Raw genomic sequence first — 61,204 nt, 5'->3', positions numbered from 1 at the left:
CTTGGTTCTGGTCTCAGTTCTGGCCTCGGTCCTGGTCTCTGGTCTGGCCTCGGTCCTGGTCTCTGGCCCGGCCTCAGTCCTGGTCTCAGTTCTGGTCTCTGGCTCGGCCTCGGTCCTGATCTCAGTCAAAGTCTTGGTCTCTGTCCTGGTCTCTGGTCCAACCTCGGTTCTGGCCTCAATTCTGGTCTCAGTTCTGGCCTCGGTCCTGGCCTCAGTGAAAGTCTCGGTCTCGGTCCTGGCCTCTAGCCCAGTCTCAGTTCTGGTCTCTAGCCCAGCCTCGGTCCTGGTCTCTGGCCCGGCCTCGGTCCTGGTCTCGGTCCAGGTCTCTGGTGGATTTGTTCCTGAGGACTTGTCAGCGGCGGTGGTGAACTGGTCTGGACTGGGCGAGACCACGTGGGTCCGGTTGAAGACGGACCGCTGGGTGACGGCGGTGGAGACGTCGGGACTGGTGCTGGTGCTGGTCTGAGGTCTGGTGACGTGGACCTGGTCCTGGTCCTGGTCCTGGTCCTGGTCCTGGTCCTGGTCTAGGACCGGCGTGGTGGAGGCGGAGGGGCGGAGCCTAGAGGTGGTGACCTGCCGGCTGACTCGGTGTGAGGAGCGTTCTGATTGGTCGCTGGTCACGGAGCGTTCTGATTGGTCGCTGGTCACGGAGCGTTCTGATTGGTCGCTGGTCACGGAGCGTTCTGATTGGTCGCTGGTCACGGGACTGAAACTGCTGGTGGACGAGGACACGGTGGAGTCTGGAGGACATGAAGACACAGTTATATAAATGTAGGGTAGACCGAGGACATGTTTGAACAGCTATTGCAGAAAAACTAGACACTGAAAATAAGTGATTTTTCATATGCTGTTTAATTAGTTTGTATACTAAGTTATTATTGATGAATATCATTTACTATTTGTTTATTTTTTCCACAATCAGGTCATAAACATGAGGTGCATTTTTACCACAGTCTTGTCTCAACCCTATAACCCCATACCTGAACAGTTGAGACGGTACCATGGTACAGTTGAGACACCTATTAAAACCCATTGATGATGACTGAACATCAATTGTAAATGCAATAAACTTTTTAAAAAATGACAATTTGACAAGATATTTCAATATATTGTAGGGGCAGTAGACATTTGTTAAACTCCAATGATTGGTCTTTTTCGCTCTTTTTTTTCTCGCCCGTCCCATTGACTTCAATGCAAAATTGAAAGAAAGAGGATGCTAATATGCATTTGCTGAGTAAAAATGGCGGCTCAGCCTTGCAGCGCGGGCAAGATATTAAGGCTGTTTCAACTGTACACGTGTCTCAACTATAGCCCACTTCACCCTACACATATAGACGTGTTGCTATGACATCCTGGAGCCGAGCGCTCAGGAAGAACTCTGCTGACGCACTTCCTGTCTGACCGGGAGCAGACAGGAAGTGGGAGTCAGGAGCGTCTCTGCTGTCCTCGTCAGCTTAGCATGGTAACATGTTAGCATCACATGTCAACAATAACAGCAGAGATTAGAAAAGTTAAACTGATTCTACACATCAACAATAAAACAAAAGTTTAAACACAAAGTTTGAGTTCAGTGTGAATCATCAGTTTTACTTCAACACCTTCTACAGTGACGTTTCTTGCTCATATTGGCCCTCATTTATCAAACTTGCGCAGGATCTGGTGTAGATTCTGGTGTAAATATCAGTGTACGGCAAGTGTCACGTGTGATTTACTAAAAGTGTGTACGCTGCTGATTTCGGCGTAGAACCGGCGTGGTGGTGATAAATCCGGCGGCTGAAAACGAGCGTCATTTAAATGTCACGCCCCGATATATTCCTGCTTTAGAGGCGTCGCCCTGCCCCTTTTACGACATGGAGACACGGAAGACGGCCAAGAAGAGGGACTTTACCGGCATTACCGCGTTGAACAGGGAGAGGGCGGCAACATTAAATATCTGGACATTGATAGATTGATAGATTTTGTGATTGATAAGCATCATCCCGGTGGATGGAGGCTGCAGACGCACGTGTCACCGACCACGTCAGGAAAGCCAGCGATCTCATGAAATGCTCCTGCAGTTTACTAAACACAAGTGACTGAGGAGAAATCATATAGGCATATTACTGCTGCGAACGCGACTTTATGACCATCAGCACCGCTGGCATGGTTCGGCTGATGGAGGGATGTGAAACACCGGCCCGATGTCCCGCTGACAGGTCCCGGTGACGGGGAAAAGAAAAGAAAAAACACTCCGCCGCGGAGATCAGCTGCACCTGGACAGGTAGCGGAGCCGCGGAGCCGCGGAGTCCCCCCCTCCCCCCCGCCGGCTCCGGCAGAGAGAGAGACTTTGAGGAGCCGTCCGGTCATGCTCTGGTGCAGGAGATGTTGGAAGTTTGTGTGTGTGATCTACAATAACAGGTCTGTCTGTCATTGACTGTTTCTGTTTACACAGCTGATTAACGAGCATCTGTCACGTCGTGGTTTTTAATTCATCTCAGTTGCTCAAAATAAAAGTCGAATTAAATTTTCAACACGGACTTGGTTGTAGCGTTTCTTTTTTTTTTCTTTTTTTGGCTACTTTTTATCTTTTTTATCAATATAAACAACAACAACATGTGGTCCACATCGCAGCGTTATTAGACTATGGTTTAATAATCATTCTGACACAGCAGCACTCCTTCCTGCATGTTCTACGCTGGTTCCAAATGTGCGTACACCTGGTCAGAGCTGGCGTGAGATTTGTGCGTACCGTACGCTCACGCTCAGATTAATAAATGCCGATCCTTGCGGTGAATTTGGTGTACACCCATTTTTTTGGTGTACGCAAGTTTAATAAATGAGGGCCATTGAGATACGACAAACTGAGACAAACAAACTTTTGTCAACCTATTGTCTATAATTAGGGCCATGGGCCATCGCACCGAGCATATTGTGTGGATTTTTTCCTAGTTATTATTATTCCGCGTCCTCTTCAGGACGATTTTAGATTCGCTATATGAAAACGTGCGTCTTGATCGGGATCGGTGTGCTATTACTTTTCTCAACAGTTTATGAATTTTTCGTGACGCACTGCGCAAACTTTTGCATTGAAGTGAATGGGACGGGAAAAAAAAAAAGAGCGAAAAAGACCAATCATTGGAGTTTAACAAACGTCTACTGCTCAGGCATACTTTCACCTAGAGACTTCATTTAAACTTTAAACAGTAGACACAAGTCTTGTGTATTGGCGTATTACTCCACGTTTTGATAGGTATTATAGTTTTTGATCAATCCCTGATCAATGACCATGATCATTTTTGGAGAAATTATGAGATTATAATGGTTGTGTATTGCACGGAATGTTTGTGTCAGAGTGGGTGACATCATCAGTTAGAGTGGGAGAGATGCCAGAAAAACTCCAGGTTTTTTCTCTTTCCACACTCGGCCCGGGCACAATTTACACTCTACACACATGATTTTTTCCAAATTTGTAGACAAACTTGTTCTGTTTCTCATCATGTGCTCAAAATATCAGAGAGACTTACAGAATTTGAATTATCAGCCTCTGTGTGCGGCCACGTCTGTCTCTGCTCCTCATTGACTCCAACACAAATATTTTCTGAGAGAAGCAGAACGGACCGATGTTTTAAAACTGCCAGCGTCGCCAAAATATTTACTGTAGAAACACCAAATCGTACCAAATTTTTCAGGAAGTCCTTAGAGCAACGTTGATCTGTGTTTTGTTCTGATAGGAGCAGGACTTGGCTAGCCTATATTAGCATATAAATTATTGTAACTGTGTGAGGCAAAAATGTGTAGCAAGGTTTAAAAAAGTATACAAAAATACCAACAACAGCACTAACAACAGGATTGTTCACCATAACTGCTTAAATCAGGATTTTATTGCAACTACTAACAGTTTATAAAGTGTCCCAATATAGCTGAATTTGTTGTCCCATATTAACCAAACACGCTTTGGTTAATATGGGACAGTGCTAAAAATGCTAGTTGACAAAAAAACAATGTGTATTTGACAAATATTTTTATCAAAACTATAAGACTTCATTAAACACTTCATAAAGATGCAATTTTGCAGATTGTTAAAAAGTTTGTTTTTTGTCTAGAACCCTTATTATGCAAAAATGAAATCCCACATGCCACTGCCCTTTTGGCTTGAATTTCCCTCCTGAGTCTCCTTCAAACTTTCATCAACAACTTTCTGGTTACCAACAACTGATCAAACTGATTGTTTTCTGTCAAGAGGTGCTATGGCAACAATTCAAAATCGTTTCTCCTCTGACGGGAAGAACACTGCTGACGCACTTCCTGTCTGACCGGGAGCAGACAGGAAGTGGGAGTCAGGAGCGTCTCTGCTGTCCTCGTCAGCTTAGCATGTTAGCATGTTAGCATCACAACAATCACAGCAGAGATTAGAAAAGTTAAACCGATTCTACACAGCAACAATAAAACAAAAGTTTAAACACAAAGTTTGAGTTCAGTATGAATCATCAGTTTTACTTCAACACCTTTTACAGTGAAATATGACAAACAGAGAGACAAACCAACAAACTTTTGCCAACCTATTGTCTACTAGTTGTTATTGTTTCCGTTGTGTTTCTATGGATGTCTTGAACTTTCTGTCCCCTGTGTCCTTGTTTTGGGTATTATGACCTTTGTGTCCTTGTTTTGTGTATTTTAATGGCCTGAGGTCTTTTTAACATCATGCTGGAGGTCTACAGTTGTAAATGAGCCTTGGCACATGGCACTGGCACATTTACAGAAATGTCCATTAATGTGCACTGTCCTCTAAATGAATAACAGATAAAGTCCTAGTAATAAACTGTACTTGGTGATGAGCTACACCGGCGCTTCTCAAACTGTTTCACATCAAGGATCCTAAATTGACACAAATTAGACCTTGATTGGACAAAACGTTGAAGCAAACACCAGAAATACACAAATATTTGTTCTGAGACTGAAGAACATTACCTTTATGTACGTCAATGTATGTTCAAATTAGGGCCAATGGCCAGACATTTTTGCAAATATTTTAGAGAATTGTTTTCTAAGTTTCAAAGTTCAGCTCCAGCACCTCTGCGAGGTATTTTGCCGACAGATGAGCGGTGACCTTTTTCACTAGTAAAAAGTGATTTCTCACCCCACTTTGAGAACCATTGATCTACACCACCCTGACCCCGCAGCCCCCCGACCACCACCAAACATTCTCACACATTCACAGCAGGCAGGTGGGTTACGTTTCTTTGCCTAAGTGTAACGGAGGTCCTCCTGCGGGTGAGCCACAGTCACAAGGGACCAGTAAGGAGAAGTGACAGGTTGTGGCGGTTAGCGGTACTGGAAGTAAACTCACTCAACCATAAAAGACGTGCTAACCCGCCTGCCAAGCGGTTGTCAACCTCTTGGCGAAGCGGTTAGCATCGTCGCCTGTGGGTTCGATCCATGCCTAGGGCAAGTCCAAACCAACAACATCGGTCACATTGGTGCCGTGACCGATGTTGTTTGTTCTGTGACCGCAGGCGACGATGCTAACCGCTTCACCAAGAGGTTAAGAACCGCTTGGCAGGCGGGTTAGCACGTCTTTTATGGGTGAGTGAGTTTACTTCCAGTACCGCTAACCGCCACAACCTGTCACTTCTCCTTACTGGGTAGCTACCTCGTGACTGAGGCTCACCCGCAGGAGGACCGCCGTTACACAAGGACACAACGGCAGCAACTGGGACGGAGCGGGATTCGAACCGCCGACCACTCTACCTCCCGAACATAAGACTCATCGCATTTAAAAAGTAGCTTGTTTTTAGACACTTTTTACTTCTTTCAAGCAGATTTTCACTTGAAATAAGTAGAAAAATCTGATAGTGGAGCAAGTTTTTCTTTCTTGTTACAAACACAAACAACTTGCTTTCACTGGCAGATTTTTCTACTTATTTCAAGTTAAAATTAGTTTGAAACAAGTGAAAATGATCTAAAAACAAGTACATTTTTAGGTGATGAGTCTTATTTTAAGTGGAAAGAGATTAGTTTTGACTAGAAATGAGACAAATATTCTTGTAAAGATGTAGAGTTTTTGCAGTGTTCCTCCTGAACTGACCTGTGTTGGGGCATAGAGACGCTGTCAGCTGATTCCCTCGGGAGTCGACCTGGTACTTCCTCCACCTCGACGCCCGCAGCGTTCCCTCCACCGCCACCACGCGGCTCCCCTGCTTCTTCAGGTACATGCCCGTCTCGGCCAATCCCAGCGCTCCCTCGCCACCGTCGTCGTCGTAGCAACTCCACGGCGGTGCTTTGCTGCAGTCTCTGAGCTTGGCGAGGCGGGCGTGCAGCGGCGTTCGAGTGCTGTGATTGGCCCAGAGACACCTGGAGGACCGAGTGTGGACGAGTCTGTCCTCGTCCGTCCACGCCCACTGATGGTCGCCGTTGGTGACATCACACGTCGCCAAGACGACCACGTCGCTCCGCGCTGTCAGACACAGCCGCCGATTGGTCAACGCCACGAGGAAACCAGCTGAGGAGACACGAGAGCCCAGAGACTCAACCACCACTGACACCATGTTACTGCACAAACACCTTTACTATGTGGTACACTTATAGTCTACTTGCCAGCCCATAGGGCCCCATTGTGAACCCGGAAATGTTGAGTAGCCCAAAGTTTTATGTTAGAAATAGATAGTATGGGTCCCCAGTATTCAGAAACTGCCGGATGCTAACTTATATATATTGGGCAATTAGCATAACAGACATAATTAGCATAAATTAGCATAATTGCCTATATGGGCAATATTTCAACAAAATTGACTTGGCTGATCTGGGCAATATTGGAGTGGTTTTAGGGGTTATTGATGATGCTGAATCCATTTCTGACATTTTCAAATTCAAAATGGCTGTCTAAACCGGAAGTGACCAGATGTTAACCGCCAGTGGGCCAATTTTGATGGATTTCAAAATCTGGTCATCGGTTTAGACAGTCATTTTGAATTTTGAAAATATCAGAAATGGATTCAGCATCATCAATAACCCCTAAAACCACTCCAATATTGCCCAGATCAGCCAAGTCAATTTTGTTGAAATATTGCCCATATTGTCAATTATGCTAATTGCCCAATATATATAAGTTAGCATCCGGTCGTTTCTGAATACTGGGGACCCATACTATCTATTTCTAACATAAAACTACTCAACATTTCCGGGTACTCATTGTTGGCAAGTAGACTATTACTGCAGTTGAAGTGCAATAACTGCAGTTAAAATACACTTAGGGTGAATTCGCCTAATGTGGGACATTTTTTGCAATTTAGACTTCTGGTCTCTATTGCGATATGAAGCAAACACTTTCAATCTACATCCTGTACCATTCTGAAATCCTTAGGTTGTGATCTAATGGAATCCAAAGAGAAAATTCTGATATCACACTCCTAAAAGAAATACCATACATATTTCAACTCTGATTGCAAAGTCATCTTAATTTACATGATAAATGCTAGATTGCAAACCAGTGTTCCATAATATCACTTACTGTCCTAGTTCTGCTTCATCTTCTATAGTGTTAATGGTTTTCTACCAATTGTGTGGTGGACGTGACCTTTTACCCTGCACTAAAGAGTGGACTTAGGGTCATTCCAAGCCCTGGTCAACAACCTCAATTGTGGGACACCACCATCCTCAGTGATCTCCCTATAGTTGTTCACGTGCTTGATTATTTTCCTTTCTTTTCCCATGTTTTCTTTCCCTGATTTTGTCTCGTTGCCTTACTCTTTTTTGCCACTGTGATCTGAAATATATATCATATAATTAATCAGTAATGTGCTATCCTTTGATTACTTCTAAACTCAAACATTTTTCATGAACATTATCAAAAAAGACAAGATTTAGAAACAAGAAAGAAAAAAAGTTAACAGTATTATGACCACTTCCAGTTAATAAATATAATTTTCTATTGTTGTAAAATATTCAAAACAATGCATTATAACAACAAAACCATGTAAACAACCATTGTTATTGTTCAACCTACTAGTTTTACCTGGAAAAGCACTGTCCTACATTAGGAAAAACCACCTGTCCCGCTTTAGGAAGACATGTTTCCTAAAGTGGTTGATCAAAATGCTAAATATTGAGAATGGTTACACCATATTAAGATATATTTTAATGCATCAACATATTATAAACACATTTTGACAAAAAATTGCAATAATATATATATATTTTTTTATAAATTATGCCCTAAACATTATTTTTGTCCAAACCCTAAGTAACTAGCATTTTAGTGGTCTTCACACAGGGTGCCTCCGGTTTGAAGGCTCTCCCTCCTAAACCTCTGATTGGACATTTGAGATGTCATGTGATTTTGATCATGTAATATCACAGCTTGTGTGAGACCACATTTACATTAACTTTCTTTTGCTATAGGAACTAAGACCTACACCCATTTAAGCTTAAATGTCCCACATTAGGCGAATTCACCCCACTACTTCTTCTTCCATCACTGTAACATATCAGACTGTTTGGTCGTTGAGTCCAGTTGTTTCCCTGTGAACTCTGGGTAGTTGAGGCTTTTCTGTTTTCACACGTCAACAATCAATTCACTGGAAATAGTTAGTTACTGGTTGACCAGGTCCCAGTCCAGACCAGGTCCCAGTCTAGTTTCAAATATGTTTATTAATAGGAAACTGATCACATAAAGAAATTAACAGTTAACAATTATGTTTCCATGTTTTTTTACATAAGTAAAACGTAATCCCTAACAAACAAGACTAATGACAAAAACTGTGTAACAAGTAACATCAACAAAGCAGATAAAACAAAACAGACAGGACAACAAAAAAACAAACAAAACAAAAAAAAAAGGGCAGTACCATGAGTACCCCCAGCCCACCCACCCCTCCCCCCTCACCCCCACACCCACCCCCTAGGAGAGCATCCAACTAAGGACTCAATCAGATTGTCTTTCGAGATGAGAGACCAAAGGTTGCCAGATTTTATCAAAGTCCCTCAACTCGTGTTTCAGAATAAATCGAATTCTCTCCAAATGTAAAGTGTCTGTCAAAACAGTCAACCATCGTTTAAATGAGGGGACCTCTTTCTTCTTCCAGTTGAGTAGGATCAGTTTTTTTGCTGTTATAAGGACCTGGTCCCAGTCCAGACCTGGTCCCAACCTAGACCTGGTCCCAGTCCAGACCTGGTCCCAGTCCAGACCCGGACCAGGTCCCAGACAGCCGGTTGGTCCTGTACTTACTCAGACCGCCGAGCCTCAGCAGGAGAAGAAGCAGCAGCAGAACGACGTCCATGTTGGCTCAACCCCGTCAGGACAGAATGGAGCGGTGGAGGGAAGTGAGTCCGAGAGGAAACGGCCAACAGCCACATTTCCTCCTCCTTCCCCTCCTGCTCCTGCTCCTCCTGCTCCTCCTCCTCCTCTATTGTTCTGAGTTTCACTGTGACGGAGCAGAGAACTGTCGGAAATACCAGAGTAACATCCTCAGTGCTTCTAATAAACCTGGACCAGGAGGAGGAGGAAGAGGAGGAAACAGCAACTGATGGAGACTTGGCGTGAAGTCCAACTCTCTAAAACGTTCAGTCCCGTGATGAAGAGCTCGTTCTGTCCTGTTTCTCAGGATGTTTTAGAAGTTGAGGCACCAGTTTAAAGGGATAGTTCAACATTTTGGCTAATTGGCCCATTGCCATAATCCCTATAGTCGTAGCAGTAGGTTCGTTACCTTTAATTGTCGGTGCAAGCTGTTTTTAGAACGGGCAGAGCCGTGAGCTGCTCAGAGCTACGCTACGGAAGATACGCTACGTTACCACACAGAGTTGTTTTAGAGGGAAATACAGAGACTGTTGATGAAAAACTGTCCCTGAAGGCAACGTGCATCAGTGGTTTTACATGAATTTCCCTCTAAAACAACTCTGTGTGGTAACGTTGTGTTATTATCTCATAGCGTGGTGAATGTGCAGCTCACAACTTGTCCACCAGAGCGTTGTGGAGTTGTTGGATTGTGTATTTGATGAGTTTGATGAGGGAAACCAAGAAATCCCATAATGAGCCTCCGTAGCGTAGCTCTGAGCAGCTCACGGCTCTGCTCCACCGTTCTAAAAATAGCTTGCACCGACAATTAAAGGTAACGAACCTACTGCTATGACTATAGGGGTTATGGTGATGGGCCAATTTGACTAAATGTTGAACTATCCCTTTAAGGCTTTACCGCCTCAATACTGAGACTCTCTGACCCTTGGGAGCAAGCTCTACCCAGAATGCAGTATGTTCTTTGTTCATAGAGATATAAATTACGAAAACCACTGTATTATCTTAGTTTAGGCAAATTTTATGGATCATTTACCACATTGTTGCATAACATTTATTTTTTATTTTACGATCTTTTGTCAATAGTTGTCAATCATGTTGTTATCATTTGGTCACTAAACTGTAATTTTTCTGGGTGGTGATGTAGTTGTTAAGTTGTTTTATCTAGATACAGCTACGTTAAATGTTTGACTGGGCTCATGTCATCAGAGTTATCTACCAATAGTTCCAGCTTCAATCAGCCGGGGTCTGTGGTGACTTCCATCTGAACATGTCTGTGGTTGTGGTGTTTATACAGATCATTGGTTTGAATATCAATTTATAACTAACTCAACTAACGTATAGGCCACAAATACAACTAATAACTGAAGTAATAACTGACAGATAGAAAACCACAGTTTAAAAACATGGACCTGATGGAGCCGTCGATGACAGCTGCTTTTGTGGCTTATGATCAAACTGGCAGGGTGAACACTGCAAATATAAAACAATAATAAACTAAAGCCGAAACCCCCCCAGTCTGAAGATGATCGGCATTTAAGGTCCGTCCCATTTCTAAGTCACAGAACAGCCCTTTAACTCCTGGTTTCACTGCCAAAACTCTAAATCTTACCAAGAATATTTGTCTTATTTCTAGTCAAAACTAATCTCATTCTACTTAAAATAAGACTCATCACATAAAAAGCAGCTTGTTTTTAGACACTTTTTACTTCTTTCAAGCAGATTTTCACTTGAAATAAGTAGAAAAATCTGATAGTGGAGCAAGTTTTTCTTTCTTATTACAAACACAAAAAACTTGCTTTCACTGGCAGATTTTTCTACTTATTTCAAGTGAAAATTTGTTTGAAACAAGTGAAAATGATCTAAAAACAAGTTCATTTTTAGGTGATGAGTCTTATTTTAAGTGGAAAGAGATTAGTTTTGACAAGAAATGAGACAAATATTCTAGTTTTTACAGTGTTTAGAGAGGAACGAGACTCTGAGGAGCTGCAGTTGTGCGTTTGTTTCCTGACTCAGTGAGAGGCAGACGGGTGGAGACAGGTGATGAAAACACACAGGTCAATGAGAACAGTTACAGTCAGCAGTGTGTGTGTGTGTGTGTGTGTGTGTGTGTGTGTGTGTGTGTGTGTGTGTGTGCACGAACATCTCCACCCTCCACATCCTGACTGTGACCTTCACACAGGACTGAACCACCAGCAACGACCTTCACTCTGTCTGTGTGTGTGTGTGTGTGTGTGTGTGTGTGTGTGTGTGTGTGTGTGTGTGTGTGTGTGTGTGTGTGTGTGTGTGTGTGTTTGTACTTGTCCTTTAACCTCTGTTGAAAAGTGTTGTGTTGCAGGAAGCTCCGCCCTCAACAGGAAGTGGTGCTGCTTCACCGTGACGGCTCACAACACAGAGTCCAACTATTCTTATTCGCATTTTCAAAATTTGCACAAAAAAAAAAAACTTGGATGGAAACACCAGAAATTAGTAAATTAAGTTTTTACTCTTGAAGGGGGGGGGGGATTCGTCAGCGTATCGATAAAAGGAAAATGCGACTTTTTGCAGTGGAAACAGGTTTTGAGAATAAACCCTAACCCTAACACCACAGTATACAGTACGAGTTTCCCAGAATGCAGCTGCATCTACAGCTGTAACACAGGAGAAAATCTGTTTTATTTCCCGCTGTAGCGATGTTGCTATTATGTCACTTTATTAAAGGTACATTGCATAGGAATTCCTCCCATCCAGCGTTGTGGTTGTAGATCTCAAGCAACTCAGTGGTATTTTTCATGCTGCATTCAGGTGAAATTGGGCAGACGGCAGACGGACATAAACAAGCCTCTATGTAAACAAGTAAACAAGTGGTCCGTCAGCACGAGGCAAAACAATACACGTGACAACATGTTGTCATGGCGATGTGGTATTGTTTTACCGTCTTTCTCTGGACTTCTGTGACTAAAATGACATCTGGTTTGTTAGCGACGGCCGTCTGCCCGACTGCAGGTGAATGCAGCATCAGTGTAACGCTCCATTCCTCCTCACTGCGTTACCGCGGCGACTGAGCCGACAGCTCCGGTGTCTCCGCTGAGTTTCCGTGGTTTCCTACCGTCACCATGGAGACACCACATGGCAGCAGCACCGAGCTTTACCCGCTCCATGGAGATATGAACGATATGAACGGCTCATTCAGAGCTGAAAGGAACAGGAACTTTGTTGATTCATGAAAAACAGACTGAAGAACCAAATAATACATTTTCATGAAGAGACAACAGGAGAAGTTACACAATGTCCCTTTAAGTTTTAATATTTTTTCATGTGAGAAACTAAGTAACTGTTTAAATCCCCAGTGTGCGGTCAGTTTATCCTGTTTAGAAGTTTGCTCCGATGTTTTTCAGAGAAGTGAAGCTCTGCAGCGACTGTGACATCACAGAGGCAGCAGCCGGTCTGCAGAGCTGCTCGGCCGGCCAACCTCCGTCCTCATCCCGGGGGAGAAAACCATCGCTAATTAACTTAGGGTCTTCTCCCAATAATCACAAAACAATAATTGTTTTATTTTTAAACTGTGGACCACCAGTGAAGTCCACGACGAATTTCCCTACGGGGACAATAAAAGTATATTGAATTGAATTGAATTGAATATTGAATTGAATTAAATAATTGATGTGTGATTTGAGTTGTATGGTGATACAGTATATCAATATCAACTGATATGAAAAAAATGATTGTGATAGGATTTCTTCTCCTATCGCCCAGCCTTATGTTGTAGGGATGGAAGATAGTGGCAGAAAGACAGAAGGTTAGTTACGTTAAGTTACGTCCTAGCTTGAGCTTCTGTGTGTGGAGGCTTGAAACTATTCAGATTAGCTAAAGCTACTAGCTACTGGTAAAACGACAGGTTTGTGTTGTATTGCAACTGTGTATTGATCAGTATTTACAGTATAACAGATCATGACCAGAAAAATAAATAAAGTTGTTGGTGGATATTTTATTGTTCAGACATTTATCACATTTTCAACTAGATGGTGAATCATAAAACAGCTCAATTATAGAACCTGAGAATGATTCACACAGTTTAATGTCTTCACTCCAATATCTGATAAGTCTGATCAGATGCAGAGAGAGATTGATTATATTAATTTTGTCTTCTTATAAGTTATTTTTTCTTGTGTTTAGACAAAAAAACAGGTAGGGGAGAGCAGGGTCGAAAGTAACATTTTTCAAATAAATGTCATTTAAAAATATAGTATTACAGAAAGAGACATTATTTTGTTGTGATCACCATCTCATATGTGTTCTCTATCAATACCAGGTGTTATTTTGTAAAAATGTGAAACGACGTCGGTGTAATTTGACTTTGAAGAGAAGCTGCACTTTGTTACTTTCGTCCCTCACAAGTAACACGACAATATAAACTGGACTTGTTCTTATTTTTCTTGTTTTTATTTAAAATGTCTGACAATGCTCTTGTTATTATGTGATTACAAACATATTGTGACCTTTATCTTATTTAAAAATATATTAAATTTAATTTTTTAGAACGAACGATCAATGACGCTCATTTGTATTTTTTTTTACGTTTGTAGATCGCTTATTAGCATGCTGACTTTCTCTAAATTACAGTGTGAATTGGTGTTAAATAAAATGTATTAACTTTTTTTTTTACTACACTACACCTTGGGACTCGGCCAGAACAGATCTCTGTCGCATCATTCAGTGTTTTTGTCTGAACACAAGAAAGAATAACTCATCATCTGCTAGTAAGAACAATCGTAAAATTCGTGCTCTTTTCCAATGTAATATCACTTCTGTTTCTCCTGTAACATTTCACTGGAATAGTCGTGTAAATAACTTATGTTGGGAAAAAATCTGGTCTCTTCCTCAAAATGTTTTTGTGGTTAATAAGGTGAAAGAAGTGTCATTTAATTATTCATAGATGTTACCCGGTTAAATCCTTCTTTATCAAATTCCAATTTGTTGACCTAGATCTGAAGTGAAATGTGCCTTTAGTGACTCCCATACTGAGACCGTTATTCATCTGTTTTGGAAATGTGAATATACCCGTAAACTGTGGCAAGGTATTTGTAGATTCATTTTAGATAATATCTGCTGTGACTTTGAGCTCCTCTTGCAAAATGTCCTTTTTGGATTTATAAAGAGTGACGCTCCAGCTGAAAAAGAATATTTTTAAAATTAATCTCATTTTAGTTTTATTTTAAAGTTTTATATCCACAAGTGTAAATTTGCCAAAGTAAAACCCATTTTTTGTGTTTTCATGAAAGAACTGGAGGTGTATTTCAAGTCAGTTTCCTCTGCTAATAACAAGAAAGCTATCAAAACTATAAATCTGTGCTCCCACTTTAATATATTTAATTCAATTTAATTTCCATTGCTCATATCCCCTGGTGTATCTTACTTTTTTCTTCTCCTTTTTATTTTATTTTATTTATTTTTTTTACTATTATTAATTTCTATTTATGTATGTATTTATTTTATTGTCACGTCTATTTGTTATCCAATTGTTATTAATATGATGCTCATATGGTTTTATGCACTGTTTATGTATTTTGTAAAGCAATAATAAAGTTGTTAAAAAAAAGGAAAAAAAAGAAAGAATAACTCATAAGTCAGTAGAAGAGAATAAACCCAAACACATTTATTCCAACAAGCAGAAAGACAAAGAAACAACGTCAGATGTTTTGACGTGAGACTTCCTGGAGGCGGAGTCACCGTCCAGTTTAATAGATTAGATTCAATACATCCATGATTCAGTGTTTGGGTTCGTTAGTTCATCTACTTATTATGGGATGGACATTGTTGTTTTTTTTACTTGGACCTTTGGCACCGACAGGCTTCCGTAGCACCGGGATGTTGTTGTTGTTGTTGTGAGCTCGAAGAAAAACGAAAGTATAAACACAGCCACGGTCACGTCCTCTACACAACACACACACACACACACACACACACACACACACACACACACACACACACACACACACACACACACACTCTGTTATGGCTGCTGTGCTGAGGTGACGCGGTCGTAACGTTGTTTCCAAAGCCTATTTCACTAATTGATTAGTAATAATCAATGTAGTAAGTAACGTATCTATCTATGTTTTAACTCATGTGAAACGTCACGTATTAAAACCGCTGGTAAAACACGGGCAGACAGTTATTATGTTTAAACAACATGAAACTATTCACAACATGAAACTATTCACTATTCACACATGTGACCGCTGTGCTTTCAATAACAAAACATAATGCATTTATTTTCTAAAAGTGTCGGATGTAAAGATTAGTTTTGTCTTTTATGTAATCTCGGTTTGATGTGGGGGAAAAAAAAGAAAAAGAAAACAGTTAGCAGAGGATGGTTTCGATCCATCGACCTCTGGGTTATGGGCCCAGCACGCTTCCGCTGCGCCACTCTGCTGGATAGACGGAGAGGAGCGGGAGGGGCTATTTACAGCTACATGCCCGTGTTGTGTGTTATTATGGTTTATTTGACTTTATGAAGCAGCGTTTTATATTACAACAGCTGAAAAATACCGGAACTTTTTTTTAATTTTGCCTCCAAGACATGATTCAGTTTATTTCCTGACAACTTCAACACCAACGTTGTCTCATGATCTCGCCACCAGGGGGAGCTCCACTGACTGCAGCCCCATGCTGCAGCCTCTGTATGGGAAAGTTATTCATTTATTTATTTTTTTCAATAAATCTTTATTGACAGAAATATAATCAATACAAAGGCAGTTATTATTACTGTAATGTATCTTCAAACAAACAATTGAACAACAGCCAGGGGGTTAGGAGGCTATAGGCTATTAAATAAATACAGAGAATAAAGAGCACAAATCATATGTTTTCATAGCTTTCTTATTATTCAAGTCACAGATACTTAGCATGTACTGTTCCGTTTCCCTTTGGGATGCCACAAAACAGGGTTTAGAGTGACTACATTTAGCTTTGTGTAGCCTATGTGATATTTCCCTAATATTATCAAGTTTATGACATAGCCTACAGTTCTTTCTGTTTCTTACTTTTGACATCGTGGACACCAAAAAGTACATTATTGTTCCAATCTAAAGATAAATCTGAGTCAATCTTCAATGTGATGTAACGCAGTAGCTACTTCTGTCCAGTAGGTGGCAGTAGAGTTACAGTTACAAAACAGGTGCATCACAGTTTCAGGCTCAGACTCACACAGAGAACAATTCACACATAGATCTTTCTTAAATTTTAACAAATAATGTTGTATGCGAAAGTTTCCTTTCCTTTTTTGTGAGAATGATGTCGAAACAGTACAACTTTTTTTTTTTTTGAATGCGAGTATGTTGTACAATTTTGGACTTCATTTCAAAACTGGCTGATATCTAAACACATTATTTTGCCGCCATTAAATTGGATGTCGATCTACAGTTAAAGGAAAAGAACTTGGACTTTTTGGTGAACATTTTAATTTCCCTTGGAAAACATTTCATCAACAGATGTAAATACCTCAAAGTGAAACTCCACTTCAATGGATGGATAAACAAACCAGAATGTATAAAAAAATCTTTGCATTACATGAAAAGCAAAAATGCCCTAAAGTTATTTTCTTTGCTGGACTTATTTACTATTGTGGACTGAGACCCTCAATTTACTATTGTGGACTGAGACCCTCACGTCCTCTTTTCTTTTTCTTTTTGTTCTTGATTGATCAAGATAGCTGATTCAGCACTGTGCATTTATCTATTACCAATGTGTATTTTGGAGATACTTCAATAAAAAGTTTTCTTTCCTTTACTCAGCAGCTTCTTGTGGAATGGCCTTCGTCTAAACCTTAAAACTGTTAGCTCCTACTTTCTTTTTAAGTCTTCAATAAAAAAAAAATGGTTAGCCAACCGATAAATGAAATCAAAAGAGCCGTGAAGCACCAGATTATAATTGTTTGTTTGTTTGTGTGTCTGCTTTATGTCTTGTTGTTTCTGTTTGGGACCTAATCTCTTGTTTTATCTATTTTATTTGTTCTTTCTCTTCAGTGTTGTCGTCTATGTGCCTTAGTGTCTCTCTCCCATGTTTTTAGTCCATGTGTTGTGTGTTTGTCTTCCTTGTTTTAAATCCATGTGTAGCTACTGTCTACCATCAAATAGGACCACAATGGAAACAAGCCTTTACAAGGGCTTTATTGTGTGTTTTATTATTATTTTTTATCCCTTTGAACACTTGTCTAATGTTGTTCAATAAAGTTTTCAATCAATCAAAAAAAATGTTTTCCTCTGAATGTAGAATACATCTGTCCATGCACTTTATTTTACAACTTTACCCAACTGGTTTGAGATCCAGACTTTGTAGATAATAAATAATCTGTCTGAAGGAACATGGTTGTGTGACAGTGACAGTGAAATAAGCTGAGCTATGACATCATAGGCTAAATCTTCTTATGATGGCTCTATTCTGTGGTTTATAGAGCATAATGATGATTTATGGACAATTTAACAAAACAACTGAAACCTATTGGCCACCACTGGAATATATGAAGAGTTCATTTGCAAAAGCAGATACGTAAGTGCCATTTTGAAAAAAATTAGCTGAGGCTTTGTAATTATTCTTTGCATAGTGTTGTTTTCAATAAAACTTTTTTTTTTTTTTAGATATGTCTGTTTTTTTTTACAACTCAGAGTCACTCAACTTTGGTTTGACTGATATCACCTTATCTAAATAAAAAATAAAAAATGAAGATTCTAGAATTTTTTAAAAATGAGTTATCTGCTTTTGCAAATGAACTCTTCATATAGCCTACTACAGTGTCATGCAAAAGTCTGAACAATTCATCAAGTGGAAGATGAAATGAACTCCAAAAGACATAAAGTTACAGATGACACATTCCCTTTACATTTTAAACTATATATAGCCTATATATTATTTCCATCTTTGTTTCCCTTTTTCACTCTGAAACTGTGGAAAATTATAATAATACACTGATATTGATTAGAATATTGATAAAAAGAGTGTTTCATGTTTAACTTTATGTCTTTTGGAGATCATTTCAAACTGGAGGGGCGTCCTGAAGAACCAGCCTGGTCCTGGTCCTGGTGGTGAAACATCTGAAAGGTTTGCGAGTAAGAAGAGTCGACACGTGACGCGCTGCTTTTCACAATTTATTAACAAAATGATAAAATAAATAAATACAAATTGATCAAATGCTCCTAATATCAACTCCTCCCCATGTTCCCTACAGTATTTCCTAAACACTGCATACAAAGAATTCATCACAGAAGAGGCTCAATACAGAGGTAAGAATCCCACCAGACCAGTCACAATGTCAGGCCAACAGAAGACACATCTGGAACAGAAGTCAAAAAAATAAACACATTCCTTTCCAAAATCATTATGAAAAAATACAAACAATTATACAAATATTCAGATTGTGTAATTACCAATTTACACATTATTCAGCACACCAGGTGAACTTTTTCTTTATTCATATCGCTACAATGCATCTCACCAAATGGAAGATAAAAAAAGACTTTTTATTTTGTATTTTTTTTTGCACTCAACACACCCCCAATGGAATCAGCTGTGGATGAGGTAAGAAGCTTCAGGTGAACGGTTGGGTCCAGACAGGATGGATGGTGGTGGTGGTGGTGAGCGGGACTGAACAACGGACTGATGTCATGTTATCGACAAAATACTAGAAGGCCACAATCATGACTTGATCGTTTTTAAAACTAAAAAAGAAAGTGAGAAGAAAGACCCGAGTGGGAGTGAACTACTTAACGGGACGCTTCCAGACCCACTCACCCACCCAGCGGCCGACCGACGTTGGAAAATGCATAAACGAGCTGCAGACTCACGGCTGGATGCACGGCTGACTGGTTTCCCCGGTGATATGCATCGACTACAGAAAAGGCTCCAAACACAAACGCACATCTGCAGTGTTCTTTGGATAAATTCACTTTTTTTTCTAGCTCAACTAAATAGAAACCGAGGACTTTTCTCTAGTAGTCTACTTGCCAACAATGAGTACCCGGAAATGTTGAGTACCCCAAAGTTTTATGTTAGAAATAGATAGTATGGGTCCCCAGCATTCAGAAACTGCCGGATGCTAACTTATATATATTGGGCAATTAGCATAACAGACATGATTAGCATAAATTAGCATAATTGCCTATATGGGCAATATTTCAACAAAATTGACTTGGCTGATCTGGGCAATATTGGAGTGGTTTTAGGGGTTATTGATGATGCTGAATCCATTTCTGACATTTTCAAAATTCTAAATGGCTGTCTAAACCGGTGACCAGATTTTGAAATCCATCAAAATCGGCCCACTGGCGGTTAAAATCTGGTCACTTCCGGTTTAGACAGCCATTTTGAATTTCAGTCAAGTCAATTTTGTTGAAATATTGCCCAAATATGCAATTATGCTAATTTATGCTAATTATGTATGTTATGCTAATTGTCCAATATATATATAAGTTAGCATCCGGCAGTTTCTGAATACCTGGGACCCATACTATATATTTTTTAACATAAAACTTTGGGGTACTCAACATTTCCGGGTTCACAATGGGGCCCTATGGGCTGGCAAGTAGACTATAGAAGAGGACAGTGACACAATTTAGACGTTAAGACTTGATCGCCCCCCCACAGCTCTGCTAGGACCCCAACATTCAGCATGTAATGGTGCTTTAGCCAAGTTCAACTTCCCATCTAAACCCACAAACACGACGTCAGGAAGAAAAGTTTCCGCCCCGTGGTGACGATGATGGCTGCGGCTGCTCGACACCTCCGAATGCTCAAAGGAAAAAAGGTGACTGGAGTTTCACATAAAAACTTAATAATAAAAAACAAAGCAAATGCATATTAAAAACTTTCGACGAATATCGTATAAAAATTTTGCATAAGAAGGCATGCGCTCCACTGGACTGGAGTGGACTGATGGTGCTAATTGGGTCCGAGTCCGCCCCGCCCCGTCGTCAGGGGTGCAGGTTATTAAGTTTGTTCATTCCAGATGCACACGGGGGCTCTGGTTCGCTGGACCTGATGGAGCAAAACTCATCCCTCCTCTAAAAAACCAGAATCAGAACCGCCGCACGCCGGGAACCATGAAGAACTCACAACGAAACACTATAGGACTCCCTCTGATAATAATAATAATAATAGTAATAATAATACTGGTCAAACCAAAAGTGCATCACGAACATGTGGCTGTGGCACCGCGCCTCAACTGACCGAATCGCCTACGACCATCCGACCGAACGACCGACACAACGTCTGGTTTTTGAAATGTAAAAGAAGTTGAATCGGGTTGAAAGGAAAAAGTCAGACATTTAAGGCAACTCCTCTATTAATTAAACAACGACAAACGAAACACTATGTGGTCGATCTCTAAACGCCGTCACATTGAGATGTAGGTTCAACTTGCATTGACTACTGGCAGCCTGAGGTGGTGAAGGGACCGGGGTTGTGCTCCGGAGTTCTGGAGTTGGAGGGGTTGGTGGGGGGTCGTTGGGACAGGACAGGACAGGACAGACCGGAGGGGGGGTAACGGGGGAGGGGGGGGTCATCTGGAGGGTTAGTAAGGTTCTACAAGTCACAGTGCAAGTCAAGAAGAGACAAATATTATCTGCTGTTTGAAGAGAAAGGCACTCGAGGTACCTACTGTACAGAGGGACAGGTCCAGTCTGTCGGGACTCGTGTTCGGGCTCGTTCAAAAGTAAAAGTAAAACTGGGTCGAGTCGAGTGATGACGGATGACGACGACGCTGCTCGATCCGTGAGTGGAGGAAGGACACGCGTTGGACACAAGAGACTTCAACATTCACCCAACAACGACGACACACGACACACAACAACAGGACACACACGATGATGGGTTCATGGTTGTCAGGGAGATGGAGACAGTGTCAGTCGTCTTTGCATCTCTTGTCCACTCTTTTTTTTTTCCTTTTTCTATTCCATGTTCGAACGGCTGAGCTCGAGGACGTTTAGAGAGACGCTGCGTCTCCGTGGAGACAGAGGACACTGCGTCTCCGTGGAGACAGAGGACACTGCGTCTCCGTGGAGACCGAGTCAGAGTCTCTAGGTCTTCGGATGAAGGCAGTTTGTACAGCTGATGTTTGAGATATGCTCGTCGTCACTGACAGAGGAGTCCAACATGATATGAAGAAACACACCTGGAACAGCAGTTTCATCGTCGTCCAACAACAGATTCAAACCCCGCACATTCACTTTTGCTATTATGGGATGTCAGCGTAGACGTAAACACAGACATGGGGACAATAATAAAAAATCCTGGTAGTTATTTTTTTCATATTGAAGCGTCAAAGTCTCTCAGGTCTGTAGCCATGCTAGCAGCTCCGACATCAGCGTGCTAAGGGGCTGATGGGACTTCAGTCCTCGACCAATCAGAATGCAGAATGCGACCTGGCGGTGGCGGTGGATGACCAACGCCACGTTGTATCTCAGTGTGGACCAACCAACCAATGAGCAGCACCGACGCTGATGGAGAAACGGCTGCTAGCATGGCTGAAATAAAAACAGTGGATCAGTAAAAACATCAGGGTCAGAAAGAACTTGAACTTGAACCTTCTCCATGACGACGGCTGAACCGCGAAGCTCCAACGCTTCAGGGCTGAATGTGTTATTGGACCACAACAACATCAACAACATCATCATCATCATCAACAACAACAATTACAACATGTTCCAACACAACCAGAGGTCAATGAAACAGAGTTTAGAGTTTAGAGTTAATGCCCCGAACCCAACAGAACTGAACCGAGCCGAGCTGAGCTGAGCCGACGGAGAACAGACGAGCTCCAGAGAGAAGAGATGCATCGTCTAACTGAGGGGGGGTCGGGTTGGGTCGGGGTGGGGGGGGGGTTAGGTGGAGGAGGAGGGGGAGGGGGTTCTGACACAGCTGAGGCTCCTTCGCCCACTGGACCGGGAGCCTCCACGTCCTACAAAAATATTGGCAATGTGGGGATAAGTCACATCACGACAAAGAGATGCATACTCTGTTTTAATTATTCCATATTAACATACAAAAAGCTCTTCAGCACTTCTTTGTGATGCAGCAAGCTTGTGCTTTTTAATCTCAGGATCTGTGGTCCGGTCCAAATCCTTTCCTCATGGTTACTGTTACTAAGCTCTCCTGTCTGACTGCCGGCCGGGGGAAACCAACGGAGCATCCTTTATGTTATGTTACAAACGCCAATGATTTGATCTGTCAATACAGTAAGTGGACTCGTCCCTGCTGAATTTGGATACAACATCATTTTGGCAGTTCAGGATTCAACAGAAATGTTCACAATGCAGAGAGATCACCACCGCTGTGCTGCTGCTAATGCCAGTCCAGTCCAGCAGGTTCAGAAACAGAAAGCACTTATTCTGAAGACTAGGAAGACCTGAATATCTTTTCCTATAAAAAAAAACAAACACAGCCCAGATATAGTTTGTTTGTTTGTCTGTTTGTTTGTGTGTGTGTGTTGACATTGCAATATTGCAACTTCACATTTAGTGCTCACAGTTGACACACTTTGACTCACGAATGAAAACTCAATCACTACACTTGACCGACACCACTGAACACATCTGCTCCAGCTGCTCGACGCCAACGCCTCGCTCAGCGCCGCCTGAGCTCAGGAACACGGTGGGAGGAGCCAGGAGGGTGGGGGGGCGGGGCTTCTGGGGCAGGGGGGGGCGGGGCCTCTGGGGCAGGGGGGCACTGGGCTCATTAGCTGGTTGGGGGGGAAGGAGGTTTGGTTTGGTCACGGGTCAAAGTCTTGGGTGGTCAGGGGTCCAGAACCAGGGTCAGTGTTTAAGCTTCAGTCTCTGTTCTGCTGCTACGGGGGGGTCGGGGAGGTTCAGGGGGTCGGAGTGGGTCGGGGGGTTCAGGGGGTCGGGGGGGTTCTGGTGGGGCGTCGTGGTCACTGGGAGTATGATGTCATAATGGTTAACGACTTCCTCACAACTGGTCACCAACAGTTCCCAAAGTGTGTGAAGGTGTTAAAGCAGGAACGGGTTCTGTTGGATCAGTTATTGGACCAATGGGGAGGTTCTGTTGGATCAGTTATTGGACCAATGGGGAGGTTCTGTTGGATCAGTTATTGGACCAATAGTTCTGTTGGATCAGTTATTGGACCAATGTGGAGGTTCTGTTGGATCAGTTATTGGACCAATGGGGAGGTTCTGTTGGATCAGTTATTGGACCAATGGGGAGGTTCTGTTGGATCAGTTATTGGACCAATGGGGAGGTTCTGTTGGATCAGTTATTGGACCAATGGGGAGGTTCTGTTGGATCAGTTATTGGATCAATGGGGAGGTTCTGTTGGATCAGTTATTGGACCAATGGGGAGGTTCTGTTGGATCAGTTATTGGACCAATGGGGAGGTTCTGTTGGATCAGTAATGGGACCAATGGGGAGGTTCTGTTGGATCAGTAATGGGACCAATGGGGAGGTTCTGTTGGATCAGTTATTGGACCAATAGTTCTGTTGGATCAGTTATTGGACCAATAGTTCTGTTGGATCAGTTATTGGGTCAATAGTTCTGTTGGATCAGTTATTGGACCAATGTGGAGGTTCTGTTGGATCAGTTATTGGACCTATAGTTCTGTTGGATCAGTTATTGGTCCGTTTGGGTTTTAAACTCACTCGACAGCTGAATCACTAATTCAGAGAGTGAGGGTGAGAAAGTGAAAGTGTTTCGTCACGTTGGACTGAAGAGTTCTGGTCAGTCGGTTTGAGAGGATCGGGTCAGTATTGATCGGTGATCGGTGACCGGGGGGATGTCATGGGTGTTAAGGTTCAATGGGTCGACTGTGGGTTTGTAGCAGTTAAAGGTTGTTGGGTTCACTGGGACGAGGCCCCATCCCGACACCGACCCCGGACCCCCACCCTGCCCCCCCGCCTCCCCCTCTCCCATACCCCCCCTCCCCCCCCGCGCCACCGGAGAACACAGGGGCCACTGTAACAGGCACACACTGGTGTGATGATGAAGTAAATCTCCCTTTGAGCTTTCCAACCACTCACGTCTATCACTAATTGGCATGACGACCCCGGGACGCAGCCTCCCTGTCCCAGCGGCGTGGGCGGGGCCACGTCTCCCCAGAGCCGTGTGACTGGGGCTGTATATCTACCATTGACACAGTCTGACAATACAATGCAAACAAACAACATTTATACAGATTGGCAACTTCAGGGCACCGGACGGTGCAAGCAAAAGTCTTTTTTTTTTAATATATATGTTTGAATCCCGCGACTGAAGAGACAGAGCATTACTTTTTATTGTCCAAACTGCTGCTGACCAGCGCTGGCAAAGAATGCTGGGAGGGTTCTGAGGTTTTGCTGTTGTTGTTGTTGCTGCCGTCACTGTCAGTGATCTCCTCCTGCGTCTTCTCCGCCGCTGTCGGTGTCTCTGGAGGGTTGACGGCAGCCATCTTGTTCTCAGGGCCGGTGCCGGTGGCGGTGTCGGCGGTGGTGTCGGCGTCGGGGCGGTGCTCTGCCGCCGGGCTGCGGTCGGGGCCGCTCGGCTCGGCCGTCCCGTTGGTGGTGGCGACGGCCGGGGGCGTCGAGGCGGCCGGACCGTCGACCGTGGGAGCAGCGTCAGGTTTGGCCGCGGCGTCGGGCTGCGTCCCGGTCCCTGTGTCGGCCCCTCCCCCTCCCCCTCCCCCCACCGCGGCGCCAGCAGCCGGACCGCCGGGCGCAGCTGGACCGCTAGGCGCCGCGTCCGGGCCGGGAGCAGCTGCCGGGACCGGGCCGGTGTCCTGGACGGCTTCTCCTCCTCCTCCTCCTCCTCCTCCTCCTCCTCCTCCTCCTCCTCCTCCTCCTCCTCCTCCTCCTCCTGCTGCTGCTGCTGCTGCTGCTGCTGCTGCAGTCTGGTTGCCGGCGGCGACCGCCTGCTGCTCCTGTTGGTCGTTTCCCTCGGCGATGCTGTTTGTCTCGCAGCTCGCCGCCTTCGCCGCCGTCTCCACGGAGTTGGAGTTGTTCTCCGGCGCGGCGGCTTCGGGGCCGAGCGCCGCCTCGGACGCCTCCTGGACTCTGGCGCCGACGTCTTTCCCCTCCTCCGTCTCGGCCAAAGCTTGGTTGAAGTTAAAGGCTTGGATGAGGCGAATCAGGTGCTTGACTTTCTCCAGGGAGAGCTGCATGTCTTTCTGACGGGCCAGGATGGTGTTTTTGGTCTCCATGCATTTCTGACGGAGGAAGCACAAGAGTTAAGAGTCAGTGTCACAGTTTGAACCTGCAGATGTGGCACAAGCATTCACTGGGACATGAAGATGTTGGTGTGATCTCACAGATCCTCACGGTGATGAAATCTAACACAGATGTGTAAACATCTGGATAAACAGGAAGCCACTGGGACTAAATGGAGGAGGTGACTCTCGTATGTTAATACCAGAAGTTCTCCAATAGCAGCTCAGGCTTTTATCTGCTTCAGCTGCTGAACTGACCCGTCTTCTATCAGAGGCGTCTATACGGGACAGGCTTTACACAGTTCTCAACGGGCCGAACAACGCGACTGGATGCGCCGGGTTCAGGTCCAAAACATTTAATAACTCGGATCGGGTCGGACCACAGGCTGCATTTTTTTCCCGGCGACATTCGGGCTGAGAATTAATGCTCGTGAGTGCGGCTGCATCAGGTCTGAGCTTCAACACCCGCGGGTTGAACCAGGTCGGGTCTTAATGTTTTAGGGCTCACTCACACTAGGGCCAGTTGTTCTGTACCGCGCTGAAGCCTGAATGCCCCCCCTCCCCCTCCCCTGTTCCCCGCTGGCCCGCACTCACACTACGGCCAGTTGTTCTGTACCGCGCTGAAGCCCGAATGCCCCTCCCCCTCCTCTGTCCCCCGCTGGCCTGCACTCACACCACCTCCAACCCAAGCTGCTGAAGCACGGTGCCTCTGACACATACGTCATCACGTTGATATACCAACACAGCGGATGCGCTCTGACTGCAGAAAGAACGGCGCTTTTTAACTGTTTGACCGGTTGTCATGGTTATCATGGGGTTTATTCAAAGCGATGTTAGCTAGCGGTGTTGACATACGCATGGCACGGTGTAATCGTTAAGTGACGGTTGTTTACACGCGGTTGCAGACACGTGGTGGAGAACGAACCCGCAGCACATTACGTGCTTGTGCGCATTCCTGACCAAGCGTACCGTGCCCAACCTACACCTCTTCCAACCGTGCCGAGCCAGGGAAGTGGACCGTACTCAGGCACTCACACTACCAATAGAATCCGGACTTTAACGTGCTTGGGCACAGTACGATTGCCTAGTGTGAGTGCGCCCTTAGGCCCATTGAGAACTGTAGCAGGAATGAAGCAGCTTAGAAAGAGCTCAAACAGGCGATCATGGTCTTTGAGAGGTTTTGTACATTCACAATAACTTGTAGAAAATAGAAACAGACCCGTCTTCTAATTGAGACTCTGCTTTTATTAGCTCAACACGAAGCCAGACCCGGTCCAGTACAGGAGACCCGGTCCAGTTTGAGTCGTGTTTCTAGCGGAGGCAGATCTGAGGTCAGCGGTGCGACGGTGCTTCTTACCGTGATGGAGTTGCTCAGCTGTTTGACTCTCTGCTCCAGCTGCTCTCGCTCCAGCTTCAGCTCAGAGCTCCACTTCATCAGCTTCTGTTTCTCCTCCTCTTTAGCTGCAACAACAGAACAAGAGTTACTCGTCCCGTCTGCATCAAACCGTCCAGAGAGGAAGTAAAACAAGAGGATCATGGGTAGTCGGGTAGTCACCTTCTTTGTAGGCGATGTAGGAATGAACGATGGCCAGGGTGCCGGGCCAGGGAATGGCCTCCTCTTTTTTCAGGATCTGGAGGGAAAAGCTCTGAATTGTCAAAGAGGCTGAGGTGTGGTTCAGACTGCAGGAAGACAGGTCGAGCCCCACCCTGTGGTGAGGCTGGGGGGGGACAAGCAATGGGTGGATGAACATGAGATCTTTACTGACACAATGAATGAGACAGAGGCACAAAAAAAACAATACTGTATCATGTTTATGCTTACAAAGGATTGAACAGTCCCAAAGGTAAGGACAGAAGCTCTTTACAGTCAGTACACTAAGCCCCGACCGGCCCCTGGTAACCCCTGGTAACCCCTGGTAACCCCCGGTAACCGTGGTAACCCCTTCCCCCTGACTCTGGATCGGTCTCGGTGCAGCGGTTACCTGATCTTGACATTTTGGACAGATCCACATGCCTTTAGGAATGGTTTTCAGGGGCGGGTCCAGGCAGTCCAGGTGATAAACACGAGAACACGTGTCGCACATGAGCAACTGGCCACTGCGTCTGCACACAGTGCAGAAATCCTCATGGATGTCTCCCTGTGAGGAAGAATTGGACCAATCAGTTTCCACCGCTCCACGGAGCCCCGCCCACCATCTACGGAGAGGCGAGGCGGGGCGGGGGAGCACCATGATCGGGTCAGTTAGCTCTACAGTTGGCCCGGTGTGGACGTCTGATGGACATGGTGTGTTAATCTAGGGAGCCCACAGAGAAGTTACTTGACAGTGGGGGGGTTAGGATGTGTTCTGAGTAGTAGTAGTTATTAATCAGTGAAGCTCTGGGCTACAGGACACTGTTCACTAGGGATGTGCACGGTTACCCCAGTACCCGGGTAGCCGAGTAGGCAATCTGCTATCCGGTTATCAATTTATTATCCGGTTAAACTAGGATTAAAAAAACAACAAACGTCACGTTAGAGCAGCAGTCTAGTGTCGGATCAAACTACATCATCATGCCATGGTTCGGCTTTTTGTAGTGTTACACAGTTTCGGATCAAGCAACGTGATTTTCTGCCGTGTAAAAGCGTTTTTGGATCGAGCCTCGGACTTTCAAACCTTTTACAATAATCTGTGGTGGTTCCCTCGGCGACGACAGGTGTCATCAAGTCTGGTAGAAAATCTGCTGCTTTCAGTTTACAAACATTGTGAAACCTTCCCAGTTATTTCCTGAGACGATGCGAGGCAGAGAGGACCGAAGGCACCAACATGTAGTGTGGACTAATAAATAAGCACCGCTAATGATTTAAAAAAAATAAGATAAAAGTTTTCTCCTCCGAGGCCGCGGCATAAAGATGCACATCTGCCCCGTATGTGCATCTTAAACTCCATCTCTACTCTTATTATCCAGCTGATATTCAGTCTGACGACGCTGTGTGTCAGTAATACGACTGTCTGACAGACAGAGAGCATTTATGCCCCGGCTGCTCTCTGTCCGTCAGACATCACGTCATTTTATTTTTTATTACAGTATTCGGTTACCCGGGTACGACAAGGTTAGGATACTCGGTTAGAGAATGATTGGAAATGCCCATCCCTACTGTCCCTACTGTTCACTTTGTAAGGCTGAGTCAAAGTAAAACGACTGATGGCTGATGACGTGGACATGGACACAACAGACTAATGGACGATGTGTTGGTGCAGATGAAGTGACAGAGCTACTGGGCCAACAGGAGTGTGTGTGAGTGGCGGGGTGTCCGACCCACGAGCCGCCCGTCTCCCCCATCGTTACTTACATCCCCAGCGCTGGGGCTGGGCAGGGGGGGGGGGGGGACGGGGCTGGAGGGGGAGGTCGGGGTGAGGCTGCCCAGCTCCGCCACGCTGCTGTGTTTGGGTGGGCGACCTGGGTGAAATGAGACAGACAACAAAGACGGAAAACAAAGAAAAAAAGAAAGATGGAGAGGAGAGGGGGGGGAAACAAAAACAAACAGTCTGTATGACATACCTTGGAAAGGGAGTCTTCGTTGGCTAGCATGAGACAGGGAGCAGTAAGGGAGGAAGAGGAGGAAGAGGAGGAGTCAGAAGCACAGACAGCAGTGTTAGTGCAGGAGGCCGGCTCCATGCAAGCTGAGGCCGAGCACGAGTACAAACCTACGGCGCCGTCTACCGAGCCACAACACGCAGACTCGCGTCGGGCGCCAACACACGGCCGCTTTAATCCAGCAGTCAGACTTTAACCCGGGCCGCTGCACTGCAAAAACTCTAAATCTTTCCAAGAATATTTGTCTTATTTCTGGTCAAAATGTCTCATTTCTAGTCAAAACTAATCTCTTTCCACTTAAAATAAGACTCATCACCTAAAAATCAACTTGTTTTTAGATCATTTTCACTTGTTTCAAACTAATTTTCGCTTGAAATAAGTAGAAAAGCAAGTTTTTTGTGCTTGTAATAAGAAAGAAAAACTTGCTCCACTATCAGATTTTTCTACTTATTTCAAGTGAAAATCTGCTTGAAAGAAGTAAAGTGTCTAAAAACAAGCTACTTTTCAATGTTATGTTTCTTATTTTAAGTAGAATGAGATTTGTTTTGACTAGAAATGACATTTTGACTAGAAATAAGATGAATATTCTTGGTAAGATATTCAAGTTTTTGCAGTGTGCGGTCAAAATCACGTCTACATGGGCCACAGGAGTGACACATAACAAATCTTAAGATCTATCAATTTAAAAATATTGATTAGAATTCATCAGAGTTCCTTTGACGCCATCGTTGAGCCTATAAACCGGCGGTGTGTTGACCTCCGACACTGTGGAGCCACATGACCTCACGTCTTCAGCTTCTCTCTCCAGAACTCAGGTGAAGAAGGTTGTTACATGTGAAACCTGAGATTAGTTTCCTGTTACCTCGTCACTGTGATGTCACGGCGTGCGGCGCTCTCCAACGCCATCACATGGTTAACCTGGTTAACCTGTTTAAGCCTTAACCACACGTCTGCTCTAGCGGCTCAGGAAACACCAGGTGTGAAGCTCAGCCAGGCGTCTACCTGTCCATCCGAGGCTCCGCCCCCCAGACCGAGAGTCAATGACCCGTCTGACGAGTCCAAACAGACAGATGGAGCTGGGACCGGTGGTGTGTCCGAAATCCCCCCCTACGCCATTTTGTAGTGGTGTCCGAATGTTTAGTGATTATTAATGTTCACTATATAGTGACTGAATCTATCCCATAATTCACCGAGAAATGTAGTGAACATCCGATGGTCACTAACCGGAGCAAGATATCCCATCATGCATTGTGGTCACGGATGGCCGTTACCACAGCGGCCCAGAGCGACCTGTGTAACTAGCTACCAAATAAATGCAGTAGTGACCGGTGTAGCTACCAAATAAATGAAGTAGTGACCGGTGTAGCTACCAAATAAATGCAAGTAGTGACCGGTGTGGCTACCAAATAAATGCAGTAGTGACCGGTGTAGCTACCAAATAAATGCAGTAGTGACCGGTGTAGCTACCAAATAAATGCAGTAGTGACCGGTGTAGCTACCAAATAAATGCAAGTAGTGACCGGTGTAGCTACCAAATAAATGAAGTAGCGACCGGTGTAGCTACCAAATAAATGCAGTAGTGACCGGTGTAGCTACCAAATAAATGCAAGTAGGTGTAGCTACCAAATAAATGAAGTAGCGACCGGTGTAGCTACCAAATAAATGCAGTAGTGACCGGTGTAGCTACCAAATAAATGAAGTAGTGACCGGTGTAGCTACCAAATAAATGCAGTAGTGACCGGTGTAGCTACCAAATAAATGCAGTAGTGACCGGTGTAGCTACCAAATAAATGAAGTAGTGACCGGTGTAGCTACCAAATAAATGCAGTAGTGACCGGTGTAGCTACCAAATAAATGCAGTAGTGAACGGTGTAGCTACCAAATAAATGCAAGTAGTGACCGGTGTGGCTACCAAATAAATGCAGTAGTGACCGGTGTAGCTACCAAATAAATGCAGTAGTGACCGGTGTAGCTACCAAATAAATGCAGTAGTGACCGGTGTAGCTACCAAATAAATGCAAGTAGTGACCGGTGTAGCTACCAAATAAATGAAGTAGCGACCGGTGTAGCTACCAAATAAATGCAAGTAGGTGTAGCTACCAAATAAATGAAGTAGCGACCGGTGTAGCTACCAAATAAATGCAGTAGTGACCGGTGTAGCTACCAAATAAATGCAGTAGTGACCGGTGTAGCTACCAAATAAATGCAGTAGTGACCGGTGTAGCTACCAAATAAATGCAAGTAGTGACCGGTGTAGCTACCAAATAAATGAAGTAGCGACCGGTGTAGCTACCAAATAAATGCAAGTAGGTGTAGCTACCAAATAAATGAAGTAGCGACCGGTGTAGCTACCAAATAAATGCAGTAGTGACCGGTGTAGCTACCAAATAAATGAAGTAGTGACCGGTGTAGCTACCAAATAAATGCAGTAGTGACCGGTGTAGCTACCAAATAAATGCAAGTAGGGACCGGTGTAGCTACCAAATAAATGCAGTAGTGACCGGTGTAGCTACCAAATCAATGCAAGTAGTGACCGGTGTAGCTACCAAATAAATGCAGTAGCGACCGGTGTAGCTACCAAATAAATGCAAGTAGTGACCGGTGTAGCTACCAAATACCGGTGTAGCTACCAAATAAATGCAAGTAGTGACCTGTGTAGCTACCAAATACCGGTGTAGCTACCAAATAAATGCAAGTAGTGACCGGTGTAGCCACCAAATAAATGCAAGGGAGGAGGGAATGAGGGAGGGATTTCGGACACAACCATAGAGTTTCTATCCGGTCTGAGACGTTTAGGGGTTCATGGAGCCTCAGCAGGACAGAAGACCCTGAGGGACAGGAAGCAGGACGCAGCAGGAGGACGAGCTGTCGTCTCTACTGCTGCCTCCACCGGCTCAACCCACTGCCTCATCTCTGCTCTACTCAGCCTGCTGCTACTGGCTCTGGACCGGTTTCTACTGGTTCTACTGTGCTCTGGGTCTGACCCAGTCTTTCATACGGACCTCTCTTCCTGGTCCCCTGGTGCAGAGGGCTGTTCAGGTAACTCACTGCGCTCTTCTTCCTCTGCAGAAAACACAAGGAAATTACACATGAATGTGATGACATCACTGTGATGTCATGATGATAATGTTCATATACACGTAGATGCCTCTGCCTCTGATGCTGCTGCCCATTGGAACGGATTGTGGCCGCCGCCGCCATCTTGAGAAGGAGGTGTCTAACTTTGACTTCCTGTATCTACAGAGGCAGAGGTCTGTCACTGAAGCCCTTTGTTTTAATAGAAATACTACAACTCAGCTACATAACTCACCTTAGCAGTTAGGGTTCATGTCAGTGCCATGAAACTGATTTAATATGGCCTAGCACAATTATATAGGTAGCCTCATCACCATGGCAACCACAAACTCACAGCTGGGGGAAACAGCTGATAAGCCTAGCCTACACATACAGGCAACAAAATAACAAACTATTAATATATGAACTAGCGGTATATGCACTAAATGTAACACACATCCACCCTATGATACGTTACGTTAGTTTCATTTATGTCAGATAACTTTATACCTACATCACATTCAACAAGTTCATAACAGTTCTATAATATAAAACAACTTATTACTGGAGAAAAGTTATTCCTTGTCTCTTGGTTTTGGCGTTTCTTGTTTCTTTCATGGGAACATCCGTACGCGGCACAAAAGTTTGGCATTTCACCAGATTCACAGCTGTCAAACGGTCTGACGGTCTGACTGTTGACTGCTGGTCAGGAGGAACTCCTCCTCAAGATGGCGGCCGTCAGACATTCCTGACAAGCCCCAATGCACCATCTACGTATATGGATAATGTTGTGTTGCGTGCGTCACGGGTGTGGAGTGTACCTCGGGTTCGAACACAGCTCCACTGTACACCGGGTTGGCCGTCGTTCTCCTCTTCCTCTCCTGTCTTTTGCTCTGAATCTCTGCAGAATAAAACATCAGTTTAATACAGAGAAGTGCATGTGCACGGCACCATGAAGAGACGGGGGAGGAGTCGCTCACTCACCTTCCAGGTGGTCGTGTGTTACCAGGCCCAGAGACACCATGAAGGCCAGTTTCTACAGACAGAGGAAGACAGAATCAGAACCTGGACCAGGGTCAGACTGGGTCTTCATGTTTTTTTTTATGTTACAATAACTTTTTTCTTTTCTTTTCTTTATTCTACCTTTTCCTAATTATTACTTATTTACTCTAATTAATGTTATTGTTGCACTGTCCAAGCATAGTCTGATGTCCTAAGCCTGTCCTTGTATTGATGTGTCCTTGCTGCCTGGGGGGCGGTGGGGTGGGAAGGGGGATGTCTTTTCCTTTTTTTCTCTCTCTCTCTTTTTCTTTTCCTTCTTGTCTTGTGTTTGTTTTGTATTTATTTATATACACATATATTTTCCCTTTTTTGCCTTGTTGTTGTTGTTGAGCCCTTTCTGCTCTTGTCTTGTTTTTATGTTTTCTGATGGAAACCAATAAAAAGTTGGAAAAAAAAAGAAAAAAAGGCCTGGTCCTAAAGGCCCCAGACCAGAACCTGGACCTGGACCGGGGTCAGACCGGGTCCTAAATAGCCTCGTGAACCAGCCTCTCGCGGAAATGCATTTAATTTCATTCTGAGGGAGAGTCTGGCCTCATTGCCGCTGTAAGCGTTTGGCCTGAAACCCTCAGAAGGCCGAGCCAATCAGCGTCGCCGCTGTGATTGACACAGCACGTTGGCCAATCAGGGACCGACTGGTGCAAAGCCCCGTCACTACACCAACTTGCTGATTGGCTGAATGGGGTTGTCTGTCAACGCTACTACTCCCACCCAGCTCCCGCACACCCCAAACGCTTAGAGGGGGAATGAGGCCAGACTCTCCCGAGAAATGAAATGAAATGCATTTCCGTGAGAGGCTGGTTTACGAGGCTAGGTCCTAAAGGCCACAGACCAGAACCTGGACCTGGACCTGGGTCAGACCGGGTCCTAAAGGCCACAGACCAGAACCTGGACCAGGGACCAGGGTCAGACCGGGTCCTAAAGGCCACAGACCAGAACCTGGACCAGGACCAGGGTTAGACCGGGTCTTACCTCTGGGTTGTCCTCTCTCACTCTCGCTCTGGGAGCCGGAGACAGTGGAGGGGTTGCGGAGGAGGGGAGGCTGACGACGGCCTTCTGCTCAGCTCCTCCTGATTTAACAGTCAGCTGAGGAAGAGGAGGAGGAGATGCTGTAACTCCAGAACCACACTACTCTAGTACAACTACACTACTCTGGTAGTACTACAGTACTCCGGTAGAACTACGCTACTCTGGTAGAGCTGTAGTACCCTGGGAGTACTACAGTACCAGTACTTTGGTACTACCTAAACACTGTCAGTACTATTACTAATGAGCACTCAGGTAGGACCCGGTTGAGACTCTGGAGGGACACGGGTGGAATCCAGGTAAGACTCGGGTAGGATTCGAGTAAGATTCAGGTTAGACTCAGGTTAGACTCGGGTGGGACTGGCATGGGATTTGGGTAAGACTCGGGTAGGCCTCGGGTGGGACTCAGGTAAGATTCAGGTAAGACACGGGTGGGACTCAGGTAAGACTCGGGTAGGACTCACGTAAGATTCAGGTAAGACTTGGGTGGGACTCAGGTAAGACTCGGGTAGGACTCACGTAAGATTCAGGTAAGACTCCGGTAGGGCTTGGGTAAGACTCGGGTAAGACACGGGTAGGACTCAGGTGGGACTCGGGTAAGACTCGGGTGGGACTGGGATGGGATTCGGGTAAGACACGGGCGAGACTCAGGTAAGATTCAGGTAAGGCTCAGATGGGACTCGGGTAAGACTCAGGTGGGACTCCGGTAGGACTCGGGTAAGACTCGGGTAGGACTCGGGTAAGACTCCGGTAGGCCTTGGGTAAGACTCAGGTGGGACTCGGGTAAGACTCGGGTAGGACTCGCGTAAGATTCAGGTAAGACTCGGGTGGGACTCGGGTAAGACTCCGGTAGGCCTTGGGTAAGACTCAGGTGGGACTCCAGTAGAACTTGGGTAAGACACGGGTAGGACTTGAGTAAGACTCAGGTGGGACTGGGATGGGATTCGGGTAAGACTCGGGTGGGACTCAGGTAAGATTCCGGTAAGACTCGGGTGGGACTCAGGTAAGACTCGGGTAGGACTAGGATGGGATTCGGGTAAGACTCGGGTAGGACTCGGGTGGGACTCAGGTAAGACTCGGGTAGGACTGGGATGGGATTCGGGTAAGACTCGGGTAGGACTCGGGTGGGACTCAGGTAAGACTCAGTCAAGACACAGGTCGGAATCAAGTAAGACTCGGGTAAGAGTCGGGTGGGACTCAAGTAAGATTAAGGTAAGACTCATGTTAGACTCAAGTGAGACTCGGGTAAGATTCAGGTAACACTCGGGTAGGGCTCGGGTGGGACTCAGGTAAGACTCAGTCAAGACACAGGTGGGACTCAAGTAAGACTCGGGTAGGACTCGGGTGGGACTTGGGTAAGCCTCGGGTAAGACTCGGGTGGGACTCGGGTAGTACTCGGGTAAGACTGGGATGGGACTCGGGTAGGATTCAGGGAAGACTCAGTCAAGACACAGGTGGGACTCAAGTAAGACTCGGGTAGGACTCGGGTGGGACTTGGGTAAGCCTCGGGTAAGACTCGGGTGGGACTCGGGTGGTACTCGTGTAAAATTCGGGGAAGACTCAGGTAAGACATGGGTGGGACTCGGTTAGGAATCAGGTAAGACTCGGGTAGGACTCAGGTAAGACTGGGATGGGACTCGGGTAGGACTCAGGTAAGACATGGGTGGGACTCGGTTAGGAATCAGGTAAGACTCGGGTAGGACTCAGGTAAGACTGGAATGGGACTCGGGTAAGACTCGGGTAGGACTTGGGTAAGATTCAGGGAAGACTCAGGTAAGACACGGGTGGGACTCGGTTAGGACTCAGGTAAGACTCGGGTAGGACTCGGGTAAGACTGGGGTGGGACTCGGGTAGGACTCGGGTAAGACTTGGTTAGGACTCAGGTAGGACTCAGGTTAGACTCGAGTAGGACTCAGGTAAGACTGGGAGGGGACTCTGGTGGGACTTGGTTAGGACTCGGGTGGAACTCGGGTAAGACTGGGATGGGACTCGGGTAGGACTCAGGTAAGATTCAGGTAAGACTCAGTCAAGACATGGGTGGGACTCAGGTTAGACTCGAGTAGGACTCGGGTAAGACTTGGTTAGGACTCGGGTGGAACTCGGGTAACACTCAGGTAAGATTTGGGTAAGACCCTGGAAGGACTCAGGTAAAACTGGGATGGGACTTGAGTGGGACTCGGGTAGGACTTGGGTAAGATTCAGGGAAGACTCAGTTAAGACATGGGTGGGACTCAGGTTAGACTTGAGTAGGACCTGGGTAAGACTGGGAAGGCACTCGGGTAAGACTGGGATGGGACTCTGGTGGGACTTGGTTAGGACTTGGGTAAGATTCAGGGAAGACTCAGTTAAGACATGGGTGGGACTCAGGTAAGACTCAGGTTAGACTTGAGTAGGACTTGGGTAAGGCTGGGAAGGCACTCTAGTGGGACTTGGTTAGGACTCGGGTAGGACTCACCTTGGGCTCAATGGTCAGGCTGCTGATCTGGATTGGCTGGGCAGGAGTCGGGGTGGGGATGGGGGTGGGGTTGGGTGTGTGGGCGGGGCTGCCGAGGCGGGCGGGCACAGCGGAGACCGGCGTGGTGATGACGATGCCCGCCAGGGGGGCGGAGCCGGTCTTGCTGCAGGGCTGTCCGTTCACGATGCGGACCTGATGGATGGGAGCGGCCGAGGGCAGCGACGACGACAGCTTGGTGGCCAACATGACGGGCCGCTGGAGCAGCTGGGGCGCCGCCATCATGGGCGGGGGAGGGGCCGGGGCGATGGGGATGTTGGTGGGTGTGGCCGGTTTGGGCCTGACCTGGTGACAGCAGACAGCCAATCATAAAACAACACCAAGACGACCCCCCAATGCTGAGTGACACCACAGTGGAGCTCTGCCATAACAACAACTACCACCACCACACCACTACACTATTAGGGCCTGTCCCAATTCTCCCCCTAGCCCTAAATATTTGCCCTAACCCTATATTTTGCACGTTCACGTGTAGAGGTAGGGTGTCCCATTACTCTAGGGAGCAAGGAGAAGTGCGATTTTGCCCTTAAAATCAGCCCTCAAAATATAGTGAGGTCCAATGTGGGATTAAAACGAAGTGGAAGATGAAATTACCCGTTGTCACGCTCGATCGCCGTTTAGACAAATCTGAAATGCTTGAAGAAACATTACTATTTCTCTCTGTGTGTGTTTTGTGTTGCTATGTGTGGTATTTATTGGGGGAATCACGGTGTCGCATCAGTGGCTGCAGCTGACAGGGACAGCTAGCGGCAGCAGCAAAGCTAACGGCGGTAGCTAAACTAACGGCAGCAGCAAAGCTAACGGCGGCAGCTAAGTTTACAGTGGTAGCATCAGGACGTCAGCTGTTAAAACCCTCCCGTTGTGGGACACGACATGAAACTACTCCAGTTAGCTCAGTCATGTTGGAACTCAGATATCCGCTGGAGAAAATATTTTTTCATGGAGCGTTTATTGAGTCACTGAGTTATTAAAGTTAAACAGGTAGCTAACTGGTAGCCCAGCTAATCTATGATAACCAAAAAATTTACCGTCCGTCACAACCAGGTGTGTTTCTATCGCCTCCCAGAAGTAGAAACACTGGAGCAGACTGTTGTTTATCCTCCTCATTTTTTGTACTTTCTTTATTCTTTTTTTTTTGCTTTTAATTGTATGTTTAATGTTTACAATTTTTTACTATTATGGGTTTTATTTTTTTATGCTGTTCCTTTTTTTCCCCCTCTCGTTTCCAGTTCTTACCGTTAAATGTTTTGTCTTCATGTAAATCACATTGAGATGCCCCTTGGTATGACATGCGCTATATAAATAAAGATGCCTTGCCTTGCCTACTGCTATAGTACTGGTGGTACTGGTATAGTACTGGTGTATTACTGGTGGTACTGGTATAATACTGGTATAGTACTGGTGGTACTGGTATAGTACTGATATAGTACTGGTGTAGTACTGGTAGTGAGTACTATGAACCAGCAGAGCTCCCAGTGATGTCACTCAGCACAGGTGAACATCAGCAACATGTTTCCATTTAAAGGGTTAAAACACACCAACAGCCAGGAAACACAAAATACCAAGAAGCTGCAGGAAAACTCGGGGTGTTCACACACACACACACACACACGCACGCACGCACGCACACACACAGGCAGGAAACCTTTAAAACAACCTGGTTGTGAAATTAAAAAGCACGACGACGACGAGAGGAGAGAAGATGAGTAGAGGCAGCACAGAGCAAACAATGTTTTAGTGCCACAGAGCAAGGCATCATGGGAGTTTGCTTTGGTGCTCTGCTGCCCCCTGCTGGACAGAGAGTGATCACCTCAGGTGGGGGGGTTAGGGTTTGGAGGCGGGTCTTACAGGGACGCACCTGTGGCTGAAAGGTGGGTCGAGGCGTCAGTCTAGGAGGAGGGACAAACTGAGGAACTTTGATTGGCTGGTTGGAGGTGTTGGTGTTGGTGGTGGTGGTGCTGGTGGTGGCCTGCACCTGAGACAAAACCACAGCAGGTTGTGGATGGGACATGTCTGCTGCTGCAGCATCTACACGCTGCTGCAGGCTGCTTCTGCTTCTGCTCAGCCAATCACAACACTCAACCGGACATTTGTGCACAACCACAGAGGCTGGAGAGGGGGGGCGGAGCTTCAGCTGCTCCATCTCCACCGTCCACAGGTCTGCTGCTTCAGAAGCAGCGTTAGGAGACTTCAACTCCATGTAGTTGAACTACAGCGCTTCACTACTCTGCTGTAACCTGCTGGGAGTTAAACTACATTCAGATTTTGTGCTGCGTCAAGTAAAAAGTAGTAAGTAACTACTTTTGGGTCATTTTTTGTAGTTTAACTTCTCAATTTACAAACTACAATTTGGGCCAATAACATGAAATATTTTTTTTTATATAAAAAAGACCTCTTTAATATAAACTTTATTTTACCATTATTGTGTTCCAGAACTCTCTTTGACAAAAGTGATGTGATGTCTGCTTGTTACTGCCATGGTTACAGGTAGTCAGCTGGCGTGGAGGCGATTACAGAGTGAAGTAGAGTCCCGCAGCTCAAGGATGAAAATGTGTGTGTATTACTCCATATAATGCAGCCAAAGTTCTTATGCATCTTGCCTATCAGTTTATAAAAGTTATTATCGAGCGTTCACAGGGAAATGAACGAAATTTCTAACTTTATATATTTGCGGGAGAGAATCACGTAAACAAGCGTGAGATTAGACGCGACATCACACGCGTCAGGACGATGTTCGTTGCCGAAAGAGACAGTAACATAGTGAAGCAGACATCACAGAAGAGACAACACGGCTGAGTTTATGCAGTTAAATGACGACTGGTTTCATTTCGATGGGCGCCACTATCAGTTTGAGACCGAGTTTACTGAAGACGAGCTGAAGGAAATGGAGGAGAAAAGTGAAAGAGGGGCAACTGCGGTGGAGACTATGTGCTGGACCTGGGGGAATCAAGTGGTCAGTCTGGTCACTGCCTGTCGGTGGCCGCTGAAACCAGATGTTTGTGCTGTCGGTGGCCGCTGAAACCAGATGTCTGTGCTGAAACCAGATGTCTGTGCTGAAACCAGATGTCTGTGCTGAAACCAGATGTTTGTGCTGAAACCAGATGTTTGTGCTGAAACCAGATGTTTGTGCTGCCAGTCGGCCTCGGACGTGTGTTGTCAGTGCCTGGACTCTATGTTGGACATGGAAAGTTGCTGCATAGCGTATAACTGGAGCAGAGTGGGTGAGTTGTTTTCGTCTCTTTTCAATAGAAACCAGGCTAAGCTAACAGATGTTTGATGCCTCGTATTATGGGATGGGACCCTGTTTGCACTGTTGATGATGTTTGGTGCTGTTCTGAGCATTATTTGTGCCTATAAGTGGCTTTTTGATCGGTGGATAGTGGATCCGTATACTGCGCTGTTTGTTATGGTGCGGTCTTTGCCAAAGTTGCTACAACTAGAGAAGCTAGCGGTTAGCAGACTTCATCTCTCCAGGGAGGATCTAACTCGGTGTCACGGTGCGTTCATTTTTTTTGATGACTTTCTTTATTGGAAGCAATTTCACAGGTGGCAACATGACAGTACAACGTGACAGAGAAGACTTCCATTCTATTGTTTTTTCCCAGTTTTTTATCCCTCCCGCAATCCCACCCCACTCAAGGGAAAACAGTTACGTTGCGTTGATTTTTAAAGGTTTTGAGTTTGTGCTGTATTTCTTTAATGGTGATGGGGGGGTCGAGGGCACAGTGGTTGTTGTCCTTCACTGTCCTTTCTACTTCTTTCAGTTTGTCAGTAGTTAGAATCTAGTTGTGATTCAGACAGGGACACTCTGGGTCATCAGTCGTCTTTCTAGATTCTGACATGATGAGTTGTGTTGGTTTCTGACCGATGGTTTCTGTTGATGTTCTCACTGCATCTACAAAAGGTGTGGTCATTAATGGCTTGTTCAGTCTTTCATCCCTCTCTTTCTCTTCCTCTCTCTTTCTCTGTCGCCCCCCTATCCCCCGAGTCACTGCTCTGATTTGACTTCAGTTAGAAACTGTTGAGTCATAAATCAGCATCATAACTTTTCCCAGAACTCCCCAGCTCTGGATCAGGGGGCGTGGCCTGATACCTCTAGGGGGCGTGGCCTGACACCTTAGGGGGCGTGGCCTGACACCTTAGGGGGCGTGGCCTGACGCCTCGGACTGCGTTGCCCTCTGTGGTTCTACACAAACATGGCTGGACCAGACCACCACTCACACCTCGGCCCGCTGCGCTGCGCTCGCTGCGTCACGTGACCGGAGAGGAAACATCCTTCACCTTCACTCAGCGGCGGGAATCGAACCCGCCACGGTCGTTCGACACGTCACACTGACACCGACGGGGATTCTTACCACCATGGCGTTCTTGGACACCAGTCGCACCGGCTCTGAGCTCTGATTGGTCAGCTTGCTGGCCACCTGCAGGTTGATGGGGGCGTTCTGCGAGTCCACCTTGGTGATGGCGGCCGTGGTCACCATGGCGACGGCGGGCGGGCGCTGCGGCAGGACGGAGCCGGGCAGGGCGGCGGGCGTGGCGGCAGCTTTCAGCACCAGAGGTAGAGTCTTGGTGGTGAGGACCGGCGTGACCGTCAGGGTCTGGGGAGGAGGAGAGGTTACCCACAATGCACTGCTGTCACTCAAGTAGTGACCAAATAAATGCAGTAGTGACCGGTGTAGCTACCAAATAAATGCAGTAGTGACCGGTGTAGCTACCAAATAAATGCAGTAGTGACCGGTGTAGCTACCAAATAAATGCAGTAGTGACCGGTGTAGCTACCAAATAAATGCAAATAGTGACCAGTGTAGCTACCAAATAAATGAAGTAGTGATCGGTGTAGCTACCAAATAAATGCAAGTAGAGACTGGTATAGCTACCAAATAAATGCAAGTAGAGACCGGTGTAGCTACCAAATAAATGCAAGTAGAGACCGGTGTAGCTACCAAATAAATGCAAGTAGAGACTGGTATAGCTACCAAATAAAAGCAAGTAGTAGTGTGTGTGTGTGTGTGTGTGTGTATGTGTGTGTGTGTGTCTGACCTGCTGCAGGCCTGCAGGCAGCGGTAGCGGCGAGCTCTGCAGCAGCGCTCCGGTCTTCAGTTCGCCCCCTGCTGGAGGCGTCTGCACCTGCAGCTGCAGCTTGGCCTCGGGCTCCTGCTTCACCATCAGCTCCTTCCTCAGCTGCTCCACCACCTTTTTCTGACACAACAACAACAACAACAAGATTATAGCTGCTGCGCAGCAATGGGTCGGGTCCGGGCTATTTATCTTTTGCCAAATTTAGGCAAATTCTGAACAACAAACAGGAGAATAGGAAGACAGGACAGTTGACCTTATAATGTTCAATTTGCACCAATTGAGGCCTGAACCCACAATTTCTAGAACCAAATACCATTGTCTATCACACTGAGCTAATTGGCAAGTGGCAGTGCTACGGTGGCTTCACAAGTTGAGTAAGCCATTCACTGTCATGCAGGCAGATTTGAAACCACTGTAAAAAGAAAAGTCAGTTTTTGAGGTAAGATCTTATTCTATTCTATCTATTTTGTACATTTGTTTCTCAAAGACCATCGAGTATTTTGATGTGTTATCATCAACTCCCTTGTTGGGTCTTGAACTCACATCCCCTGACACCAAGAACCAGCTCCTAACTCACTGAGCTAATTGTCTCAAAGTGAGACCTGTGTGTGTGACTTCTCAAATAGACAGATTTAAAAAATGGTCAAAATGTCACAAATTGTGTTTCTAAATAACAATCTAATAATACATAAATTGCATCTAGACAGCATGGAAATGTTGGTGATTTGTTTTTAACGATAAGTGTTTTGCTTCACAAGAGAAAATATGATGTTTAAAAATGCGAGATAAAATTCTGATATTTTCCAAACTTCATCAACTACGACTTCAAAATATTCTCAATTTTTTTCAGGAAGATTGAAAATGTATTTAGCAGGAATGGGACAGTATATGTTTACAGTCAAACGTTTTCATGCACTGTAGGCTCAATTTTTGATTAATCAAAAATCTGAGAAACAAGTTTTGTGGAGTACGGTCTGGAGATGCTCTGTACCAAGTTTGGTGACAATTGAGCAAATATTGTGGGAGGAGATAGGTTCAATAAGTTTTACAGTTATTGAAAAAAACAGAGTGATGGACTTCATAATTTGTAATGAGTTTAAGTGGACAAAAGCTTCAGCTGTATTGGGGCGACATTTTGGTTAAAGTTGCAAAACTGTAGCATCTACCGTTGGTTTGTTAGGAAGTTTCTACGTTTTTTAATTTAAAATCTGGCATGGGGTCGGACGTTTCTCTAAAGTTTGGTGAGCTTTCGCCCATGGGAAGTAGGATTTCCTCGGAAGAAGAAGAAAGAAGAAGAATTCCTCGGAATACAATAGTGTCAGAAGAGTTCCCATCAGCCATTGCACCTCACTCGTATCCAGGGTTACGGTGGTTCTGAATCCAGTTATTTTATTGGTACCGACCAAAGTACCGAGTATCGATTCACTTCAAGTCAAACGGTTCCACACGTCGGTTCCTGAACCTTCACATTCCCCAACTTATCTTATCATTATTACTCTGTCTCTCATCAGTCGTTTGAAATGACCGACGTCGTTTTAAACAGATTCACAAACAGCCGTCCGTTCCGTATTTTAGAAATAAAACCATAGAAATAAGAAATTCGTAAGAAATGACTCTTCTTAATAAGACAGTTCTTAAGAAAATATTGAGGAATTGCACTTAAGAACTTTCTTATGAACTTCTTAATTTTCTTCTTAAGATCTTTCTTAAGGACATATTGGTGAATCCGGCCCCTGGTATCATTATAAAACTCAACTAAATTTTAGTTCAGTGGTGTTAAACGTCCACAGCAACACGGTGTTGCCGTGGTAACACGCTCAGGTAGAGAGGAGTCGGTCCAGATGTTCACGTCACATGACCACAGTGTGTGTGTGTGTGTGTACCTGCTTCTCGCTGAGCGCTGTGATCTTGGCCTGAAGCTCGTGCAGCTGCTTCTTCAGGTCTGCGTTCTGAAAGACAAGAGACCGGGTCAGACCGGGTTCCTGGTCCTGGTTCTGGTTCAGGCTATACACTGCAAAAACTCTAAATCTTTCCAAGAATATTTGTCTTATTTCTTGTCAAAATGTCTCATTTCTAGTCTAAACTAATCTCTTTCCACCTAAAATAAGACTCATCACCTAATATTTAACTTGTTTTTACATCATTTTCACTTGTTTCAAACTAATTTTCACTTGAAATAAGTAGAAAAATCTGATAGTGAAAGTTTTTTGTGCTTGTAATAAGAAAGAAAAACTACTTATTTCGAGTGAAAATCAGCTTGAAAGAAGTAAAAAGTGTCTAAAAACAAGCTGCTTTTTAATGTGATGAGTCTGATTTTAAGTGGAATGAGATAAGTTTAGACTAGAAATGAGACAAATATTCTTGGTAAGATTTAGAGTTTTTACAGTGCAGGAGGAGGAGGAGGAAGAGGAGGGGGAGGAGGAGGAGGAGGAGGAAGAGGAGGAGGAGGAGGAGGGGGAGGAAGAGGAAGAGGAGGAGAAGGAAGAGGAAGAGGAGGAGGAGGAAGAAGAGGAAGAGGAGGAGGAGGAGGAAGAAGAGGAAGAAGAGGAGGAAGAAGAGGAGGAGGAGGAGGAAGAAGAGGAGGAGGAGGAAGAAGAGGAGGAGGAGGAAGAAGAGGAGGAGGAGGAGGAAGAGGAAGAAGAGGAGGAGAAGAGGAGGAGGAGGAGGAAGAGGAGGAGGTCTTACCTGAGGGTCCTGCTTCATCTGGGCAACCAGTTTCTGTAGAAGAAGTTAGAGACAGAGTTAGAGAAGCAGCACTGACACCTGCTGGTGGCCACAGAGAACTGCAGCCGTCTACAACCATCTACAACATGACACGTCAGGACAGAAGGACCAAAGAGACCAGGACCAGGTCTCAGCTGAGACCAGGACCAGGACCAGGACCAGGTCTCAATCTCCTGACTAGTGTTGCCCCGGGAAACGGTCGGTCCATTTAAAACCAGGAAGGAGAAAAGGATTCCTGCACTGCAAAAACTCAACATCTTTCCAAGAATATTTGTCTCATTTCTAGTCAAAACTAAACTCTTTCCACTTAAAATAAGACTCATCACCTAAAAATTAACTTGTTTTTAGATCATTTTCACTTGTTTCAAACTAATTTTCACTTGAAATAAGTAGAAAAATCTGCCAGTGAAAGTAAGTTAAGAAAAACTTGATCCACTGTCAGATTTTTCTACTTATTTCAAGTGAAAATCTGCTTGAAAGAAGTAAAAAGTGTCTAAAAACAAGCTACTTTTTATGTGATGAGTTTTATTTTAAGTAGAATGAGATTTGTCTTGACTAGAAATAAGACAAATATTATTGGTAAGATTTAGAGTTTTTGCAGTGTGGGTTGGTTGGTTTTTTTGTTGGGGGTGTTTTCTAATTGTGTTTCCTTAAAGGGACAACCAGGAGTTTTGGAAAGCGAAGTGTTTTCACTACATTTCCCATGAGCCAGGAAACAGAAACTAGGAAACGCTGGGCGAGTCGACCACTAAATAATAATATCAAAAAAATAACGATAAAGACAAAACGATTCATATATTTATCTAAATGGATCATTAACAAGTGGTAACGTAGATTCATCCACATTAATATGAGACTAGGGATGTCACGATTACTTGTTTTCACAATTAATCGCGGTATTAAACGCCACAATTAATGAATCGTAAAGATTCCTAAATACTGTTACTTTCCAAAGTGTGGCGGCTTCAGGACACTTGGGTCAGTACAGACCAGCAGTATGGAGGTGTCTGGATGTTTCATAATGAGTGTTTTGGACCAATCAGAAGTGAACTCTATTTGCCCCCATTATATGAAAACCCGTCGCCAGCCGGACCCCCCCTGGAACTCTTAAAGAGTTGTGATGACTCTGAATTAAAAGTTCTCCAGACTCTTCCTTGGCATGACGGTGAGGAGAGGATGGGTGGATTATCGATTTTGGGTGAAGTATAATCCGGGGGGGGGGGGGGGGGGTACACATGCTTTTGTTGTGGTTTCTAGGGTTGTGGTAGCTATCCTATCCCATTTAGAAAAAGTGGATTTGTTTTATTTAAAATATTTTATTTCATTAGGGGAAAAGTGGCACTTTCTGCTGTTTATTTGAATAGGAAATATTGAAAGACAAAATGCAATTTACACATGGAAATCCCACAAGCCCCGCCCCCTCGACATTTCGACACTGCATTTTTTTTGTTGAGGGGAGCATGTGTCGACTTTTTGTCGATTTGTCGACAAAAAGTCCCATCCCTAGTCACAACGGTGATATAGTGACGTGAAAATGTGACATGAAGCTAAAACCTCGTCCGTATTGTTCTCATTAAAATTAGGTGATGATTATAAATAAAGTCATCACGGCCGATGTCTATCAAGACAAGTGGAATCAAGTGTCATGGCACCCAGCGTCATTCTCCGGAAAGTGGTGGATAGACCTGGACCTGGTCTGAGCCTATAGACCTGGTCCCTAGACCTGGTCTGACCCAGACTAAGACCTAGACCTGGACCTGTAGGTGTGTAGCAGCTACCTGATGGATCTGGATCTCCACCTTCAGAGCTTCTTGTAACGTCTGTAGTTCCATCATGGATCCAGTCAGTCTGCCAGCCGATCGATCAGCCTAGACACACACAGAGATAGAGACACACAGAGAGAGACAGACACACACACACACACACACACACACAGTAAAGGTTTAAACCAGCGGTTAAAACAGAAATCAGACTGGAGGTCAGACCTGTTGTCATGGCAACCTGACACACAACCCTTATTAGGAGTTCCGGTGTGAAACAACGACATCAAGGTCAAACAAGGTCACAGGAAGTACTATAAAGTACAATTAACTAGGGGTGTAACAGTATATGTATTCGTCCCGTGCCGTCACGGTTCGGTGCACACAGTCACACAACGAATACGTCACAGTGAATATTTAAAATTTTTTTTAAAAAGTTGAGTCCTCCAGTCTAGGTGGCGGTAATGAGCCTCGAAGCTGCAGCAACTGTCATAACAGACGAAGAAGAGAAGTGATGAGAGTGTGAAGTTAGAGGAGCTGCTGCCTCATTTACAGTATGTCACCGTGGCAGCTCGCGACTGGTCGACCGGACAAAGTCCGTCGGCGCTGTTTCGCGGATGCGCGGTGCGTCGCTAGAAACGCATCAAACACGTAGCGCATGTTCACCCACATGTTTTCCTCTAATGGCATGATAACACTCCTAATGCACTTGTTTTATTTTATATTCTACTTTTTTTTTTTTTACTTTTATAACACAAGACAGATTTTAGTTTTACATTCAATAGTGTCTGTTGTACCGAAACCGTACCGAACCGTGACCCCTGAACCGAGGTACGTACCGAACTGTGACCCCTGAACCGAGGTACGTACCGTTACACCCCTACAATTAACAGTGTACTGTAGTATTATTACTGCATATATGTACTGTAAACAGTGTAGTGTACTAGTATTACTGTGTAGAGGTTTTTACCTTAACACTGTGTCCAGTAGGAAAACCATCCAACTGAAGCATTAAAGTGCCGCTGGGAAAGAAAAAGGAAAATCACACGTAACTTCAGTTAAACTCAGTGAACTGAACCTTTACTATTTAATATGAAATAAAACACATTAACTGAAGTGAAACGAGGTGAACTGAACCTTTACTATTTAATATGAAATAAAACACATTAACTGACGTGAAACGAGGTGAACTAACTGTACAGTTTCAGTCAAATTAAAACTAAAATTATAAAATGAAACTGAAACTCAAGTGAAACAAGTTTAACAATTACAATATCATGAAGTTAAAATAACCCCTAGTATTGCAGACAAGCACACAGAGGTACAATATATGTCACATAAAACATTATTATTATAATGGTGAATAATAACAACAGGTTGGAAACAAAGTGACAATAACATAATAACATCATCAAAACACATTTATATTTATGTTATTTATTTTATATCTATATTCATTAATGCTGCTAAATATTAATGTGGGTCAGTGTAGTTAGTGAAATAACTTTACTATATATATATATATGTTACAACAGGTTCAAGTCAAACAAAGTGATGTGACTAATGAGTGAATGTAAATGAGCTAATAAAATAAAATGTGTTATAATAACTGGCTCCATTATGATCATTAGTCTGGAATGAAACCACGGGAGTGTCCTTTAATTAAACCTGTTCATTATCTAAATAAATAACTTGACTGTTGCATGACCAGTGTTTCTACCAGCAGAATAATATAATAATAATATATTATTATTATTATTAAACTGAGCAGTAACTTGACTGTGGCTGTGTGTGTTGTTATGGATGTGACTCACCACCTGGCTGTGGGACTGCACTCCACCCCTCTCTGCTGCCCTGCAACACACAGCAAACACACACATCACAACAAGCACAAAGACACACAAACTCACTTCATATTTTCATCTTTAAACGACTTTTAAAGTGATAGTTCACCCAAAAACAGCGCAGCACATCTCCCAACACTAAACACTGTGTCCACAAAAAGAGGATATGATAATATATGAAGAGTTCATTTGCAAAAGCAGATCGTCAAAAATGACCCAAAAGTAGTTAGTTACTACTTTTTACTTGACGCAGCACAGAATCTGAATGTAGTTTAACCACCAGCAGGTTACAGCAGAGTAGTGAAGCTCTGTAGCTCAACTACATGGAGTTTAAAGGAATAGTTCACTCAAAATTCAAATGTATATATCATTATCTCCTCCCCCTCATCATGTGGACTAAGGGCTGGGAGAAGTTTCAGAGTCCTCCGTGGCTTCTCTGAGTTACAGGGGGTCTCGGCGTAGCAGTGCATGTCCATATGGCGGTTGCTAATGGATACCAACTGTCTTCATAACAAAAAGACACACCAAAAAACATCCAAATACCTCCATGCTGCTCGTATGTAATGTCCCTCTGGTATTGAAGCCCCGACATGAGAAATTATTCAGAAAAAAATTAAATAAGTCTATATTTCAGAAGAGGAGCTTCCGCTACAAACAAGCTTTAAATATAGACTCATTTAAAGGTGTAGTACAGAAACGGCCGTTTGTCCTGTTTGTCGCGCCGCAACATGAGTTTACCTGAGTAAGGAAAACAAATTTGATTGGTCGTTATCGAGCGGGCGGGATATTCAAAGCTTGGGGCTCCATCATCTGATAGATGAGTTATTACACTAATTATATGACCCAGAGTGGAATCAAATTCTATTTTCTTTTCTGTACACCTTTAATTCTTTTCGGAACAATTTCTCATGTCGGGGCTTCAATACCAGAGGGACATTACAGACGAGCAGCATGGAGGTATGTGGATGTTTTTTGGTGTGTCTTTCTCAACCGTCATATGGACATGCACTGCTACGCCGAGACCCGCTGTAAGTCAGAGAAGCCACGGAGGACTCTGAAACTTCTCCCAGCCCTTAGTCCACATGAGGGGGAGGAGAAATTTCAATTTTGGGTGAACTATCCCTTTAAATTAAAACATGAAACAACGGAGGAACTTTACTGTTGTGTGTAACTTTAAAACCGTCATAAATCATCAATGAAACAACAAGAGTTCACTAGTAAAATCAGTGATCAGATCAATCAGAGTCTGAATAGATGTCAGAACATTCACAATCACAACAACAGAAACCTCAATGACAACAACCTCATGAAACACACACACACACACACACATTAGGCCACGGTATACGGTATTACCGTGACTAATTAAAAATGATGACGTAAGTGGCATTATTACCAAACATTGGCTTGTGTCTTCACCAATCAGAAACTGAACACTAGGGCTGAACATTAGCAGACCAACATCTCATTGGTCGATTGGTCGCAGGAAAAAAACAACAACATTTGGAGCCGTGTCTTGTCAAAATTAAGTCAAAATCAATATGACCGAACTGGCATACACACAAGTCAGTACATTTACTGCTGTGAAGTAGCAGCAACAGTAGCAGTAGTAGTATCAGTACTAGTAGTAGTAGCAGTAATAGTAGCAGTAGTAATAGAAGTAACAGTAGTAGTACTACTAGTTGTAGTAGTAGTCAAACGTCTCTGAGATGGAGCAGATAATGAAAACTACTACTCTTTAACTATGTAATGCACTACAACCACTGATAAACCACAGTACTACTACTACTACTACTACTGTTGCTGGTACCTGAGAGCAGGTCAGGAAGTACACAGTGAAATACTGGGACGACGGCCAGGTGAGTAGCAGCAGTACTCACAGTACTCCTACAGGACTTAAACACTACTCCTACGACAGTACTCTGACAGCACTTTTACTGTACTCCCACTAGAGCACGGCCCATTGGCCCGCGGGTAACGGGCCGCGGGTAACGGGTAACGGGTAGCGGGTAGCGGGTAACGGGTAGCGGGTAACGGGCCGCGGGTAGCGGGTAACGGGTAACGGGTAGCGGGTAACGGGTAACGGGTAGCGGGTAACGGGCCGCGGGTAGCGGGTAACGGGTAACGGGTAACGGGTAACGGGTAGCGGGTAACGGGCCGCGGGTAGCGGGTAACGGGTAACGGGTAGCGGGTAACGGGTAACGGGTAGCGGGTAACGGGTAGCGGGTAACGGGTAACGGGTAACGGGTAGCGGGTAACGGGTAACGGGTAACGGACCGGGTAACGGGTAACCGGTAACGGGTAGCGGGTAACGGGTAACGGGCCGGGTCTGGTTCTTCATTTATTACTTCTGGCTCGGTTCAGGTCGGGTCCGGGCTTCATTTACAGGCCCGAGCACAACTTAAAGGTTACCTGGGACAGACTGACGGAAGCGTGGCTGCACAATGTGGCCCAACGGCTCCTCCACCACCACCATGATCATTCATACACATCCACACCAGGCAGGTGAGTCAGGTGTGTTGCCCAACGACACTACGACTGGGACAGAGCGGGATTCGAACCGCCGACCCTCTGGTTATTGGACGACCCGCTCTACCACCTGAGCCGCTGCCGCTCACCGTAGTACCGTAGCGGCCGGTCCCGGTACTCCTAATGTACTCTTACAGTACTCTAGTACTCCTCCTTTAGGACTCTAGTACTCCTCCGGTAGTACATTAGTAGTAGCGGCCGGTCCTGGTGCTACTACAGTACTCTAACAGTAAGTACTGTAGTACTACTACTCTAATACTCCTCTGGTAGTACTCTTACAGCTGGTCCCGGTGCTCCTACAGTACTAATATAGTACTACTCTAGTACTCCTCTAGTACTACTACAGTACTCCTCTAGTACTCCTCTGTACTACTCTAACGGCCGGTCCCAGTACTCTCTGACCGGGCAGCGGCGCGCGGAGCGGCCGTTAACAGCCGTTAAAGCCATTAAAATCCGGTAACAACGGCCGTTAACAGCCGTTAACCGTTATCAGCCGTTAACGGCCGCTAATTGCAGTAATTGTTTCCGGTGGGACGGGGTAAGTTGAGTGGATAAACTTCTGCTCTGAGGGAGAGAAAAGGCCGCGGAGGGAAAAGAAGCTAAAATGGAGGTTTTAGGTTTTTCAAGATGAAGCCGAGACTCGGTCGGTTCCAGCGGAGAAACAAAACAACTCTTTTAGTTGTTAAAGCTGCTGGTTGAAGCTCCGGGAGGAGGAGAGGAGCTCCGGTTATAACCCTCCTCCACCCCCTCCCCCCCGCATCGGTGCTGCTCCGGTACCGGGGCTGGTTCCGAGCAGCACCGGGCCCCGCGGGGAGTGTGTGTCCGTGTGCGTGTGTGTGTGTGTGTGTGTGTTAACGGGCTGGAGAACCGGTCCGAGCCGCCGACACCGAGCCACGGAGACACGGTACCGAGAGGCAGCGGAGACCGTTAGCCGCTAGCCGTTAGCCGTTAGCCGCTACTAGCTGCTACCTGCTAACGGAGCGTTAGCCGTTAGCCGCTAGATAGCAGCTAACAGCAGCTAACGGCTAACGCTCCGAGCTCCGAGCCACGCTGGGGAACTTCACCGGGGAAGGAGGCAGGCTGTGGGCCGGGGTGGAGAGAGCAGCCGCCCCGGGAGCAGCAGCAGCCATGTTCCACGGATGGAGGCAGCGGTGTGTGTGTGTCTGTGTGTGTTAGTGTATTAGTGTGTGTTAGTGTGTGGGTCTGTGTGTGTGTGTTAGTGTGTAAGTTACCTCGGCCCCTCGTCCTCCAGAACATCAACTCCTAGAATAAGAAACAGCTCAACACACAGAAACAACAGCAGCTGCAGACAAACAGCGGCGGACACACACACTACACACACACCTGCCTGCCTGCACAACACACACACACACACACTATACACACACTGAACACACACACTCTCACAACACAACACACACCGGCTCTCGGCGGACAGAGCAGCACAGGTAAACTTTGACAACAGAGAGAATTAAAGTTATGGAATTAAAAAGCCCCAATGTGACTTACTCAGCAGCAGTCCTCCGCTGGATTAATTAAATATATATATCAGTGTGTGTCCCTGTGTGTGTGTGTGTGTGTGTGTGTGTTGAGGCGATCCGCGGTGCTGAGAGAGTCCACCGGCCGGTCCTCCGCCGCCTGCCCGCCCCGCGTCGCCACCGGGCCCGGGGTTATCCCGAGTTTTAGTCAAAAAATTGTGTAAAAAACAGAGAAACTGAAGCTACAAAACAAGAAGAACTCTTCTTCAATCTCATTCAGCTCAGCCTCAGCACAGCACAGATCCCTGCGCCGCGGAGCTGGAGGAAGGCAGGGGGGACAGAAACTAGTCACCCCGGCCGGTAATGCCGGTGTGTCGGCGGCCGGCCGGTCGATGGTCAACCCCGCCGTGGGTAAAGTTGATCAAATCGATCCGATCAGCGGCGCCGGGGGTCCGGAAAAGGTGTTCGAAAAGCGGACTACTTTTTGTGTCGGTGCGGCGAATTTATTTCACTTTGCCTAAGGAACGGCGGTGCTGCGACTCCCATTGCCTAGGGAAAAAACCCGGATGTAAACTCAGTGAAACTCTATGGAGAGAAAGTCAGCACACACACACGCACACACTACACATACTACACACTACACTAGTACACACACCACACACCGTGTAACTCAGCGGAGCAGTTTGTTGTGTTGCTTTTTGTCTCTGGCTGCAGTCATGTGGGTCTGCCCCGCCGCTCAGGACGCTCCGCAGCCGGGAAGGACGCTCCGCGGCCGGACACGAGCTGCTGGAGCTCCCGGTCTGCTGCTGGAGGAGGAGGAGAGAGGAGGAGGAGGAGGAGGAGAGGAGAGGAGGAGGAGAGGAGGAGGAGGAGGAGGAGAGGAGAGGAAGAGGAGAGGAGGAGGAGGAGAGAAGAGGAGGATGAAGAGGAGGAAGAGGATGAAGATGAGGACAGGTGTCACGGCCTGGTCCTACCTGGTCAGGTGTGTCTCAGTTATAGGTCACTATAGTGAATAACTACATCAGTGGAGCAGTAACTAAACATTATCAACACGTTATTATGATGTCAGGAGAACAAACACTGTCCCACCTCACTAAATATATACTATTATATTATATTATATTATATTATATTATATTATTATGATGGAGTATTAGGGCCACATTGAGAAAAGACAAAACAAAACAGACTTCGAGAATAAAGTCGTACATTTCCTACGAGAAAAAAGTCATAACATTATGAGAATAAAGTAAATTTCCGACTTTATTCTCAAAGTTTGTGATTCTTTTATTTGTCAATGTGGCCCTAATACTCTGTTGTAATATTATATTATAATTATATATTATATATTATCAGTGTTGGGGAAGCTCTAAGTTGAGTCTGACAGTAGTTTGAACAAACTGGAGAAATGTAGTTAGTAAAACTACAGTTATAAAAAGCAGCTTTATCAACTACTCATTTAACTCAGTGTTAAATAAATCAACATGTGGTGGATATGAAATGTATTGTATTATATTAGGCTAGACAATAATAACCTCCAACCTATGGACATTCACTCTGCACAACTACAACAGTTTTCACAATAACGTTCTCTGTATTCTGTATAGATCTGTCTTTATCTTTATTCTATTCTATTTGACAGCTGAACAGGGTGTCAGAGGCAGCGTTGGCAAAGAGAGTTCTGGAACACAATAATGGTCAAATAAAGTTTACATTATAGAGGTCTTAAAAATATATATATATTTCATATTATTAGCCAAAAGTTTGTAAATTGAGAAGTTAAACTACAAAAAATGACCCAAAAAGTAGTTACTTACTACTATATTATGTTATGTTATGTTATGTTATATTATATTATATAGACAATAATAACCGCCGACCTATGGACCATCACTCTGCACAACTCCAACAGTTTTCACAATAACCTTCTCTGTATTCTGTATAGATCTGTCTTTATCTTTATTCTATTCTATTTTACACTTGAACAGAGTAGGTGCAATATTATATTATATTATATTATATTATATTATATTATATTATATTATATTACCAGTGTTGGGGAAGCTCTGTAAACCTCCATGTAGTTGAGTCTGACAGTAGTTTGAACAAACTGGAGAAATGTACCGTATAGTTTATAAAAAGCAGCTTTATCAACTTCTACTCATTTAACTCAACGTTAAATAAATCAACATGTGGTGGACATGAAATATAAAAATATAACAGTCTATAAAACATTCACATGCAGCAGAAATCTGCCTCTACACTCAGTTGTGTTAGTTTCCATCCTGTAGGTTCACCTATAGACGTGTTGGTGATAGATGATCCTGTCCCAAGTCTCCTCGGGGCCGAAGCTAAGTTTTATATTAGGGTCCACTATTACTGCCAATAACACTTATTATTGATAATTTACACAGCTACTACAGACTTGTTTCACATATTATAATATATAGGCAATAGACAATAATAACCTCCAACCTATGGACATTCACTCTGCACAACTACAACAGTTTTCACAATATCTTTCTCTGTATTCTGTATAGATCTGTCTTTATCTTTATTCTATTCTATTTGACACTTGAACAGAGTAGGTGCAATATTATATTATTTTATTTTATTTTATTTTATTGTATATTATATTATATTATATTATTTTATATTGTATTATATTATATTATATTGTATTGTATTGTATTGTATTGTATTGTATTATATTATATTATTTTATATTATATTATATTATATTATATTATATTATTTTATATTATATTATATTATATTATATTATATTATAATATGTTTAGAATCAGAATCATAAGAAATGTTTTTATTGCCAACAGCAGTAGGCAAGGCATTTTAGACTTAGACTTTATTATCATTGTACAATTGTACAACTTAGTTCTGTTGGCACTTCTCGGCTTAGAAACACAATCAATAAAGTACAAATAAGAACATAAAAGCACAGTAAGACAAATATAAACATATATATAAACCAGCAGTTAAAAATAAAGTAGTGCAATGCAGAAAAAGTGCAAAACAAACACTAAAGTGTACGAGTAAGTAGTAAAGTAACGATAAAATAAAAACGAAATAAGATAAAATAGAATAACTTAATTAAAATATCCTATTACAAAAAATACACATACTATATACAGTATAGGATGTATATACAACAGAATAAAATATAATAGAATAAAGATAGATATTATATATACAGAACACAGGAGCGTTATTGTGTTAATGCAGAGTGAACACATCGACGTCACCATGGGAACAGGGGAGGATTTCAGGAGTTATAGTTTATGATTTTATTAATGTTTTTGTTCATTAATTGATAATTAGAATAAAGATATTGATGAGTGTGATTTTGTTCTGGGTGTAAATGAGCATGAAGAGTGTTTCTGTGTCTCAGTAGCAGCAGCAGCAGCGCCCCCTACTGGACAACACCCACTCTCTCAGCTCATTCACCTCTTTTACACTTTCTAACAGTTGATAAAACACTATTCTGCAAACTAGGCTGGTTTTATCAAAATATAAAATACACAATTCACAAACCTACACATAACACCCAAACTGCCTCATAACACCTCACACATCCTGCAGAATGAAGCACTGCAACCAGAACTACATCTAGCATCATCAAAATCAAACACACTTCATAGTTTACGCTGCCATGAAACTGAAATAGTTCAAACTGTGGAGAATTCTTCAGGTTGTTCACATGCACAGAAACATCTGCACACACACACACACACACACACAAACACACACAAACACACACACACACACACACTGTTATTTATTTAATTTTCACCAACATAGATGGAAAACAACGCGCTCAACTCACATGAACGAAAACCAAAACTGGGAGCTGAATTTCTAATGAGGTTTAAAGTTTAATAAACGTATGAAACAGCGTTCACGGGTTTATAGATGAATCAAGTCTGACGCAGCTCGTCCATCACCACAATAAAAGTCACAAGTCTTTAATTTTACGTTTCAAGTCAGTGCAACATTATGCACAGCAGATATACATATATATATTTCCATTGGAGTGAACAGAAACCTGCTCACAAAACAGTAAACTTAAAAAGAAAATTGCTGAAAAAATACAGAAAAACTCCCCCCCTCCCCCCCCTCTCAAGCGTGTTGCATTCACTAGAATAAAAAAAAATCCTGTTTTTCTGAATAATTTATTTTTTGGTTTGTTTTTGTTTTTTGAATTTTTTTTTTCAGTTTTTCGTGGTAATGTTTTTCTGACTTTGCTATTGAGATTTCAAACTCCGGTGAGAAGCTGCAGCTCTAGAGGACTGGGTTCAGAATAAAGCTGCTGCATCAGACTGTTCTGAGCGAGTCTCTCTGAGTCTGACGAGGAGTTCTGTAACAACAGCTCGTTTCCTTTCAATATAAATCTGGATTTACTGGGAACAGTGGAAACAAGAAGAATGAATAACTGTATTAGGATATGGTGTCAAGGACCAGTTCAGTGCTTTATCTATGATGGCTATTTGATCAAAATACTGCTGGTAGCAGCATCACTAGAAACTGGGAAAAAGAAACACCACCAACGACAGATCAGTGGCTGTCAGTTGTGGAAGAAATATTTGTAATGTAAAAACTGACACATATTGAGGCTACAGGAAGCTCAACTGGACAAGACATGGGAGAAATGGGAGAAATGGAGACAAGACTCAAGACGATATCGGACAGGAATAGTAACTGATGAATACTCTAACCCACAAGACAGTAAGAATAAGTTGTATTCCCAGGCAGCTTTTGTTATATATGATTGTATTTGCATTTACTTCTGTTGATTTGTCAATAAAAATTTAAGTGACAAAAAAAAAAAGAATGAGTGGGGTTTTCCTTAATGCGTGAGAGCTGGACTCTAGTTTTTGTCATGGATCTAAGATGTAATAGATAATGTAATGTAATGTAATAGATGTAATAGATCTGTGATGAAGTGGAGGTTTGACTGCAGCAGTTAAACGTTACCTGCAGGTGGGAGATTCAGCTTCTCGCGGAATTTTGAAATCTTGTTAAGTCAGAAAGAAAATTACCATGAAAAACAGAAATAACCCCGAAAAACAAACCAACCCTCTCTCTTCCTCTTCCTCTCTGCAGCCTCACCTGTCGTCTTTTACAGTTTGTCTCAGTTGCTCAGACACATTTCCTGAACCCTTCCCTCCTTTTCTCTGAACTGGAAACACAAAACACAACTTTCAAACTACATTCATTCATAAAACCTCCGACTCTTCCTGCAGAACCAAACTGTTGCCTCAGAACAGATCAAACTGTTCTCAGAACCAAACTCAACATGAACAACACTGAACAGACCATAAAGCTGTAATAATCTTTATTGTTCACAAAAGGAAAACGCTTTTTGCAAAATAAAACAAAAATCCAGTTTAGCGCTGGTAGTAGAAAATAAAAGTATAAACAGTAATCACATTATAACTACACAAGCATCAGACAGAATCGACTGTAGTTCTTCATCTCCAGCGTCATGGCGACGTGTTGGCTCAGGACTCAGGACTGATGCTGCGTTCATAACAACTCAGAGGTTGGAACTCCCAACTCGGAAATTTCCGACTTCCGACATCATTGCGTTCACGCTGCAGGAACTCAGAAGAGAAAACAACATGGATACCTGAAGGAAGTTTGTCGTATTGTGGCTCAGAGCTGAATAGTAAAAATCACTGCAGCAGTAAATGATGTTTGTTCTGGAGGAGAGGAGACGCTGCAGATGAGTGCACATATAATGTTACAGCCTTGATAACAGTTAAACCTTATTTCCATTACATACGAGGAAACACAATTTCACACCATACAACAATCACAGCTTAATATAAACGTATTTCATATCGGCTACTGCAATAATACACAAAAATATGCATTCAAACCTCAACAAATTAATTAAAATGTCTAAATTCTAACCGTTTAAGACGAGGGCATGACGCCATGTTTTGATGTTGTCGTGACGTCAAGTCAGAAAGTCGGAGCTCTGATATGATACCTGAGTTTCCCACCTGTAATTTCTGAGTTTGACGCCGTTCAATTCATTTTTTACAACTCAGAGCTCCGAGTTGTCTTGAACGCAGCATGACTGTACTCTACCTCTCTGGTTGTTTCTATCCACAGTGAAACTACAACAAGACTTCTGTGCTTTAAAGGGACAGTACGTAGCTTATATGGCTTTTTATTAGCAAAAATCAAATATTGCTTTCATAAATACGTATTTACCGAAGTCTAATCACAACCACAAATGAAGTAGGCTACTTCCTGCAGTAGTATTTAGTTACAGTAACATTTAGTGACAGTACTCAGTAATCCTGCAGTAATATTAGTTGCAGTAGTATCAAGTTACAGTAGTATTTAGTTACAGTAGTAATCCTGCAGCAGTAGGGTACTGTGTGGTGAGTATCTGGCTGCTCCAGCAGATGGCGCCAGAGGAAACAACATCAGTCTCAGTGTATTAAGTTACAGTAGTAATCCTGCAGTAGGGGGGCTGCTCCAGCAGTAGTATTTAGTTACAGTATTAGTTAGTTACAGTAGTATTTAGTTAGTTGCAGTAGTAATCTGGCTGCTCCAGCAGTAGTTAGTTACAGTAGTACTCCCTGCAGCAGTAGGAGGGAACTCTGTGGTGAGGAGCTGCTGCTCCAGCAGATGGCGCCAGAGGAAACAACATCCAGTCTCAGTGTTGCTGCTCTGTTCCCTCTCCTTCATCTAACAGTCAGTTTACCCAGAATGCACCGTGTCTCTGCAGGTCAACGTGTTCAGAGCAGCAGTGAAACATCGTTTCCTCTCAGTCTGAGTCCAGAGCTTCATCGCTATAGTTACTGGACCAGTTTATAGTTTTACAGTAGCCTAGAGCAGGGAAAGGAAACTATTATTCACACATGTAAAGTAGGGAAAGGAAAATGTAAACAGAATAATATACTGTTATATAAACACAGAGCTGTAAACTAGAGCTGCAACTAACTATTATTTTCATTATCGATCGACCGTTCCAATGCATTTCCTATGGGACAAAAAAATCTGAAAAAGTTTAATATTTGAAAAAAAGTATAAAGAGTATTAAAAAAAAAATTTCCAGAAGAAGCTGCACAATTTGATGTTTTAATTGTTGAAGTAGCAGAAAGTATACAGGACTAGTTGGACTGCAAAAAAGGCCGGAAGATGTGAGAATTCCTAGAAAGAGCATTTCCATAAGGAAAATGCGTGTGAATGCTGAAAGCCATAGCTGAAGCTGAATTAGCAGAAGAAACTGACAAAGAGAGGAAATGTAGGAATGAGGGTCAGTGTCAGAAGCTGTGGAGACGTTGTGGAGACTCGTGGATGGAGTGAGGATGACGCTGCAGTTTTCTCTGCTTCTACTATTTATTTTCTTCTTTCTATTTTGATTTACCAGTGCAAACATGTGATTGGATCTCAACGTGGACATGGAGACACATGTCCACGACTACATTTCCTCTCTTTGTCCATTTCTTCTGCTAGTTCAGCATGGCTTCAGCTATGGCTTTCAGCATTCACACGCATTTTCCTGATGGAAATGCTCTTTCTAGGAATTCTCACATCTTCCGGCATTTTTTGCAGTCCAACTAGTCCTGTATACTTTCTGCTACTTCAACAATTAAAACACCAAATTGTGCAGCTTCTTCTGGACATTCATTTTTTTATACTCTTTACACCTTTTTTTTTTCAAATATTAAACATTTTCAGATTTTTTTGTCCCATAGGAAATGCATTGGAACGGTCCTCAACATGTCAGGACAGGACACAGGTGCGTTCACACCGGGCGCGGGTAAAATATTCGCCTCGCTCTACTCGCTCGAGTTTGCCCGCTGGAATATTTGTTTTTACTCGCGGCATTCGCGCGAATATTTCAATATTTTGAACTCAAGAGTTCAATATTCAATATTTTGAACTCAAGTGAACAGGCGAATTTCGCATTTTCGCTTCATTCGCGCCGCCGGCACAAATTCGCGTCTGTACATTGACTTTGTATGTAATCGCGCGAAAAATTTGCCTCGCGCCCGGTGTGAACTAACAGGTGTGAATCTTTTCAGAAGCTTCAAGGAGAACCAGTAGTAACTGATGCTGATCCGGTTTGATCCGGTTCCCCTCGTCTCAGGCTGATCTCACTCTGCTCTCTGTTCCTCCAGCTCTGCACTGCAAAAACTCTAAATCTGACCAAGAATATTTGTCTTATTTCTAGTCAAAACTAATCTCATTCTACTTAAAATAAGACTCATCACATAAAAAGCAGCTTGTTTTTAGACACTTTTTACTTCTTTCAAGCAGATTTTCACTTGAAATAAGTAGAAAAATCTGATAGTGGAGCAAGTTTTTCTTCCTTATTACAAACACAAAAAAAACTTGCTTTCACTGGCAGATTTTTCTACTTATTTCAAGTGAAAATTAGTTTGAAACAAGTGAAAATGATCTAAAAACAAATTCATTTTTAGGTGATGAGTCTTATTTTAAGTGGAAAGAGATTAGTTTTGACTAGAAATGAGACATTTTGACAAGAAATAAGACAAATATTCTTGGAAAGATGTAGAGTTTTTGCAGTGTGGTTCTTGTTTCTGGTCCCTGTGACCAATCAGGAGGCTGCATCCAGCGGCTGACAGGCCTGTGACATCACACAGCGAGGATCCCTGGTCCTCTCGTCCTCTCGTCCTCGTTACCGACGGTAACCTCGTTAACGTCCCGTCTGCCCTCTCTGATCTGGGGTCTGTTTCCTCCTCACGTTCACACCAGACCAATCAGCAGCCAATCAGCAGCCAGCACACCTGCTGCAGGTGACGCCGCTGTCACAGCCAGGAAGACGCTTCAAAGTCTGACGAGAACAAGACACACACACACACACACACACACACACACACACACACACACACACACTGGAGCCACCAGATGTTCAACTGGTTTAATAGTTCAAGAAAGATTGTTCAAAAACGAGCAGTGTGGAGGAATATTAAATGGTTGTTGTGTAGTTTTATGGACGTTTTTGTGTCGGGCCCTATTACTCTCATCTAAAGTTTTGGTTGGACTAGGAACCGGCCTCCCTGGTCTCCAGATGACCTTTGAGGAATAAAAAACTACTACAGAGTATTCATCATCATCATGAGGGGGAGG

The 61,204-nt window shown here is 44.1% G+C and overlaps 1 protein-coding gene across 6 annotated transcripts; it reads right to left on the bottom strand.

The window, feature by feature from the left end:
• Positions 1 to 24,156: 24,156 nt before the first annotated feature.
• Positions 24,157 to 52,277, bottom strand: phf21ab (PHD finger protein 21Ab). 6 transcript variants are annotated; one of them, XM_083974266.1, is made up of 19 exons: positions 52,101 to 52,277; positions 48,033 to 48,072; positions 47,189 to 47,240; positions 46,237 to 46,326; positions 44,420 to 44,452; positions 43,618 to 43,683; positions 41,696 to 41,854; positions 41,011 to 41,253; positions 38,514 to 38,630; positions 36,599 to 36,940; positions 34,090 to 34,203; positions 33,043 to 33,094; positions 32,880 to 32,959; positions 32,007 to 32,067; positions 28,760 to 28,866; positions 27,411 to 27,566; positions 26,984 to 27,146; positions 26,786 to 26,889; positions 24,157 to 25,428 (listed from the first exon to the last, which is right to left on the bottom strand). In XM_083974266.1, the coding sequence occupies exons 3-19, from the start codon at positions 47,228 to 47,230 to the stop codon at positions 24,514 to 24,516; spliced, it is 2,844 nt and encodes a 947-aa protein (XP_083830392.1). In that variant the 5' UTR covers positions 47,231 to 47,240; positions 48,033 to 48,072; positions 52,101 to 52,277; the 3' UTR covers positions 24,157 to 24,513. The 6 variants fall into 6 exon arrangements, with proteins under 6 accessions (XP_083830392.1, XP_083830391.1, XP_083830393.1 ...); XM_083974265.1 differs by lacking the exon at positions 52,101 to 52,277 and adding an exon at positions 51,824 to 51,922; XM_083974267.1 differs by lacking the exon at positions 52,101 to 52,277 and adding an exon at positions 51,824 to 51,922 and having other exon boundaries at positions 26,984 to 27,059.
• Between the last annotated feature and the right edge of the window lie 8,927 nt (positions 52,278 to 61,204).

Source organism: Trachurus trachurus (genome assembly GCF_905171665.1).
Source record: "Trachurus trachurus genome assembly, chromosome: 6".
Classification (NCBI taxonomy): Eukaryota; Metazoa; Chordata; class Actinopteri; order Carangiformes; family Carangidae; genus Trachurus; species Trachurus trachurus.
This window is presented reverse-complemented; position numbering and strand designations above follow the sequence as displayed.

Coding starts and splice junctions, on each gene's coding strand:
- phf21ab (XM_083974265.1), bottom strand. CDS start 51,848: ATGTTCTGGAGGACGAGGGGCCGAG. Junction 47,241..48,032: donor TGCAGTCCCACAGCCAGGTG/GTGAGTCACATC, acceptor TTTCTTTCCCAG/CGGCACTTTAATGCTTCAGT. Junction 33,095..34,089: donor TGAGAGAGGACAACCCAGAG/GTAAGACCCGGT, acceptor CTCTGTCTGTAG/AAACTGGCCTTCATGGTGTC.